This window comes from Amia ocellicauda, chromosome 9 (genome assembly GCF_036373705.1).
Source record: "Amia ocellicauda isolate fAmiCal2 chromosome 9, fAmiCal2.hap1, whole genome shotgun sequence".
Classification (NCBI taxonomy): Eukaryota; Metazoa; Chordata; class Actinopteri; order Amiiformes; family Amiidae; genus Amia; species Amia ocellicauda.
Genome location: NC_089858.1, coordinates 2,316,664 through 2,379,234, shown reverse-complemented (window position 1 = coordinate 2,379,234; position 62,571 = coordinate 2,316,664). Strand labels below are relative to the sequence as shown.

Sequence of the window (62,571 nt, the reverse complement as noted above, 5' to 3'; positions counted from 1 at the left end):
TAATAAAACATTCTCTGCCCATCTGTAGTGAACAGGACTCCTAACGGGGAATGTAACATGTACAGCAGATTAACTCAGTGATCAGGAATATCAGTCAGAAGAAATGTTTCTGTCCATGATGATCTGTACCTTTTCTTTGCGTAACCTGTTGTCCTTTTTGTAATGGAGATTCATTTTTAAAGATACAAACATTTTATGTACCGTAAATGTTGTAAAAGAAATGTATAATTATATACGAAATGTAATATATATATACATATATATAAACTAAAAGAAAATAAATAATTGGAAAAATTGATCCCTTGTCATACAGTGTACATCCGTTTCCGTTCCTTTAATTCATTTTTGTTTGATTTTCTCTTTACTTTTCCGACCTGCCTCTTTAGGATGATGCAATGTGCAATGTTCATATATAAAGCTGTGTAAGAACAAATTAGAGGGGCTGGTGATGACTATATTTGGATGAACAAATATCAATTCCAAAACAGGGACACAGTCTCTGAACTGAACCTCTCGACTGATAACTGTCGCCTTCAGTTTGCGATCCTGTTTGTCAAGGTCCTGCCCAATGAATCTGGCTTTTGATAAGATTAATATGAATTAATATTCCTATCAGTATCCAGACACCGCTGGGGTACATCTACTCCAGATACCTGCTGCTGCTCACAGACAGAGACCAGAGACCGTCTTCCTTCGGGTACCTGTAGGTACATCGTCTTATGTGGCCTGAGTTTGTTTGTGTGTGTTGGTGTACATATGTGACTCTCTCTGTTGGTGTACGTGTGTGTCTTTGTGTGTCTGTATTGGTGTACATACACCGATCAGCCATAACATTATGACCACCTGCCTAATATTGTGTAGGTCCCCCTTTTGCCGCCAAAACAGCCCTGACCCGTCGAGGCATTGACTCCACTAGACCTCTGAAGGTGTGCTGTGGTATCTGGCACCAAGACGTTAGCAGCAGATCCTTTAAGTCCTGTAAGTTGCGAGGTGGGGCCTCCATGGATCGGACTTGTTTGTCCAGCACATCCCACAGATGCTCGATTGGATTGAGATCTGGGGAATTTGGAGGCCAAGTCAACACCTTGAACTCGTGATTCATCAGACCAGGCCACCTTCTTCCATTGCTCCGTGGTCCAGTTCTGATGCTCACGTGCCCATTGTAGGCGCTTTCGGCAGTGGACGGGTCAGCATGGGCACCCTGACTGGTCTGCGGCTACGCAGCCCCATACGCAACAAACTGCGACGCACTGTGTGTTCTGACACCTTTCTATCAGAACCAGCATTCACTTTTTCAGCAATTTGAGCTACAGTAGCTCGTCTGTTGGATTGGACCACACGGGCCAGCCTTCGCTCCCCACGTGCATCAGTGAGCCTTGGCCACCCATGACCCTGTCGCCGGTTCACCGCTTTTCCTTCCTTGGACCACTTTTGATAGGTACTGACTACTGCAGACCAGGAACACCCCACAAGAGCTGCAGTTTTGGAGATGCTCTGACCCAGTCGTCTAGCCATCACAATTTGGCCCTTGTCAAAGTCGCTCAGATTCTTACGCTGCCCATTTTTCCTGCTTCTAACACATCAACTTTGAGGACAAAATGTTCACTTGCTGCCTAATATATCCCACCCACTGACAGGTGCCATGATAATGAGACTATCAGTGTTATTCACTTCACCTGTCAGTGGTCATAATGTTATGGCTGATCGGTGTATGTGTCTGTGTTGGTGTACATGTTTGTGTGTGTGTCCTCCTCTCTGCCCTCACAGCTCTGCTCAAGGATGGAGAGGAAGCGGAGGCTGAGAGCATCCGTGTCTCTATGGAAACGGGCTTCCTGCGCTGCTCTTGAGGGGGGGGGGCTGTACAGACCTCCCACACACGCCTCCCTGTGCTATTGAAGAGACCGCAGAAGCACCTGAATTCATTTGACACCTCCGGGGTGGTGGGGCTGATCTGAGGTGCAGTACCTTCTCCATTAACAAGACTGGAAAGGTGTCTTGTTTATTCCTGCTTGGGTTGACTTGAACACACCACGGACAGGAACTCAGGGGTTAATGTGTGTGAGGCTCCCTGGCACCGAAAGCAGGATATCTGGGGCAGTGAGACCCAGCAGGGACCAGGAGACGGTTTGGATCTCACAGGACCAGCGCAGAAGTGCAGAGAGGGAGAGGCATCACACTGTTCTTTCAAGATTCCCATTGCATTCTCTGCATTTCATTCGCAATTAACTACAAATCCTTAGAGGTTCAATAACAATACTACTAATAAAACAGTATTATTATGAGCTTGTATTACTCAAAAGATGACTCAGAGTTATGCCCTTAGATAAAATAAGAATAAAAGTGGGAAAGACATTTGAAATAATGTAATTGCTGTAAACCATCGTGCAGGACGCGATCTGGCGTCATATACGAATAAAACACATTAACAATGAACGTACCGCCCTCTAGCGGGAGAAGACGGTACTGCCTGACTGAGAGTAATAATTTCAATTATAATTACCAATAAACAGAAACCAATACATTTTCAATTTTTTATTTATAGTTTTTTGGTTAATTATGCAATTTAATTACCCGAAACAACAACCTGCATATCATTCAGCCCCGAAGAACCAGACATTGCTTCACAGAACAACTGTTCTGTTTGTTTTGGATCAGTGTTTTCCCAGTGACAAATGGTGACGCAGGGGTGACCTGAAAAAGTGGATTGGGGGGGCATTAATGTTTAGATTTACACTTTGAGAAATCCTTCAAAAGAACTGCCGCAGGTCGCATTGTTTCACAGCCAAGCGTTTTCGTGCCAAAACAATGGCAGGTCGCCCCAAGGCAAAAGGAATCTGCTAAAATAATGTAATAGCGATACATCATGTCCGTTGAGGCAACATCACAGCCGTGCCTCGGGAAACCATGAACCAGCAAGACAAGAAGAAAGCACAGAGAGATAATGACTCCGCAGACAACTGAGACTACAGTGATTCAATAATACAAATGGGGGATAAGTTAGAAAAATGTCAGTTTTGTGCGTCGGCTGTTTCTGCACGACTCCAGGCCACCCTCTCAGCTCTGCTTTACAGGAACAGGAACATTGCTCTTGGGGAGTAATTTAGTGAAGAAATTAGTATAATGAAAAGCGCATGAGGGCTTTAACACTCGGGAGAGTCATGGCACGCACACAACATGTGACCTGCTGGGAACAACACGGGACACAGGGCTGGGGAGGGGACAGTCATCTAGGGAAGCATGTCGGCCAATATCTGGTCTTCTTCCAGCGGACAAGAGTTCGTGCAGCTCAGGGATACAAGCAGCAGACAACACGCAGGACTGAGGCGCCTCTCACACAACGGGGCCCAGCGAGACAGTCTTCCCAGAGACGCAGAGCTGGGCACGATGTATGGACAGGAAGCTGCCCGTTCCCAAGCTGATTTCATTGCTTTTGTTTGGCTATCTGTAAAATGTCAGGAATAGCGACCTTCTGAGACTGAACAGACACCAAAGGCGTCAGTTGGAATCGCAGGCCCCGTCCACATTGCTCTGCAGTTGGAGTTGAACTCCAGCTTTTGGGAGATATTACTCGTACTCTGGGACTGTGGCCAAACACAATGGCAGAAGGTGAGAGGTTAAGAAAATGTAAAACAGGCAGAACAAATCCCTGTGATTCATAATTTAGCCTGACCCTGGAGTGAACGTGAAAACCGAAAGTCAGGATTTACGGCCACTGATGAAAGACAAAAACCAGCGCTACGGGTCACAGTCATTGTGTGCGTCATCTGTTTTTTGGTTTTCTTGTGGCATTTTGATGTATTTACTCTTATCAAACAGGGACACCTTCTTTATCAATCCCGTAATTCATGTTTATCAGGCCAAACTCTATCCTGACTTTGTAAAGCACTTCAAAATGCTTTTCCCCACAAAAAGACGCGAGATAATACAAAAGCCAGTCTCGGTCATGCGCTTCTTCATTTCCATGAGTCTGGAGTAGCTGTACTCTAAATAATAAATCCCGGTGCATCACTAGAGTAGGGCTTCTACACCCTGGCCCTGCGGACCTACTGTCCTTTTTAATATTATTTTAAACAACTGGGGAAATATAAAACGATATAATATACTTGAATTCTCAAAGCTAAAACATTGATGTTACACAAGTGTAAATTAAACTGTTCAAAAGGTAAAAACAAGGTGATTATGGGTTCAGTCAAGGTCTCAGGTCAGCCAGTGAGAGTTGGCAGAAACTAAAGCACCCTGGACAGCGCCCCCCCGGGGCCAAGAGCTGAAAATTGCCACACTTACAGGAACGAGAGTCACACACTGGGGGTCCTACACGTATGTGGTGTGAAAGACACACATGTGTGGGCACACACACTCACACCGACCTCAGAGAGTGATAAGGAAATATTTCCAAGGCTTGTGCTGAAAACCACCAGCTTTTTTTATTTATTTTATTTTATTTTATTAGATGGAAAAAAAAGACACTCCAGTGGAACATGTTCTGCCGAAACAGACGTCCACAACTGACCCTGGATTGTTTCCTGTTATTGAAACACAAAAGCACTTTCTGGCGGACTTTAATCAGCACCGGAAAACCTCTGTGTGCGTCTGTGCGGAGCGCCACCTTTTTAATGATCACTGGTGCAGCGCAGGGTCCCATCCTTATGTTAAAATGTGTATCCTGTGAGGCGGCCCTGTCTCTCCTGGACCAGCTGGCACGGTCTGGCACCGGCAGAGCAGCTGAGAGGCGGGGAGCAGACCGAGTGATGAAGCACCCTTGTGGGAAGGCTGGGACCGAAGGCAAAGACAGATTTATAGACACAACCTTGATCAGTTGCTAGCGAGATGCGTGTGTGTGAGATCAGTGGAAGCATCTGTCCAGCGCAATTAACAGCCACAGGAGCGGCTACTGTGACGCCTATTTCTCAGTGATCTCATCACTGTTATCCTCCGGGTCTCCACACAGTCGGGTCCTGGAGAGCCCCAGTCCAGTTTGCTCTAAAGACCAGCCTAAATCACCAGTTTCTCAAGACTAAGGCCTCGGTATTGATCAATCAAGTGGCTCATTTAGGCGGCTCTGGTCCTTGAAGGCTGAAGGGTAATTGGCTGTTTAAATAACTGAAGTTACCTGAACGCCTGTCCAACCGTTCAGAAGAAAAGGTGTGCAAGCCTTAAACCGCTCATTACTGGAAACGTACATGACTCAAACAACAGCTGACAAAGCAGTCTTAGCAAAGATAACGTCAAACAGCCAGTGGAAACGGACAGATTATCACAACCAATACATATTCAAATACACAGAATCGGTTTTAAACAGCAATGTTTATGGATGTTTGTACAAGAAAGATATCGCTGCTCTAGAGGCAGTTCAGAGGAGAGCAACCAGACTTATTCCAGGTCTGAAGGGAAAGTCCTACTGAGAGACTGAGGACCTGAACCTTTTCACCCTGGAACAGAGAAGACTACGTGGGGACTTGATCCAAGTCTTCAAAATCATGAAAGGCATCGACCACATCAAACCAGAGGAGCTTTTCCAGATCAGCAGGGACACACGCACCCGGGACACAAATGGAAATTGGGCTTCAAGGCATTCGAGACAGAAAACAGGAGACACTTCTTCACACAGAGAGGCGTCACAATCTGAACAAACTCCCCAGTGATGTGGCTGAAGAGACAATTTGGGAACATTCAAAAACAGACTGGATAGGATCCTTGATCACTTGGTCACTTGGTCACTAAATGGACACCAAACGAGCACGATGGGGCGAATGGACTCCTCTCGATTGGACACTTTCTTATGTTCTTATGTTCTTATGTTCTCTCAGTGACATCTCTGCCTTCCCTTTTGAAAATCAACTCCTAAAAATACAGTAAATGGAAAAGAATTAAATCTGCCCAGCAGCCGATTAAAACGGAGGAGGCAAATGCAAATCAATAAACGAGAGCTATTCTTGATGTTTTCCAAGCCCAGAGATAGTTTCCTTTGTCTGGAAGAAGATACATTTGAAAAGCAGTTATTTTAATTTGTGGGTGATTCAAATGAAAGTGACTATTATACATGCCTTTAAAAATATATATATATATATATAAATCCTTACTGGCTAAAAACATACGTGTTGAATCCTGTTCGTAGTGTTTGTTTTCAGACTCAGTACTGAATTATCACAACACGCCTCGGACAGACAGCATTAGGTCAATTCAGTAAAACTAAGGCTTTATCACTCACGATCACATCGCACTCTATTACTATCTGAACAAAAATAACGCTTTGAATCTCTAACGCCCCCTGGTCGCCGGCAGTGCCACTGCAGTGTGCATTAACCCTGTGTTGAATGAGCGCCTGTACCTACACGAGCCCTGCGCCGCGCCGGCGTGTGTTCAGCACCGCGGTGTTAATGAAGCTCCTGCGTTTTACGCGTCCTGCTCTCCAGGCTGCACGTCCGCGCCCCGCCGCCAGGTGGCGTCCAGTTACAAAGTGTCCATCAATCACAGTTTCCTGCGGAACACACGACTCAACAGCGCTGATTCCCATGAAATACTGAAATCATAGCATCAATGCTGTGACACATATATATTACAAAGATTATCTAATAATAATAATAATAATAATAATAATAATAATAATAATAATAATAATAATAATAATAATAATAATAATAATGAAAGGTAAATGGCAAGCAGTTCCATGTACTACATTTTGCTATTGAATTTAGGAATAGTTTGGTTAACCCTGCCTGTCATGCATAGTAATCACACAACAGCTCCTCTCGATGAGACTTTCCATCCAAAAGCGCTGCTGTCGATGGGATTAGTTTGAGCTGCTCTGTGGTAGATATTGTTTTGTTTTTTGGTAATGATTCAGCACTTCTTCCAGCATGTCTCCACAGCACACGATTTTGAAAGCTTAGTTTCAGTGGGTCTTCTTGCAAGACGCCATGCAACACGACGGGATGCTGCTGTTGAGTTTTCCTGGATGGATGAGGTTTTATGCATCGCAAAGGACACTGTTGTGACACAAAGACATTCACTTTCTATTTGATCTTTGAGTGTGTTTGACCTAGGAGAGAAGTTGTGTTGAAGCTGCCATGCTTTGTCTCACAATGACGCACATTTTCACTTTTGCAAACTGCACTGGTAGTGCATCACGCACGTCGGTTTCTGCTGGGAAAGGGGAAAGCATTTTGACTGATGTAATCCTTTTGAGAATAATGTGCCATTCCTTCCTCCACACATTTTGTCCTTGCCTGACTTACCATTGATTCCACGGCATGTTTTATGGGATTGGCTGGGAATTATATGTATTGATCAATTCCCTCATTGATAGCATGGTGTGCATATGGGCTGATTCTCCTGTTTGCAGTGCCCAACAATGTCACCCAATGGGGGACACTTTTACTTTTGCTTTATTGAAGGTTCCCTTTCTCACACACACCCTCAAAAAATATATGTAATTTTTTGGACATGCAGCTGCAGCTGTAGATCACGTGAAAGCATATGATATGATATACTTAGATTTTCAAAAAGCTTTTGATAAAGTTCCTCACCAAAGACTGATCCTCAAATTGGAAGCTGTAGGCATTCAGGGTAATGTAAATGGATGGATTATGAACTGGTTGATGTCTAGGAAACAGAGGGTGTTGATTAGAGGAGTCGCTTCTAACTGGAGTGAGGTTGTTAGTGGAGTTCCACAGGGATCAGTACTAGGGCCTGTGCTGTTCCTAATCTATATTAATGATCTGGACTCTGGGATAGTTAGCAAACTTGTCAAATTTGCAGATGATACTAAAATAGGTGGCTCAGCAGATACAATCTCGGCAGCACAGGCTATTCAAAGGGACTTAGATAATATTCAGTTGTGGGCCGACACATGATGAAATTCAATGTGGACAAGTGCAAGGTATTACATGCAGGTAACAAAATTGTCCACTATAATTACACTATGGGAGGAATAGAACTAGATGAAGTAACGCATGAGAAAGACCTAGGAGTCTATGTGGACTCCTCACTTTCTCCATCCAAACAATGTGGGGAAGCAATAAAAAAGGCAAACACAATGCTGGGGTATATTGTCAAAAGGCATCGACCACATCAAACCAGAGGAGCTTTTCCAGATCAGCAGGGACACACGCACCCGGGGACACAAATGGAAATTGGGCTTCAAGGCATTCAAGACAGAAAACAGGAGACACTTCTTCACACAGAGAGGCGTCACAATCTGAACAAACTCCCCAGCGATGTGGCTGAAGAGACAATTTGGGAACATTCAAAAACAGACTGGATAGGATCCTTGATCACTTAGTTATTAATGGACACCAAACGAGCACGATGGGGCGAATGGGCTCCTCTCGATTGGACACGTTCCTACATTCTTATGTTCTTAAGTAATTTAGCAAATTAATTTGAAATCAATATCAGCACTTTCTGACTTCCATTGAAGAGTATATACAGTTTTACCTCAAGGGGGCGTAGTTCTGTTAAAACTGATCTTGTATTCCTGGACACTTTTAAATATTGATAAGTACTATTTCAACAATGCAAATTAAAAGGCACTGGCAGTAATAAGGTTTATCAATGTAATAACAACACTGTCATCAAACACAACAATACTTGCAAACAACACCAATAATAAATATAACTGCAAGCAGCAATGTAGGCCAAGCATATGTGTTGGGATATGGCATATTTAACATACTTTAGTGTGAGTCCAGGCACAAAATGCAAGACTAAGAGATGTTCTCGTATCTTGTATATGTCAACACCTGCCTGTGTCTGAGTTCCTCTGATTAAATCCCCCTGCAGGAAATGGTCTACACACGCCGATGTTTAGGACTTATATTAACAAAATACTGAAATAATGAAATCTAATAGAATGCTTGCTAAAAAGAGAATAAGAAGAATCCTTCCATTATTTTTTATTGCATTTTCCATTACAGAGAGTCAATCAACTCCTTGAAATTACTTCAGTATCTGAATTTTAGCAAACTCAAACTGTGTGTAATATAGCCCAGGTATTTGCAAATCTTTCATGAGAGAAAAAAAATATTTTGTGACATGCCAGGGGGAGTTCTGTGAGGGAATGTGAATAAAAATCTGTTCATAAGTGTTATTGTGTATTGTGTTGTGTAATATTCTGGGGTTCATAACCTTTGTGGGCACCAATATGTGTGTCAATATCTGATGTAGCTCATGGCTGCTTGGGTGGGATAGCTTTGCTATGGGCTCAAATACAGGGTTCCCAGTTGTGTAGGGTTGATTGGCCAGGGAAGTCATTGTATGTGTTTGCAATGAGTTGCCTGATAAGAGGAACTACTACTATGTGTACTGTGATGAACTGCTGAAGGATTTCTGTGCTGTGTTCAATAAAGCGGGGCATTTGAGAACCGTAAAGATGGCTGCTTTTCTTTATTACCATGAGAACATGCAAACACTACATCGGTGTCTGCAGTGGGATGGTGGGACATGAAACAGCCAAGCAGTGAAAAGAAAGAGTGTGACCAGAGGTTAAGTACAGCAAGGTGTACAAAAAACAAACCGTCACAGGGTTTTTCTGCCTACTCCGAGTCCGTCTCAAGGATCGGAAGAGGGCTGGTGCGTGAAGCCCAGCGACAGCTCCTAATTCTGGAGAGAGTTCCCTGTAGGGACAGAATGTTAGCTGGGGGGCAGTGTGACCTGCCAGGGGGTGTTCTGTGAGGGAATCTGCATAATAATCTGTATATAAGTGTTATTGAGTTAGTTTGATACTGTTCTGGGGTTCAAAAGCTGTGTGGGCACCAAATATGTGCATGTCAATATAACTGAAGTTGCCCTGTCTGAAGTGTAGGCAGCGCTACCTGATGATACTCAGGGGTGCTCGGCGTGGCCCCAGAGGTGGGATGTGTAGCTCAGGGCTGCGATGGGGTTTATTCGCTGTGGAATTCACTGTGTGGGTTCGCTGTGAGGCGCCTGATAGTACGGCCTGCCATGTTTGCTGTGTGTAATGAGATTGACAGACTGACAAATCTTATTTCTCAGAATGTTTTCCAGAATGCGATGAAGCCATTGGGGTATTGGGGTCATTGTTATTGTTAGACGGGTGTTTTACATCAAAATATATAATTTTAAGTTGTAGACCACCCAAGTAGTACCCACCATTTCTTCAAACGTTTTAATCAATTTACTTAATATTATACAAATATTTATTAAGTTGGAAGTCAAATTATCAAATTTAGTTTTTCCCCTAACACAATAAATAAATAATACATCTATCCCGGCTCTTTAAATAATACAGGCTACTCTAGTTACATCTCCACATCACGCATTGCTTTTTCTAACACAAAATTAAGGACATTGCAATGGCTTTCCACATGAACAAATCAATGGAGCGCCATGCTGACCGATTACGCACAGTGTTTGCGCAACACAAACACTGTCGCTCTTGAAAAACGCGACTGATCACTGAAAGGTGTAATAATGAAATGTATCAATGCAAAAACGAAAGCCCTGCCGCAATCTGAGCCGAGCCCAGCTGTGGGGGTGTTGCCCGTGGGGCGCCGGGGGAGGGACACAAAGCGCCGCCGCTGGCAGGACAGTCAGACGCAGAGCTGCTCGCACTTCTGTGGCGGCCGTTTCGTGCGGATTTGGACACACTTCGGGGAAGTTCTTTTTAAGGCAGTAAGTTGTGCGCATTTCTGTTCCTACAGTTATCTTTTATGCTTTCGATTGTATTATCGTTACGAAATATGATTGTTTTTCATCGGAAAGTAAATCGTCTATCAGTTGTTGGTCTGGGTAGGTGTCCTGTGGCGGTATGGCTATAAACAGCTAGTTTACATTAGGGTGGTTTCATTGCGCAGGTGTTACTTGTTTAGTAGCAAATGGCTTTAATATCTTATGGGTAATTTTAGTATTATTATTATTAGGTATTAAAAATGAACAGAGGCATGAGTATATGATATATTTCTGTGTACATTTGTATTGGATCTAATTGGCATAATATTATTATTATTATTATTATTATTATTAGTAGTAGTAGTAGTAGTATGCATTATTGATAGGCTATTGTTGTTATTATTACTATTATTATTGTGATTATTATTATTATTAGTAGTAGTGTATTAATGTATCAGTGAGTTGTATTAGCCGATTAGTAATGTATAGCCGACTTTTAACTGAGATTAATCAGTTCACTTTATAGATGTAATTGACATTCATTTAAAATTGGATTTTGCATTCCGTGATTTTAAGTTGATGTTTCTACAAATATTATTTTCTTGTGGGAAGCTTGTTGCCTGGTATTTAAACAACTTATGAAATTATAATAATAAAACATGCCATGTGTTTACGTTAGTCAGTATAATAAGAATAGACTGAATAGTTAGCCCTTATCAGATCCTCTATTGTAATCTTATTTAAAGAAAACGACGCGGTCGCATTTCCTGGAGAAGTCGGCCAAAAGTCATTGACCATTGCGTTACCATGATGCAGCCAACTGAGCTGTTCGTACCAGCAGAGCTCTGCACTTTCTTATGAGTAATGTTGGAATGTGAATTTTCGAGTTTAGAGGCTATTTTCTCCTTTGTTTCTTATGCTGCAAGGTTCAATGTTATGCATTCATGTGTAATATCTTCTAGTAATAGTTTCTGGTTAATTATACTAATATTGAACATAGCATTGAAATGAGTCTTAATGAGTTCAGAGATTGTACAGCAAAAAGCACCGTTTAATGTAAATGGATCGAAATATAATTGAAGAACTCGCTGTATTTTCAATAATAACCGAGCCTTAAGGACCATGTTTTTGTTTTCATACCACAAAAAAGTGCCGGAGATGAAGGTACATTGCTTTTACACAGCATCTGCTCTTGTTATTAGTTGGATTTTTGTTTTCTTAATGGTCCAAATACTGTTAATCAAGTTGTCCTTTGTCTAGAGCACGACCAGTTTCCAGTTTCCAGTTTCCAACTTTGTATTAAGGAATTTGGTTATTTCCAGTATTTCCTCAAGAGAAAAGCCATTAAAAGATTCTACCAAGATGGCAGACTTATCCTAATAAGGACATTTCACAACAGCCAAAAGCGGGTTATCTTGATCCATCAAAATGCACTCTTATTGTTTTGAGGAATATGCCATCTGTACATCTGGAAACTATTCAAAGGTTGCATTTGTTGCAGTTCCACACAGCTATCATCATAAGCAACACAATGCAGTGTTCAGTAATTGTTTGTAAGGATTTACAGTTAAGCATAGCATTGAAGGTGGCTTTAAAGACACCTCAAACACAATCAACATTATATTAAAAAGGGGCAAAATAGATTGGTTGCAAAGCTTTATCTGTAAGCTCAGTCAGATTACTTAAACTCCTTTCAGGGAGTTGTATATCAAATGCATCATGTTTGAAGCTTCTGGGCCGTTTCAATGCATAAATCAGGCTTTAACAATATTTTCCATCTTATCCCTTTTGGCAATCATACTGATTGTATTTTATACTTTTTAAGAGCTAAATAATTGACCCATATGGTACAAATCAGGGCAGAGATAACTTTAACAGTGCTGACATACATACTGGCATTTTATTATCTCCAGCAAATTCACATAACATTGTACAAGATAACATTGTAAAAAATGACTACAGTGTGCTACCATTACACTTGAGTGCATCATACACTGTATACTAGGTAACATTTTGTTTATTCTTAATTCATAGTTATTTAAATAGTTTTCCTTTTGTTGCTGTGTGGGGTTTTAATAATTTAACACAACCTTGCTAGCATGCTTAGGGACACTGTGAGGGAAACTTCAGCTAACCTTTATTTGCAAACCACAAGTTCTCAATCTGCTTTTAGCAACTGGTATGGTTAGTACTGTAGTGACAAAAAAAAAATCTAAAAGAAGAACTAAGATTTTAGCTGTTAAATCGTTCCAAACAAGGTTTTATGAACTTCAGCTTGATTATGCTCACTTGTGAAACACAGAATTGAAAATTAAAAGCTGAAACAAACAAACCAAACTATCACAAATCTGCTGAAAAAAGGAAAATAAAATAGGTTAATTTTGTTTCACTCATTGCTTTAATTTTACTGATATCTTGTAGGGTCTTTGAGATATGCAAGACTAAGCCTACATACACAACAAGAGTAATTAATTCACATAACCACCTAAGTATACAGCTGATCTTCAAGAGCAGTGCTCTCTAACCTCCAGGCTTTTATCCTTGTCTAAAGTGAATACCCCAACAGTTTTAATACAAACAGTGTGTTAGTGAAGTTATTGAGAGATCAGCTGGACTGTAGACCTCTGTAGCTCTCCAGGGCCATTGAGGTTTTACTACTACTAGAAATGGGGCTTTTGGGTCTTCAGCATGTTTCTTAAAACTACTTGCCTCTACATCTTAGTCAGTTGTTGCATGTTGTCAGTATGCTGATGACCACGACATTGTATTCAATCTGTGGTCGAGAAAAAGGTGTTACAAGAAGACTGACACACTGGCAGCTAAATCACACAAAGATCAAGAATGAGATGATTGCTTAAGTGGGATCAGGAGGTGAGGGTGAGAGATGAATGTGATTGGTTAACTCATGTGTGTGAATGACAAAGGCGGCAAAACTCAATCCGTGGCTCCATCGAGGCATGAAGGTCACGAGAGTTTTGTTAAGAAAGGGACTGACCCCAAAGTGTATTCAGAGGGCCATCATGAGATGAAAAGAGAGCCCTAGTCATAAAGAGTCCCGTTCCTGGAAAGTCCCTGTCCTTCAGATTTAATTGGAGTCAACTATTTAGATGATACAAGTGCAGTGCTTTTTTTATGAAACTGTTAAGTGATCTTCAAAAGTATGCCCCCTCCCTCTCCATTTTGAGCATTACAATCTAGTAATCACCCCAGGGTTGGAATAAAGCCCTTGTCTTTCTCCTCCCCTCTTCTCCCCCAGCTATCTTAGAGACATCAAGGCTGGATTTGCGTGGCCACTCCTCTCCTACGGACCCGTTTAGAAACCCTCAGCAAAACTGCCACCAGACAGGGACCATTCGATTATTGCCTGAACTTCTGGACACCGGGTAGAGAGACTCCTGCTTCAACCCACAGACATGGAGAAAGCCATCCTGCTTGCTGTTCTCATCACAACTGTGCATCCAAGTAAGTTTACCATTCCTGGTCTTTTCCATTGGGCTCTTAGAGGGAGAAGAGGGCACAGAGCTCCAGTAAGTGTTTGGGTGTGTGTATTTCCAATAGGGGCTGCACTGTTACACGTTTTAGCTTAGCGGACTGTGTGTCCTTCAATATTTTACAGGTATCACATATTCATTGGATTCAGTCAACGAGAAGACAACCTTCAATTCTTTTCAATGACTAGACACGGAATCCAATCCAAATATAATCCAGCTAAAATCGATCATGGTTTTCTTGCACCTGCCTAAACCCGGAATGAAGTGCTGGGGTTTTAATTCGCTATTGGGGTGCGAGTTTAAACGCCAAAACGATTAAAACAAAAAGTATAAATTTTTGGTTCTCTTTAGCTCGTTACAGAAACATTGCCTTGCCTTGGAGCAGCAGGCTTTGAAAGATCATTTTAATCATGATGTTAAAAATAACCCAACATCAACAAATCAAAAAATACATTTTGTTGACGTGTTGTTGAGTTTGTAAGGCCATCAAAATGGTTTATTGTATTGTCTTTCATTTTAAACTGCTTTCATTTCTCTCAGCCTCTTGGCTCCATTTGTTAGAAGAGGGCTTTTCTCAGTCTTTTGCAACAGGATTTGATTCCGTTGTTGCTATTAGCAAATATCCACTCAGTTGTGGAGGACTTTGTAGGAATGAGCTTCTGCACCGGAGAGCTCTAGACACAAAGTCAGGTTAGTCAGGGACCGTCAGCTGTGCTTCCTGGCTCAGCCGAGACCACAAAGCAACTGTTGCCACCACCACCAAAACCACCACCTCCCCTCCAGAGCTGCAACCTACAGGCCAGAGGAAAACTACCAAAAGCGATTAGCCGAGACAGAGGGCGGGGGTGGGGGGGGTACAGAGACAGAACAACGAGGGGGCCCTGCATCGTCAGGAAACGGGACTGGACGGAGGCATTATGTAACTATCAGATAACAGGACCTGGCTTGTCGAGAGAGAGAGAGAGAGAGAGAGAGAGAGAGAGGGGGGGGGGGGGGAGGGAGGGGATGTCGGCTTCTTGGAAGGTTTGATGAAAAAAAATTAAATAAATTCTCTGCTAAATTTGACGTCCGGAGTCTAAATAAGCAGCTTCTACAACGCCAACCCCCCCGCGGTGCACCAGCAGTGGTTGTCCAGACTGGGTGGCAGGGAGACCTAATGACGCGACCTGTTGTCGCCCTCTGAGACCGATCTCTATCGCTGAGCTGCAATTAACAATCTGCTCTCTGGGCTGCGTTTTGTGTTTGTTTTGTTTTGTTTTCGCTATTATTACAGTTTTTGTGTGTTTTCTGTTGTTGTAATAGCCAGACTATGAGTTAATTTATCGTCAGGGGTCTCAAACTACAGTCCTCAAGGGCCAGAGGTTTTTCTTACCCAGTTAGGGTCCTAATGACTTGATTGGCCACATTATTTGCTTGATGGGAAATAAGATGTTTTATCTTGAATTTGCTTCTTTAAAAAAAGGTAAACCAGCGATGTAGAGTGCAGGTTATCCACTAAGTTCAATAATTTGATACGTTCATCTGAAGAGTTTGGTTAACCCGTTTTTTAACATTTTATTTTCTTTAAATAGTAAAACATGCCTTTTTTGAATCACCAATTTTGTTCTGTTGCTTTTTTACATTGTAAAGAATGGTGCCATAACTAAGATACATTCTCAGAAACTAACTTCAGTACTTTAGGACAGAAATGGGACTAAAGCTTCATATAAGAGACTTTACACTGGTGATGATTTGAATCTTTCTCCTGGGAAGCGTCTCGACACAGGGAAGTGGACGGGAGTTTTGCTTTTTCTCCCCCTACTTTTAAAAGCACATATCCCTGGATGCGAGCAATGACAGATTTGTGTCCATTGTTTGAAAACACATTAAAGTGTCTCCTTCATTGCGCCCGAGACACAAACTGAAGCGCCGCATCTGGTGAGTTATATCTTGCACGGTACAGGAATGGGTGCCTCGAGAGCACTGTTGCAGAATGGAAAACTGTCAGAGCGCAAACGTTTAGTCCTGTGTTGCCTTGGCCAGATTCCACGGTACAGTAACCCGGCAGACACGGGCTATTTGGCTCTTTGGCATGTTTGCCTCGATGGTGAAGCCTGCTTGACTTGAGCGCCCGCAGTGGCGTGAGCTCCCAACGCCTCATTAGCAGCAGGTCCGATAAACCCCTGTCGAATATTCCCAAATCACGCCGGAGCCCGCAGCGGCCGTCTGCTCCGATAAGGACAGGCATGTTCAGCCCCTTATCTCTGGAAGTGATCCTGAGTGCCGGGCCTTCAAAGGGCTGAACGACTCCAGGCCTCCAGAAGCGCGGTGGCTTTGGAAAACGAAAGCTCTGTGGTGTTTCTAGGGGGATACATCTGACTTGACACTAACTTGACAGGCAGCATTACATTGGCTTACCCACATTGGGTAGGATAAACTATAATCTTTGTTCTGTGTATCTGTAGTGTTACTAACAGCTTTTAGTTCAAATTTGTTTGAAGTAGGTTCAGCAGGCGAACGCAAACTGCAGATTCTTCATTTTTGATGAAGATGATGATGATAATAACCATAATATGTATATGAAGAAAAGTTTGCATCAGAGTCCCTTGCTGATCAAATGTTCAGCTTAGATCAGGGAGTTTGTGACCTGAATATTTCAGACTCTCGCACAGACTCTCCATCAGCCAAAAGATCGTGTCACTCGCTTTGCACGGCTGAAAATACATCACATTAATACAGATAGCTGCAGGCTTCCCTAAGTAACATTTTTCTTTTTGTTTGAAATCCCGATTTTAACTGGGGAAGAGGCGCCGCGGCTGGGTGACGGCGCAGGGGACACTCTCTCCCTCTGTGGAGCTCTGATAAGACCTTGTTTACCTTCCTGTCGATAGTCAGAAATCAGTCTGTGGCCGAGGAAACGGCCGGACAATAGGTGTGCAGCGCAGAGGCAGGCCAGGCCCCACCCTCGCACTCCCCAGTCCTGACCTTGGATGCAAAACAGTTTATTCAATCTCTCCGAGCGCGTCAGACTGACTTTTCGCAGCTTCACCCCTCGCTGTCTCTGTCTCCGTCTCCGTCTCGTATCAGAAGCTCCTGCTGCGATGGTCTGACACCGATCGGGACACAGAAGTCCACAGTGCATAGTTAACTTGCAGTGAATGTTTTTTGTAAAGACTGAAGATAACTAAGTTATTGTCCTGAATAGTGCCCCCCCCAGTCGAGACTGAAGATGTTTGTTGCTCAACAGCATGTTCTAACATAAGATCGGAGGAAAACTACAACAAGAGATGTACGCTCAGGAACAAAGAGGTCAATACGGTGCCATATAAAATAAGTAACATTTTAATTTTATTTTTAATGTGCAAACTATGTTATTCTTCCCTTGAAGTGACCAACAGCTGCTTCTTATAATTCAATACACAATATTGTATATTGTTATTTATTAACAGCTATGGGACCCTGAATTCTAAACCCAGCGAAAACAGACTTTTCTAACTACAAGTGGTTTAAGTTACATGGTTTCAAGTGTGGAAGTCCTTCATTTGATCAATTACTGTCCAACAGATTTATCTATCTTTGGTTGTGCTTTTGCCTGCAGAATTAGACTCTGGGGTCTTTTGATTATCTCAGAGGTCTTTGGTTGCAGGAGTGCCTCTGAAAAGGCAGTCAATAACAACAATTACCATTTCCAGGAAATGATTATCCGGGTATAGTTAATGCAGCCATTTTAACTTAGCTGTCGAGGGGATGTTTTATTTTAAATGAAGATTTGCTAAAAGACTGGTGTAGACAAAGACTCTGTATTGAGAATTTCCTTCCCACCCAGCAGTCGTAGCGCGTGTCAGAAATGATGAAGTCCTGATTCATATTGATGAGTGGAAATAAATTGTAAAACCTCACGACTAGATGCTTACCTTATTGGTTCAGTTTGGACACAATGGCTGAATCATGTTACCTTATTTATGCCTGTATTGGATTTACACGTCCTATAGTATTCTTAGTGATTAAAAACCCCTAACCATTGATACAGACTTTTTCCAATAAGAATACTTGAAACATATGCTAACAATATAGTTGTAGTCAAACATATTCTCCTTTAGAAAAGAGTGTAATTGTTTGCTTTAATTAATGAATATGACATGTTTCTCATGAAGCCCTACTTATGTGTCAAGGTGTCTTTTCAAAGATTGTTGAGCACTGATTTACCCCAGAGCAAAGTGTAACGGTTCCAGCTAACAGACCTGATTTAAGATGGGTAAAAAAAGCAGGACTGCTGCTGCACACGTAATTACACAGCAACACAGACACTTTCTCCAGAGTCAGTAGAAATTAGCTTCTGTAATTGTCTTGTTAACTCATATCAATGCACTTGGATTTCAAAAGAGAAATGGAGAAGGGCTATAACCTGATGTGGCCGTGTGTTTCAGGGGAGATCTGAACAGCGCCAGGGGTTTCAGTAACTAGACACGATTGCGTGTGTCATCACTTTAAGACTGCATTAGAAACATGAGCTGTGGTCGGTCTTTTCCAGATGTTTTTGCACACCTGTATCCAGTTAGGATAAACTTCGGCGAGCTGAGAAGCAGTTGAAACACTTTCCAGACACTGTAATATAGAGGGAATCAGTGGGAGAACAGTCACAGCAGTCCTGAGCCTCAATAACACCCTGTGAGATCGGGCTCTCGGGTCTTGAGTGAATTGATTGTGCTCGTGGTGCTGTGATTGTGTGAGATTGCTCCCGCCATCTTCTGTATGTCTGCGGGAATCATGCAGAACATATCTCTTCTGGCCCCCAGACCCATATCTGTGTGGAAAGCTCCTGTGTAAACAGAGCCGCTCTCATGGAAAAGAAAATTGAAGGGGAGCAGATAAAAATAGATAAAGGGAATCCTACAGCATTCACAGCTCATTTAACATGAAATCACTCAGCAGACTAGCCGGCATTTCCTAAAAGCCACCGTGCCGCCCAGCCGCTGACTTCATAATCGGCGCAAGGCAGCGGCCACATATTTCACTGTGTCACCGTGCCTTGCCACTCTCTCGCTCTCCATCGCTCTGAGATCAATGTACACATCGGTGTGAATGTGTTTTTATTGCCATATTCGCAATTCCTTGACGTAGACTATCAACTGACATTTCTATTTTTGCTTAAACATGCACTACGCTGCGCAATCTAGATTAATCCCAGCTGGCATGAGCCCAGTCCACCTGGACCATGTTTTTATACAGAGGCTGGACTTCTGTTTGCAATGCAATGGTCAACTGGGATTTATCCACATGATTCGTCCATCCCCTGAGTCGATAAATAATGGACTTGACACTAAAACTACAAATACAAGCTTTGGACAGTTGCTATAAGTGCAAATGTGTATGAATTTTTCATCACCAAGCAAACGACGAGGATCTTCTCTTTCCACGATGTGAGTATTGAACCCTGGCTGAACCTTTGACATGAGTTTGGCATGAGATCACAGACCCATCATTCAAGATTAAAACATGCTCTGGACCTGTCTGTCTGTAACTGTCTGTTATTTTCATCACCACCCTGTACTGGATCCTGGTCTTCTATGATGCTGTTTTCCCATGTTTAGCTGTATTTCTAAGGTAGAGAAGGCAGCAGTGCTGAGTGCAGGGAGGCTCCTATCAGGAACCTTTCACAAAGGATTCGGCCGTTGTGTCTTTTCATGTGCAATCTGGCTGAAGGACACAAAAACACAAACAGGTCCGGTTTTTGAAACAGCAGGTGAAGAGCATGTGTTTTTTTTTTGTTCCTGGAAGGCTTTAAGTGGCTGTTAATAAAAGAGCCAATAATAAACCACTCCTCACGTTTTTTTAATTCTCTTCTTTGTCGGGAGCCGAGATTTCCCGGGTCGGCGACGCGGCTTGTTTATGCGCCTCTTGTCACGCCAGGGCCTGCCAGAGTCGGCCGTCATCGGCATGCCGTCTAAACAGGGCATTTCCTGTTGCCCTTGGAGACAGGAAGTTGCAGCGGAGGCAGGGTAGCTGTCCTGGCAGACAGGCCCGTAGCGCAGGCCCCGCTCTCCCGAGCAGCACTGCGCCGGCGTTTCCCAGCTCGGCCTGTCACGCCGGGAGCGAGCTTCCTGAACCTCCGACTCCAAAATACATTCTAAAAAGCCCAAAGAAAAAAGAAATATAATAATATAATCATTCGGTCCTCTAATCTCTGCTCCTGCATATCAACATGAATGAGTGTTTACCTCATCACTCCAGCACTGTGCAGTTTCTTGTGTACTTTCCCAAAGTGAGAAAGACAAAGCCTTGAACAACAGGAAACAAGCATACAACAAGAAAAAAAAAAACAGTCTGATCTTAATGTTGTGCTGGACTCCCTGGTGAAATATATGACATTGACGTTAGTCCAGCGTTCAGCTTTCTGACTGAACTTGTTGACTGATGTGAAAGATATTTCTGTTCTGTGATTTAAGTATTAATAAAAACGCTTCTTCATCTGTTTTCATTTGAAAGACAATCAGATAATTGCATGTGGGTAGTCATAGTAATATGTTCAGGTCCGGGAAGCTTCTCAGTCATTCTAGCTTCCAGCTGGTTTTCATTCCCACCTTTAAAACTGGACACTATGTTGATCACACACAGGTGCTTTTTCTTCTTTTCACACTGTGTGAAACAGTTGAAAACCTGTATTGTGCGAGGGAACCCAGTCAGGCTCACACTTTGGATTAATATTTTTCACAAAGTTCGCCTGCAGCCCGAGCAGTATTTTTATTGTGGTTTTGATGGAGATGCTGTCAGATATCCCTGTTTCCCGTTTGTGGTCAGGCACTGATGCAAACAATGCTCGACCACCCAGCTTATCTGCCATGGCCGTATATTTCCATCGTATTGTGTTAACTCTTCATTGAGTGCCAATGAGCTGTATCTTAGAGGTACATGCAGGCGATTTCGAGGAATTCCACACCACTTTCGTCAGCAAAGTGACTTATTCTCCAACTGTAAAAAAAGCTGCAAGAAATAAAAATAATTTTGTTCAAAACTGACGACAGGCAGTACAACGTTGCTACTAGAAAAGGCTCAATTGTAATGTTTTGGAAGTTTGTCCTATTTACCAAAGATGTATCAGGGTCTTAACTTGTTTTGCCCTGTTTGTTAACGGATGTGTGAAGTTAAACACGAGGACAAGAAAACTCAGGGCTGAAGAGAGGTTGGGAAGCAGTTGTTCTTCATAGAGGCATTTGGAGAAAAAGACTATTGGGTAATCAGGAGTTATACAGCTTGTTCCCCTTCTTGAAAAGACAGCCGTCATCTGACTCAGTCATGCTTGATCTTCTGTTTGCATCAAATAGTAACAGAAAACTCCCAAGCGTGAATCAGAAAATAAATAAATCGCAACAATGGCATTCCCCTTCAGTGAAGAGATTCGTTTCAGGCCCTCTTCCCGACACATGAATGGATCGTAATCTCACGGAAGGAAACGCTGGAGCTTCATAGACAGTTCCTAAGCCTCGTTATGGTGATCAATCCAAAAATTCTTACATTATTTAAATAGACGTCATTCAGCACCATTGACAATCAGCCACTAGGACTGTTCACTGCATGGGCAGCTGAGCTTGGCCCGCTTTCCAAGGCCAGGCCGTTGAGTCATCGCAGGGTTTAATCGCACATCCAGTCGGGACGGCTTGGGCCTCGCCGATGCCTAAATGCCAGCGACGCCACCGGCGCAGATAACGTGGAGTCGGGCGCTCTATCTCCCGACACACTCGGGCAAGCGGGGAGGGAGCAGCTGAGCCCGGGACTCTGTAGGAAGTGACACCTGACCCTCATTTCCCGAGGAAAGACACTGTTTACTTCTCAGGGAATATTTATTGACCGCCAACAGGAAACTCCCCGAGGGCCCAGAGAGCGCTTTCGGCAGACTGCGGATCCGACCAGGGAGCGATTTAAAGATCTTGGCAGCCATCCGCAGAAAAAATTCGACCAATTCCCTGTGGCCTTTGACAATGGACTTAAACACCCAGCTGCCCCCCCGCTACCCCACACCTTCCCAACACACACACAAACGCTCGACAAACCCTCCCTGCCACTCACGCCTCCTGACAGGGAGAGACCAGAGGAAAATGGTCTGATGCACATATTGCGTTCATTTTAATGGCATTGTATTTACTATCACGCTTTGTGGATTGCTGCTTTTTGTGGATTGTGGTTGTAGTTGTGAGGGGTGGAGATCACCTGATCCATTTTTAACGGCTAAAAATCGATCAGGGTGCTAGATGATATTGTGAAACACTGCAGAGTAATTCCTTCACTCAAATCACTGCCACTGCCCCCCCACCAAAACTAAATGCATATCATAAAATTAAACTAACTAAATAAATAAAATGTAGTGTCGGTTGGGGAATTTGGTCATTTTCTGTTTTTGATCATTCTAACAAGTAAAATCGTAAAAAATAAAAAGGTAGTGTCCTTATAATTAAACAAATCTGGGCACTGAATGCAGTTCAGATGCTATATATGTATTCAAGAATAAGTATGGATGTATTCAATATGAAAATACTACAAGCAAAAATATCACAGACAGTGTAAGTTAAAGTAGATAATTTTTATGACTATTAATATATTCTAACAAAGCTGTTCTGAACAGAGTAAAAATACTATATATATCAATTCATTAGTATAGTCGAAATGTACTATTAGCATTAAAAATGCAACCTGACAATTTTAGCGATTAAATTTTGAGATTTCAAAAGCACTAGAAACAGAAGAATATCAGTGAAGTCGGGAGTGGGGGGGTGGCACCGTCTTTCGATACATAACCTCAGACAAAACAAACGTGTGCCATGACTTTGCAGAAACAGTCGAGTTACACAGCTTTATCTGCCAGCTAAAGGAAGCACGGGGTGTTTTATTTTAGCTTTTAGTGACTAAAATAACGAGGGACATTGTTTTTTTTATGAGCTCTTACCAATTTTATTTTTACCAAAACAATGCCCTAAAAATGATGTATTGTGCGCTCATGTAGAAACTCAACTGGATTCTTTGCCATTTTGTTTCCTCGCCTCACACCAACCAGGCGGACCCCCGAGAGGGAGGCGAGTCATTTGCATGTAATTTCAAGATGAAAAATTTTGCCAAACCTGCCAAACCAGACTTCGGTTTTGGAATGGATATCTCAAAATCCAGGGTCAGAAAAAATAAAAGGATGGCACAATTTCACACAACATTAAATGTTTAATGCTTTGGAAATATTACAGAATTATAAATGGTATCTGAAAGCAGAGGTTTATTCATTTTTTTTTCTTTCATATGCGAAATCTGGTATATATATATATGTATATATCTATCTCTCTGTATCTAGTCTCTCTCTCTCTCTCTATATATATATATATACGGTCGAGTACACAGAATATCGAGGAAACAAAATGGCAAAGAATCCAGTCATGCAAATGTCAAATATCTCTCTCTCTCTCTCTCTCTCTCTCTCTCTCTCTCTCTATATATATATATATATATATATATATATATATATATATATAGAGAGAGAGAGAGAGAGAGAGAGATATTTGACATTTGTTGGGGTAAAAAATACATGATAAATTAAAAACGTAAACAATCATGCACCCCATTTATAGTCACTGTTTAACGTGCCTCAGTTTGCTTCAATTGACCAAAAAGACTCCACTCTTTGAAGATAAGTCACAGATGAATCCTCTGTACAATGCCTGGAAGCTGTAACACATAAAATTAATATATTTAATTTAAGCATGTACAGCACCTCTCTGGGTGGAAAATGTAATCATTTTTATGCCACATGAAACAGTTTGCCAAATGGCTCCAGTTTATTCCAGATCTTGGATCCCACCTTGTAGCAGTGTGAACAGCATCCCATTGAAAGTGATGACAAAGTGAAATTGTAGGATGAGCCATGTTGCCACGTGGGTGTCGCTGGGTTCAGTAGACGAATGACTGAACACAGAATATCTTCTCACAGAAAGCACAAGGCTAACTGATAGCTATACAACACAAGCGCTGGTTGCCCTTACACAAGCGTCAACGTCCTTGCAAACTGCGTAGCCGGCTGACATAGCAAAACTAACCGTTCCCTTTCAAACGTCCACAGAAGCCCTGACCGCCTGCCAGCCTAAGGAACACAACTCTGACTCCTGGATCACCGTGATTGGAGAGGCGACGGGATGCTGGGGCAACTTTACTGATGCCAACGGCACGGAAGTTCACATCCTGACCCTGGAACTCAGTGAAAATGTGCCAATGGTAAGTGAATAAGCCACATCAATATGACTGGGTTATTGAGCAGGTTGTTATAATAAGCTGTTATATGTGTTGAAATAACGTATTCTTATGTAGCAGACGCCTTCATTCAAGGAGACACACAGTTTAAAACACAAAATGTTATACATTTACACACTGTTACACAAGGGTCACAACATCAGTATTAAAAGGCATGAGACGGAATGGCAATGGTCTACAGGCGAGATCTAAACGGATGGGTCTTCAGGAGGCAGGGCAGGGCGCTAAGACACTGTGTCGCTCATTCCTACATGGCTGGGCAAGACAGTAGAAGTGTTTTTCAGACTTCACGGGCGACAGGCTTCAGTCTCACAGTCGGGCTTTGGCCATTATAGAGCGGAGAGACCGATTGGTCAGACTACCGTAAATCCAACACACGCCAGCCATCAATTAGATCCCCCGTCCATAGGTGTGTTTCCACAGTACAGTGTGTAAATTAGCAGGACGAGAAAACATTTACACTCAGACAGACAGCGTACAAATTATACAATGATGCGTTTCCTGCAGAACAAGTCAAACGTCACATCGATGGAAACTGACTGACTAAAGTCTCCCAAGAGCTCCAAGAAAAACTATTTTGTTTATGCCGGAAGTGCCATTTTACTTATGTCATGATTGACTAGTCCCATGTAATATCGGGCATATGGTTCATGTTAGCGACTGACATTGAGGAGGGGGGGCACAATATGCGTACATATTTTGCAAAGATGATCAGAACGTCTGTGTTCCTTGTTAGTCATGTGGTATTCATTAAAATGCTTGAAATACTATCGTGTGTGTAACAAAAAAAACAACCTTAGAAAAAATGCTAGTTAGTTGAGAGGTCCATTACTTTCAATTCCTGAAAATTATTTAAAAAAAAACAACAACCACAGTACTGTCCCAGAAAATATATCACATTTGAATAGTATTTCACTTCCCTGTAGTTTTAGAATGTGTCCTTTAATGCAGCTAACTGGAAAGCTTGTTTTCTGTCCAGTTATAAATCAAGGCATGCGGTTTCTGTCGCACGCACGGGAGCTGAGAGAAAGCAGTACGTCGTCTTGAAGGAATTCCATTTCCTTGAAGATCGCTTTCTGGCGTATCCAGCCATTCCCTCACTCGTTGCTAAAATGAACACACATGCGATCACACGGATTCCCCTCTTCCAGGAAAGAAAGTACACTTGTGTCAAAACATTCAGGATTATACAGTTTAGCAGAAAGTGAAGTCATTCAGCAGACTAGTAAGAAAGTGAAAAGGAGAAAAGTATCATCCTTATGTGGCCTGGCTTGAAATCTTTTAGCCCTGTTTTCTAGATTAGAAAAATGGACATCCTACGCAGCCATGACTTATTGCCTCCCATTATTACTTTTTAAATGAAAAATAAATAAATAAACAGTGAAACGGGGGTCTCGCACGCACACTGTAATTGGGAAGATGAATGGCTTTATAGTTATGCTACGGACCACAACCAGGAGAGATGCCAAGTCTGCCTGGTCTAAAAATGAACAGAATACACCTTTGGGAGTTGCTCTTCTCGTGGATTGATTTGGTGTTTGTCCCCATTCTGGCAGGCTTTCATAGATTCTGATAAATTCATTAAAAAACGAAGCCTGTGGCGGAATCTGAACAGATTTCCTTCTTCCAAGCAGCGAGAAGGGAAGTGAGCAAAACTCCCTTTCAAGTACTAGGAAATTATCCTCCTACCCGACAAAGCCATTCAATTACATTTTAACCCATTGCTGTTTCTTTTTTATAAAATATTTCTAGGAATACCTCAGAGCTTTCTGCTAGGATTGGGGGCTTTGTTTGTAAGGATTTTATGTTTTGTTGTTAGTTTTTCCTCCCCAGAAAAGTTGTAGTTGAAGACGGCCAAGAAAAAAGCCTTCATGTCGTTTACTTTGACTTTGGGAGTGTTTACACATATTTTATTCTGTTGTACTAACCAGCCCCCCCAAAAAACTGTGCATCGGTTTGAAAATCAATCGGTGAAAAGTGAGGTCGAAATAGCGCCCTGAGATTCTGGCAGCTCCGCGAAATGTCATCCGTCTCCTGAAACCAGACTCGACTCTTTGACCGTCCTGTGTCCCTCCAGCTCCGACTGAAGAATGCTGTCTCAAAATGCACGCACTGCGTGGTCAGGGAGACAAATTATATCCGAACCACAGGCCAACACTCGCCCCTTCCCCAGACATGACCCGTGAAAATTGAACATTTCCCGCCGCGACCGAAGCGGTAAACAACAGTGCAGGAATGTGGATTCCAGGGGGCTGGAGTCGGTGGGGGGGCGGGGGTAGTAAGGGCTGTTAAAACCCACGCTGATGTCATCATCTGGCACCCGAGCCGGCTCCCTGGCAGGCATCCTAGACCCGGGGATGGAGCCGGGCTTGGGCTAGAGGGGAGGGGAAGAATTACGGGAAGCCAGTTTTGCATCAGCAAAGCCAGAAAAAAAAAAGAAAAAGGGACTTGAGAGAAGAGAGAAAAAAGAAAAAGAGTCAGTCAAAGGGAAAACAATTGTATCTTGAAAACACAGGAACGAAAATAGCAAGCTCGAGTGAGCATTGTTTAAATGAGGAGAGATGGGGGCGGCCGGGCTAGGACAGAGATGGGGGGAGCCTGGCGGGGGTGCGGAGTGGGGGGCTTGTTTTTGGTAAACAAAACTGTACGTTTGTAAAACATTTTTTATATAAAATAAAGCACCTGGCATGGAATGTTTTAGTGTAATAATTTTGATCAGGAGCGCTTTACTGAGGTACACCAAGAGTGGCAGGTGACTAACAAGCTCTTGCTGATCATTTACGGCATTGACACCACAACTCCAGCCACCGATGCCACGACGATTAGTCATTACACGGAGTGATTCAATCCGGTCAGCCACCCCCCGTCGTCTTCTTGGTGCCTCACAATCCTGCGGTTTTGATGCGCCCCACATACCTGACCTGTTAAGTGTTTTCAAGCCCCGAGAACATTTGAGGACAAAACAACAGTTGGTCATTTCTCTTCCACTTCCTCTGAATCAGTTGTCGAGGCCCCGATCTTCTGTCAGTTTCCTGTCTCGGAGACCTATTCAAAGAAAGTCTGCCTCCATTTGTTCTTGAGCACCACCAGACCTGGCAAAGCACCGCACACTTTGTTTTTTCTTTTTTTAAGCATCAAAGCATCATGCTTTCTTAACCCGACACAACAAAAACAAGCGCAGGCCCCAAAACCGTTTCTGACCGGCGGCCTTGACTTCTCATGTGGCCTGCGGGGTTAAATGGTTTTCCAAAAACAATGTTTGTGCAACTGAACACCACCGTCTTTCCAAGCGGAGCCAAAAACAGCAATGATGAGAGTTAGGTTTCTATTCAGCTGGAATAAGTGTTTTAAATGTGGAGAGTTAAGAATTAAGTTAAGAAAGAGTTAAGAAAGCAGTTGGCCTTTTTCTCTCTTACTTTCTTTGTGTGTGTGTGTTTGTGCATGTCCAATTTTATACACAAGGACTGTTAGCACCCTACAAAAATGCACTGATGCGGATATATCAAACTGGGAGATGGGGAGGGACTTTATAAAACTAGAAACAGTCCTTGACCATCTGTGGGTCTGCAGATTTCTCCTCTGTACGGTAAATGTGTAACAGCAATTCTAGCAAAAATCAAGGATAAGTTGTGCCATAAAGCTGATGCAGCAGAAACAGCCAAACCACAAACAATGGGAAAACAAAAGCTTTACGCACAAACAATCTGACTTCCTCAATCATTAATATATATTTGCCGTTCTAACAGGATTTTTCTCTATGTCACATGTCCTGCTATAATTATAATGAGCAAAGCAGTTTCACCCTTATACCCCGAAGATTTGATGTTGTTTTAACCCTGAAATGTTTGGATAGTTAAACGGGAGGAATCTAAAGTCCTGTCTTTCCTTAAGAGGGGAAAACAGAAGTCGAAACACTGTGATGTGATGCAAGTGCATAAATACACAATAAACATGGTATTCATTAAATCTGTGCCTCCCCATGAAAAAGAAAAACAAACCACAGATTTGGTCCCCCGAGAAGTACACGTATAACACTTAGACATGATGAGCTGGGATGGGGAAAAGTATCAAGCCAACATCCATAGACATCAGATAGAAAGTGAGAACAGACTAATGACCTGAATGAAGAATAGTCCTGTGCTGCTGCTGATACAGAGGCGACCTCCTTTTCCTTGAGTGCCCTCTGTTAGTACTTCATAAATGTCCCTAATGACCCGTTAATGGTAGTTTTATGTACAGGAGATAAGCAGGGATTCTGTCTGCCCATCCTGGAAGCCCGGCTCTTATGGCGCCGCTCTCGGACTCCTTCTGGTTTCAGCCGAAGTGCGTGCCCACGCTGACGTCTTCCCGTTACACAGATATGTGATATCAAGGAAGCGAGCCGGCGATATCTGAAGGAAGTCGGTTTCTGTTACTTTGACAGCCCTCTGCTGGCGTTTATCCCAGGAGAGCCCGTCGCCCCCAGTTTTACTTGGCTATCTGCACAGAACCGCTTTGCGCTGCAAAAAATAATCAGCTTTTCTTCACGGTTAAGCAAAGCAAAACCATTCTCCTTCCATCCCCCCCGAATCTCAGCCCCTCCGCAGGCATGTAAAAAGTTCTCCCAAGAACTTGTGGGAAAACAGACACAAACCGATTGAGCAACTTCGGGTTGTGACTGTTTCAGCAAAATTATTTTAACTCATAGCTGGCTGACAGAGAGGCAACTCTCACAGTAGTCTGAACTGTGCACGTGTTTCCAATTGAGACAGTATCAAATTTTACATCAAGAAAAACAAAAACAACACAGTTATAAACGTTTTCCCCATATGAGCCTGGCTGACAAATGTTAATGGACTGAAATGTGGTTAAGTGTACCCAGCTGTCTCTTTGCTGAATATTCCCGTCCTTCCCGTCAGTTCCACAGTTGAAACTGTTCTCTACAAATGCACATTCCTGGAAAACAATCAAAGACCACAAAGCAAAAACAAGCTTCAATCCTATTTGTTTGGTTTCGTCAAATGTGTTACCAATAAAAGCAGTAAGTTTACAAAATAGTTTCAACGTTTTACAGTTATATCATTCTAGTTTTTTTCTCCTATAACTAAATTTATGTAGCCCAGTACATTTATTTAAAGGGTATGAAAAACTACCCTACACACTTCAATAAAGCAGTCTTGGCACAATAAGTGTTGTACTACTATAACAATTTAGAGGGAAAACAAAACCTGCAGGGAAATCCATGTCACAGTCAATCATTATTTTGCACTGGAGCACAACAATACAAATAAATGAACCCCTCATGTTGATATTCAGATCGTCACGTGAGCTCTGGGTGGTGGGTGGAGACACACACACACACACACAGCAGTATGAATGTGACGGGCCTCTCGGGGTTTAGCGGAATTCCCTGCTGGCTTCCAGGGCAGGGCGACGCTAACAGTCTGGCGCCAAGAGCTGCTGCGGTCAGGAGGTGCTGTGCCTGTCGTAGCCGCCCCCAGAGGATGCCAGGACTGCGCCCTGCTGTGTGCCCATGACTGACGTTTCCTTAGAAAGCCCAGGTGACAGGCCAGTGGATGTATTGATTATAAAACACACACACATACAGAGACACTAAAAGGGGCAATGACTCAGAACCCCCTCCACAAAAAAACACAACACCACCAAGCCTTTCTGTAAAATACACCATATGAGTGGGTCAAGGTAACCAGCTGTCCTGGACCATGTGATGTCCTGAAAGACAATAGGGAATCCCCACTGGCCAGGAAAATAAAACGAAGCTAAACATAGCTGCTGAAAATCTGGTTTGCCTTGACCAAGTGAAGAACAGACACAAGCTGGTGGACTTTTTTTAAATGCTTTTCTTTCAGTTGTGTAGAGCTGACGATGACATGACCGTTGCCTCTCGGTGAGGGGGATGGGGGGGACAGGATAGATCAATGTAAACAACATCTTGTCTGGAAAGAATGGCACAGATATAGCACAGATCTGGGGACAAAGGGCTTCAGCAGAGGATATTACTTCAGTTTCTGGTTCTGCGATTTAATAGGTTGATGCCGCCAGACTGTAGTGAATTAAACAGTGAAACTCACTGACCAAAACAAACCCAAAGAAACAAATAAAAAAAACAGCACTGGAAATATATGTGTATTTCAGAGGTGTGACAGACTTACTTTAAGCTGAAAGGCCAATGCTTCTTTCCCTTCTTTACTAACAATGCCAAGGTAACAGAGAAATGAGGTATCTACTCCCAATAGGTAAGCATTTTGTTGTGATGTGTTGTGAGTTTCTGAGCCAAGAACAAAGTGTGCTGGAGGAATAAAAACATCACCAAAAGCATAGCGTCTTCTCCTTAGCTAGCAAACTGCATGGGCTTTATGTAGCCAGACGGGAAATATTTACATCATCTACAGCCAGCGATGCAAAGTCAGGAATGGAAGGGGAGTCAGGTTTGTGTGAGTGTGAGTGTGAGAGAGAGAGCGAATTTGACTCTGAAGGTCTTTCAGTTATTGCTGGTGGCTTATCTCCAGCTGACTCCTGGAGAGCAATGCTAATTAATTGACGTGTTTTCATGCCGTTGAAACAAACACACGCACGTGACTGAGTGGTTGTTGTTCTGGCTCCATCTAGTTCAGACAAGTGGGTGAGGCCCAAGGTGGTTTGGTTATCGGGCCCCCGAGCAGCTTGAGATTCAGAAACATGCTGGTCCTGGCGGCTGGACTTCAGGGCAGTGTGCTGTATATCCACGCCGACATTGCTCTCATGAACCCAGCGCTCTGATGGCTAAATGGAGGAGACACAGACGGATCTCACTGGCTCCCCGGCATCCGTTTGAGACTAATGCCGTGTCCTCCCGCTCACCCCATCAGGTCGCGTCCCACGACGAGCGTTATCAACCCAACCTCTTCTTTTTATCAAAACTTTTTTTCCTGTGGGTTTTCACACATTTGAATTGTTAGCCATCAGACTTCCTTTACTGCGCTAGACTGTGTGTCTGTTGCTGGAGTCGATTGTTTGAAGGAACTGCCTTAGAAAGACTGGTCACTGCAAAAAACAAAAAAAAACAAAAAAAAACAACAAGTAAACAAACACACAAACTATGTCTTTCTAGCCCAGAAGTATGAGCTTGTTGTGGAAGAGTTTTTATTTGGTTTACAGTTTTTTTAAATCACAATCAAAACAGAATTCCTGCCAAATAAACACATTTTTGCTTAGATTGTCTGACAGTTTGAGGAAACTCTGGTTTCTGTAAAGTCTTGGGAGTGTGCAGATGGCTTTGCAAAGTGTAGGATCATGGTGGCTTTTGCTTGTGTCACAGTACGGATACTTTGACTGAAGCTTAAAGAAACAATGAAGCACAGAAGTTAGAAGTCATATTGCCGCTTTTCCAAGAAAGCTAAAATATTACCACCATACAATAAGATCAGCTGACCACTGACAATACATCAATAAAACATTTTATCCGTGCAGCAGCAACAAGATGAAGAAGCCATGCGCTGGGTTTGACGGACACTGTCATTACATCAGTCCATACACTCTAACAAAATGCAAATACTACTGGCAGCGATTTTGCAGGAATAAAGTAAATCTGTGTGGCAGCGAGGCCTGGCTTTGCGTTGGTAACGTTGTGTTTGTAATGTTATAATTGAACTTCGTTTGCATTAGAAATGTCAGGAACACCAGTTTTCTGGGTGTATTATGACATGTTAATTCCCATTTAAATCATTCAAATTTAGCTATGGGTAATTCAGGATTCTCCCCAGCAATCCGTTCATTTGTATGTCAGTATGGTCAACTTCAAGACATTACAATCCTGCTGTTTGTGCCTTGATAGACTTCACATATGTCATGTTTCGTTCAAGCATTTCTATTCTGATTTTATTTTTCTCTTTTCAATTTTTTAGCTAGAAATTACCATGAACATTACAAGTCCCACAACTCTGATTCTGAACAGCAACATTAATGCTACTATACTGGTCACTGCAAATCCACTTCTAAAAGAGATTCATGTAAGTATATCTGAAATGTCTTATTCACTATTGTGTCAATCTCAGTGATTTCCCGAGGTTTCTCTGTTATATGAGAAATCAATTAAATGGTATCGGTGTGTAAAGGGTATGTGAAGAAAGTGGAGAACACCGAATTGATATTGTGTATCTGTATACATGCCGCTGTTCAAGGGTTGTCCCGAGGGTTGTGGATTTGTTTCCAGCTGAGAGCACAGTCAAACAGGTCATCGGTCAGCCGATCCTCACACACTCACACAGTGACCTTTTCAGTATTCAACACATAGACCAAGTTCACCCCCGCCACCCGCCCCCTCTGGCCTTGTAGACTCTTCCAGTAATACAGAGGATTGAACAGGCTCTCTCCCCCAGCTGGGCTCTGTTATTGCACACGGCACAGATTGGGAAAAAGCAGTTGTGTTCCTTCGACCGGCCCTGGGGGGTGGAGGAAGAATGTGCCCCAACGCCAGATGGACTTTCTCTGCCAGCTGTTTGGCAAAGTGTCAGTTACAAAGTCCTACCAGCTGCTGACCAGTTTGGAAACTAAATTAGCACTGTTTGTATATTCCAGGACTCCTCATGGACAACAGGATATTGTGTGTGTGTGTGTGTGTGTGTGTGTGTGTATATATTATAAATGTCAATGGTAAAGACTGGGTAATGACTCAAACAGGGAGGAAATTACAGGTGTGATTAAGGTACTAATTTTATTAGGATGGACATGAATGACACTTACAGTTTGTTTGCTTAAAATGCAAATGTAGAGCAGCGGTCATGCCGAAAGCAACGCTCACATCCCAAGCAATGAATGTGCTTTAAAGACATCAAACACAGCCTATCAAAAGCAGTGTGAGCTCTCTATCCCCATTCCCACTGTACTTACTGGAGAAAGCAGGGAAGTGTCCGATGTGAAAAACCCAACGTTCTCTCACTTGCACAAAAATGCAGACAGGTGGAGAATTTCCCTTCACACGTTCACAGCCAAACTGGCTTTTGCTTTAGGAGAGAAATGTAACACTATTCCTTCCTAATATTAACTAAATATTGATTTTATTACTTGAATGTAATCATGTGTGAAGATAAATCTGTAACTAATAAACAGTACTGTATGAGCCTTTATTTGAGCCACAGTATGAATATGAGTATTTCTTTATTTAGTGTAACACAACTCTGGAACTTGTCACACTTACATCGCATGGCTCTCTAGAGTGACTTCAGAATTAAATGGGTTTTCCTGTAGTACACAGTGAATCAGGTGGGCTTTCCATCGTTTTCATGAACAGTTACACATAATCGTTATTTGCGGGGGGATGTTATGACCTACTTTCAGGCGCAAGAGTCCCACTTGCTTATTAATTTCCGGAAATATTTCCGGTTGGTAATTGTAGCCGAGTAGTTAAGTTGTAGGAATTTATGGTTAAATCCTTCATTGCCCCTCCAGTCCTATGATGATCGATGATAAGAACCAAATGTGGTCTAACCTCTTTAAATGGGCAGCCCCCATCTCCTTCTCAATGTTCCCTGATTTGACTCCAGCTTCTCCAGGGTCTTTCAACATATATTATTAAAAACCACTTGAACTCCTGCTGTTAAAAAAATCTGTCTACTTATGGGATGTAAGCAAGAAATGGCGTCTCGGCAGGGAGGGGAGGCCGAGTAACAGTGATACAGACCAGATGTGTTTTGTTCCCCCGATTACAGTAGAAGGAAGTAGAAGGAAACGGGCATCTCCAAAAAAAACTGCGATCTGGATGGCGGTCAGTGTGAGGGAGGACAGCTGTGAATCTTGACAGGTTGTGCTACACAAAGCAAGACGTGTTGAAATGCACCGAGGTGCTATCTAGGGTTTGGAAGTCTTTCCTTGCCTTGACACTGTCAAAATGAAAGAGAACAGGATCCCCCCTTTCCTTGTTTTACAACTCTTTCCCCGTTTCAAACTCAATCAGATCAGATAGTGTAATGAAAAGTCGTATTTAAGTCTTTCCCATGCTTTTTCATTGGCTGCATCTCCTAAAACAAGCCCTATGGTTTGACTCCAGTGACAGATTAATTGAAAACAACACAAGGTCTTTATCATCTTTCATTATAAGACATTTTATTAAGGTAAATAATGGCAGTGTTAATGTTTTCCATAAAGACCCCTGACTAAACTAATGCCATATAATGTATTCAGTGGAATCTCAGGCCAACAAGGCATTTTGTAGAATGAACAACATCAACCACATATTTGAGATAAAATAGCTCTGACCAGCCTTGCCTTACTTCCAGCTTTGTGGTGTATTGTGCTGTAGGAGATACAGCCCAAGAGAGAAGACATTCTACAAAAGGCACGGCATCAGAGGATAAAGCAGCAGTGTCTCAGGCAGTGATCTTCCCCCTTTCAAACTCTAAAAGGCATTTCGGGACACAGTCAACTCTTTTAAGAGGGAAGACACTTTGGCGATGCGATTGACCCCTTTCAGTATCACGGCGCAATTGCTTTATAAACAAGGAAGCCTTCCAGAGACCATTTGACAGGGGCTTGGATATGTATGCATACATATTTTTCCCTGCGCTCCATTGATAGATGTCAGATGCTCGCTTTTTTTGAGGGAGTGCCTCTTACCACCGCAGCGTCTCACACCCCGTGTCTTTGCCAAGGGTCTCTGTTGGGGTTAATGATATTAGTAACCAGAGGAGGAGGGAATACAGAGCTGGTCCCACAAGGTCATTTAATCTCCGGACAATGGAGGAAGTCCAAAAAGAGCATGTCAAAGCTTGGCCATCCTTGGCCACTCCTTTTCTGATGCCTTCCTGGCACACGTCTGTCTCCTCTCATATTTTATCACCCTTTTAACCTCCCAAGACAAATGCCTTTCAACAGAGCCTGCCCCTCTCTCTCTCTCTCTCTTTCCATTGTAGGTTCGTTTTCTTGGACTATAACTTCCTTTTGTTCATCTTTCATTTAATCTTTCATAACCAATACCCCGCTAAAAAATAAAAGCGCCGTTCATCACCCAACTACAGTAGCTCTTCACAGGTCTTTTCTGACAGTAAAAGACACCGTTCTGTAACACTGTGTCACAGCTCCAAGACTTGGGAAGGATCTGTGGCAACAGGACAGAACCGACCACAGAATACATTGAATGGGTCCCTCATAAGTCAATGGTGTGAAGCCAAATGGCAAAAATAAGCATGATTTTATTTTTGCCTTCTCGTTCGCCTTTGATTTCCCGATCAAAGCCAGTGCTGTGTGGTTTCCTGTCATGTCTAGGCTTTCTTCATTGTTGTATTTTGGCCAGGACACTGGAGAAAAATCTTTTCAATTAAGTTGCTGGAAAACAATTATAGGAGAATTATACTGCTGCTGTAAGCTATTTCTCTGTTTTATATAAAAAAGACAAAGCAAAGACAAACCAGAGAAGTGAACACAGGGCCATCGCTGATCCAGCAGGATTGTTAAAGGGAGGAGCGGCAGTAAACAGAGGAAGCCAGTGAAAATTGGAAATGGAGCCCAAATAAATAATAATAATAAAATAAATAACAGGCCTATGAGAATAAAGTCTGGCCCACACAGAGATGCAATGCTTGGCACCTTCCATGCATGTTGACTAGCATTTGAAAAGTCCAAACTCAGAAATTGCTCCTGAAATTCACAGGATGGATCCTCTCCATTCTTGGTCATCAATCCTGCGGTTCAGGAAGACGTATCCTGGGATTGTCAGTGATAAAGGGATTGCACTGTTACATTCACTCCCCTCAAAACTTGGAGGGCTAAATAACTGGCAATTAACAGGTCACCAAGACTTAACAATGAATGTGTCGACCCAGTAACTGTTTTACTGTTCAAGTTTTTTTTAATATATACAGTATATCATCATTATCGCCATGCGCCCATATCGATCCCCTGCTGGATGAAAGCTCTCCAAGATCTTTCCTTTGCTTTGATCTACAGCTTCAGATTTTCATGTCACGGCTGCACAGTTTATATCATCTTCCCATATTCTATTTGCTCATCTTCGACGTCTTTTTTCATCTCTTGGGATCAGTTCGATAGCTTCCTTTGCCATCTTTGATCTGTTCTTCTTGCGGTATGTGCTGCCCAGTGCCTCTTTGAACAATTTCACTATTTCAATTATGTCCCTGGACCCATTAATGTATTTATCTTCTAATTATTCCAAGCACACACCCATCCATGCTACTTTGTGTCGTCCACAGGTTCTGTAACATCTTTGCGTTGTGACCAGGTTTCACAGCCACAAGTGAGCACTGGTCGTTTGCATGATCAAATACTTTTCTCTTCAGGCAAAGTGGGTAGACTTCCTTTCGACAGCGTGCCATTTCTTCCAAATGCACTCCGTCATGTTTCACTCTTCTTTTGATTTGGTGAGATCTCCATCTGCACTGACTGTCCAGGATACACATTACTTTTGATAGAATAGGCCTATACCCCCAATGATGTATATAGACAGACAGAGAGACCAAGTGAAAGTTGTGAACAAGATTATCCTGGTACCTTTGTAGAACCAAAAGCCTATTTCTAGATAAACAGTGCCCACAAAAGGACCTGGTACATTGCACTAAAGCTAGACCCTGCAGGCAGCTACACAGCAGGAGTACAGACTGACATGGTTGGTTTGGTTTGCAATGTCTCGGCAACCTCAAGGAGGACACAGCTTCCAAACCAGAGACTAGTATCGTTGTGTAACCCAGAAAGAAGCCCACCCAATATCAACTTCCTAGGAGTTTTATAGTCAGGGGGAGGAGGAAAAAGGCTCTTGTATGTGGAGCTCTCCAAGTCCTTTTCCTGACCAGGCTCAGGGCCTTGAAATAAAGGAAGTGCTACGCTTTAAGAGAAAAAAACTACTAGACTGCAGATCCCACTGACGCACAGAAGTAAAAAGGCCTCATTTCCTGTCCCCACGCAGGAAGCTCAGGAAAGACCTTGGCTCCAACAGGGTTGCACAGCGGGTTCTCGGACACTTTAGCATAATAAACATTCCTTTTCAAATGATTTTGGTCCAAGAATAAAGAGCGAAGGAGCCGTTACTCAGCCGGCCGCAAGGAGGGGGCTATCGGACACGTAGTCTGAGTAAGAGGGCTAAACAAGGATCTCTGCTGACTAACACACAGTCATTGATGGGCAACAACGTGGGCTCTGAGCAGCCCAGTATTAAAACTGAAAGTAACAGGGTCTGCTTTAACCCTAAACACAAGGATGCAAGATCTCTTCTTGTGATGGAGGTGTAGGCGGTGTGAATGTGAAATGAGCATCAGTTCACTGAATACCACAGTGCTGTTTAGTAAATGTGTAGTAATTCTGCAGGAGTTTAATGATTTTTTATCTTTTCTTTTTCTATTTTTAATTAGCATTCAGCAAAACTGATTGTTTATTTACAACCAGTAACAAAAAAGCAAGTGCAAGTCCCAGCCACAGACAATCTTTTAAACTGGGCCAAGCAGGAGTTTGGGGGAGTTACGTCTATGACAACAGTCTACGAGCCTGGCACAATCACATTTCATGGTGGCAAAGGTGAGTAGCCTACGGACATGTAGGCACAAACAAACTAGCCAGGAAGCGTGTCATTTTACACACACATTATATTTATATACTTGTATATATGTATACATACACATACATTTCTTTGTCATTTCCCAGCTCAGGGTGGCTCAACAGAATGTGTGCCGCACTCCAGTATATTCCCAGCGACCCCCGTCACATTCACCTCTAAATATCAGTCCTGCTCTGACCAGCCACCCTCTCCGACACAGTCAGAAGTGCACATCCTCAACATACTGGATACCAGTGTGAATCTGAGGTAAGTCCAACTCCTACTTATACTTTCACAACGTTCACTTCGCACATGTCAAAGACGTGTTTGTGTTGTTGTTTGAATTAGACTAGGGCTCTAAGCTGGCGTCCACAGCAAGTCCAAGGGGTATGTCCAGGGGGGTCTACGTCTTTTCATTACGCACTTTTCATCACCAGTGTTAGTTCATCACCAATTTGCATATTCATCAGTATTTTGCATATTCAGTTACAAACTACACGCATGCACCGTCTCTTTTGATTTAGAAACTAATATTCTTTAATGACCTACGATTCCAAAACAGACTTTTATCAAATCCTACAGTGATGGCAGTTGTAGTCTGTTTCTCAACTCTTTAATTTCTCCCACCCCTCAGTTCTAATATTTTTCAACACTTTAATTTCTCACCTTTTTATCGATTAATGCATCACGTCGGCTTGTTTACATGGTGTGTGTTCAAGTCGCATTTACATTTAAATGTAAATTTATATTTACAAATCTGAATATAGGTCATAACGAAGTATCATGCACCAAGTTTCAGATCTGTCCCATTAGCGGTTTGGAATAGGAGTTTGAATATTGTCTTATAATTGTCACTTAATCCAATATTGGCACCACACCATATGACGTATGACCTCCAAATTTCTTGTGGGACAACCTCCTATAGGTATCTACCAACACAACCATTTTGGTGAGTTTCTCTCATGACATTTTAATTTCATGGTCGTTTGAAATGTATGGACAAAAAATTATAAATTGATTTGGTCATAGCAGACATGTTGTTTAATGAATCAACTTGCTTTCAAAAAATCTGGTAGAGGACCAAGCCACGGTCATGTGTGCATTTTATTCATGCATACATATAATTTTATTAAACTCAAAATTTGAAATACATAGTTTACTGTTTACTTTATACAACGTGAAGCGCTTTGAAATGGCTCCGTCTGTCTATTACAGTTGCATACATCAGTGCAGAAAACATGCTTTTCAACAGCTCTGTTTGTGTTGCATTAGTAACCTGGCAGTGGTTAGAGGCTAGAGGCTCCTTCAGTCCTTTATAGATGCTGAATGGTAGTGCCAACAGCAGTCTAAATGCTAACAAGCCAGCCCTACACCTAATACCATAAATTGAATTAAAAAGAAAGTTATAAACTTGCTGAGCCGATCAGAGGACAGGCAGACGGGCTATATTACCTGCGATTCTTCAATTGTTTTCAAAATGTGTGCATATACATAAACAAGGAAAAAAAAACTAATAATAAAATGAATTTTGCAATGAACTGTGTAAACTGGTGTATAAAATCAGTATGCATATATCTTAGCAGACTTATACAATTATAACACATAAATAAACAGTTATTAACTGAAATAAGAACACGATTATAACTCTTTCACAATGACTAATGTTATTTCAAAGCCCAGATTGTCGGCTATATCCTACCGCATAAACTGCAGGTCTGGCAGTTGGAGGAGAAAGTATTTATAACTTATTAATTTTACAGCTGAAATGCCCTATATGTATTTAATTCAAATATGTATTGACATATACAAATTCACATATGCAGAGATATTTAGTTTAAATTGCAAAAACCACACAAAGAACAGCTATGGTGGTTCTAGTGTTAAACTGTTTTTATTGTTATTGTCTGCTCCTTTTATCTGACCTATTTATTCAATTGTATTCTATGTGAATAAACTGCTCTTTAAGGCATCTTTTTGAATTACATGTCAATATTCTTCCTTTGCACAAATTTATTTACTGAATTGAATAAGTTCTTTGAAAAACTGTCTGTATAAAAGTCTGTTTTGGAATTGTAGTACATTAAGGAATATTCGATCTAAATCAAAAGAGACAGACCGTTCGTAATTCGTAACTAAGTATGCAATTTGCTGATGAATATGCAAATTGGTGATGATCTAACGCTGCTGATGAAAAGTGCGTGATGAAAAGACAGGATCACATCCATGGGGTTCATGGAGGATCATAAAAACATGAAATATATGATTAAGGGTCACTGATAAACACCTGTACAGATGTATACTCACAAAGCCAGGTGTTCCCCAGGTTCCGATAACGGAGCTCGTATGGATGGATGCACAAAAGCTGATGTTTTTGACCTTTGCTACTGTTTCACAGGCGCATTTATCTGCACATCAGCTCCACCAAAGAAGTCAGTTTTATCCTGAGAAGCCCTGTCAGTGCAAGCTGGAATTTATATGGTGGAAGCAAGTTTGTGGTAAGGAATATCTCAGTTAAAATCAATTAGCTAATAATTGAATGATGCAAGAATTACACCCAGCCTACTTCACAGGAGTAGGCTCCAACAATCTGGCTCAGCAGTGTGTTTGAGACACGTAGCTTTCTGTGTGAACAACATTACTTTCCCCCCATATAAGTATTCAAATAACGCAAAATTGAGTTACCCTGTGTGAGGGCATTATCACACACTGCTTTATAGCTGAATGGTAAATTGAATAAAATGAGAAGATAAAACTCTAATAGAGACCCCATTACATTAGTAGCAGAAGATCTAGACAAATAATTTTCCTCATCTCTGTCACATGTATTGAATCTGACAAAAAACGTATTTTGACTTGGGGAGCAGGGTTGAAATTAATTTAATTTGTTTTGTTTTTTATATACTTTAGTCCAACACTGAAGTCTTCATTGAACAATTTAATTTTACTGCTCCATCAACTTTCAACCTCACAGATGACAACAGGGAACTTTGGGAATTTGCAAAGGACAAATTTTCAAGTGCATTCATCACCTCCTACAGTGAGATCTCAACTCATGGAAGAGTTTTGAGACTTTTCTTTAACAGGAAAGGTAATGGAAAGAAAAACAAAAAGGTTAAGATATTGAAAACATATTGACAGCTCTATATGCAATAACGGTATCGGCCTAGGCCGCATTAATGAGCTGAATCCAGGTTTCGAATCGGTTCATTCCTGTTCTGTTGGTATTATTTACATCTACAGTTCTGCTCATGCTGTAAAGCTTTCGGTCGATATGTTGATATATTGAAGCACAACACACTATGAATTTCATTACACAAATAAAATTAATAAAAAATAAATGTCGAGTAAAGAAAATCTGAGAATCAAATTGTGTATATATATATATATATATATATATATATATATATATCAACTTTACTTCCTTGTCTTTCCAGATGAAACATTGCCAACTCCAAGTAGCAGCATTGCCAGTTTACCTACTTTAACTACCAGCTCGGTTGAAAAGGGAGGCATTGGGATGCAGCTGTACCTCAACTCCGATTACACGGGTCCCATAGATGAGCAGACAAAGGTTAAGAGTGACCAGAAAATCTATGCAGAGGTAAGACTCTGCGAATATTGGCCAGAATCCACAGATCGCAGAGAAACTAAAGATGTTTTAAAAGTAGTTAAGACAAAACACATCAGAGAGCAGGGTCAACTGAGCACAATACCTGGTCGCCTTTATTTATTGCTAATTGAGGATACCTTGCCTAATTTCTTGGAATGTTTAATTGGCTGAATATTTAATTAGGATTAAGAACTGTGTGGTTCTTCATTTCATTGCAATTTGTGTCAGGAAATTTAATATTCTGTTATAGTGTACCTTGGCATTGAAAGAATTGGCCTTTATAGGTGTATGTAATTAATTCATTCCAGATCCTCAATTAAATCACAGAGATCTGACTTCTTTCCATTAAACAGATATATTCTGAACAGCAACCAGGTGCTACAGAGCAATGCTAGGAGGGCCACTGACCTGACACACAATTCAAGTGAAGAGAAGCACTGGGAGCAAATCCCACTCGTTGAGTTGAATGGAAAAATAGATCTATACATTTCTGCAGTTTGTATGTTAAAGGAAAAATAAGTGTTTAGAAAAAGACGTGCTTAAAAGTGCCCAGCCTCTTTCAACAGGGCCATTTAACACCAACCTCTCTCCTCGTCTCGTCTGGTTTCTTCTCCAGATTACAGTTAAGGTTCATGGGGAGATTCCTGCCATCTTAAAGGTTACCAGTTGTTCTGTTCGTGCGAAAGCCCCTTGCGATGTGGTCAGGAACCTGCCCTTCCACTCTGAGCACTGCTCCCCAATGGTGTGTCCGTACAAGAAGAGGATCAGCTTCTCCTTCCACAATGTCCAGGAGCTTCCTGCAGTCCAATGGGAGGTGGAGTGCTCATCAGAGCTGTGTTTCGAGGTTCGTTCTGATCGAAGCCTGGGATCTCATAGGAAAATCCATTTGAGCCTCACCAGAGTGTCTGGTTCACTGCCATTGTCCAACGAGACATTTTTAATTCTGTGTCCAGCTGAAAGTCAGAACAAGATGGCACAGCTCTAAAGCCCCACTCGTTTTTTCTTCTTCAGTTTTAAGCTTCATGCTTCTCTCAATAATCGTACATCAAAAAATATGGAAAACTACGTAAGCTTGTTTGTACTTGAGGAGAAAACTGGAAGTAGTTACGACAGTGAGATAGTAGTGACACAATGACACTCTGTATTTTTAGTCACCGTAACATCAGTCGCAGAGCAATCTCCTGATATTATGAAATTTGTCCCCTCATATATAACATCATAATTTGTAAGTTTTAGTCAGTCCAATCTTAATGTTGTACCCTTTTTAAACGTTTTCTTCTAGGGAAGGTGTGCAAAATTTCCACCAGCAAAGTCAAATCTGGAAGTCATCAAAACCTGTACCCCCTCCAGTAAGTAATATTTCTTGTCCTGAACTATTTAACTGCCTAGTGATCCTGTTTTCCTGAAAAACCCAGAATGCTGCCAAGTAAGGGATCAAAACTTCATTCACGCTACTTGTTCGCAACAATCGTGTAAACATACACGCACACAGAAAACAAGTCAACACTGAAAGCAGTTCCCGATTTTCCTGTTTTCCTGATGTCCCCCCTGAACGTTTCCTGTCTTTGAATGAAAGTAAAGAAAAGGAAAAAAGCAAAAACACACAGAGATACACAAGGAATCCAAAACAAAAATCGGGCGGCCGACAAAAATCGTCCGGCCTCCTGCTCAGCCGAGCCGCCGTCACGCCTACGCCGTGATGGAGGGTGGCCCTATTGCCATGGGGATGGGATTGTGAGGTCACGTAGGGAGAGGGGCGGGGGGGTGAGTGCGAAGGGCAAAACGACAAGGTGGGGACTGACCCTGAGGAAGGACTGCGCTCTGACCTCAAGGCTGCAATCAGGAATGATGAGCCTGTGGGGGATTTATTGTGTCCGAGTCCTGGAAAGCCGCCAGAGCAAACACAGACCTTGAGGCTATTGTCACTGCTTCACAAAGAGGGGAAGGTGTTGTTCTTCAAAGTAAAATTACTACCCCCCTTCAGACAAGCAGTCCAGCACCGCATTCCTGAGACTAATTAGACGCAAGCCATGTCAACGACTACTCTTCTGTCCTCCTCCTCTGGTTTACAAGGAGCTCAGGACTGGCAGTGTTTGGCTCCTCTTTTCTGTCTGTTCTTTCATGTGGCTTTACAGAATCTAAAGCACATGGTGCTCCTATCCTACGTCTCAATCCAGGGATGGGCATTTGCATTGTGTTGTGTGCATTTTCCACTGAGATGTGTGCGGCGCAAAGGTTTGATGAACTCCAGCGGGGTTGGAGGTGGTTTAGGAATGATAGCCAGGTTTGTCGTTTTTTTTTTTGTAGTTCCTGTTTTTGATCACATTAATGTTGTGTAGTTAGTGTAGAGAGGTGGGGAGCTGAGCGAGAAAAGGATTTCCCAGAGTGCAGATTAATGCCAGCCGTCCCGAAAAGCACTTCCTCCTCTTACCCGGCAGGCAACTCCATTCTGACCTCAGCGCTCCTCTGCCGCTCGGCTCGTGGGGTCTGCCAAGTTACACGGCCAGGTTTCGCCCGCGTGTGGGGATTTTTTTTTTAACGTTGCAAAGTTCATTTCCACGAGAGACTAAACATTAGGCCTGGGTTGTCCTTATGTAGGAAATAATCCACCCTCTGAATGGGACGGGGGACCAGCAGTCCTAGTACCCATGTGGAAAAACTTTATTATTTTTTATTCACTTTCTTTTTACTCTTTTATTGTGATGGTGTGTAATAATGATCCATCCGTTACAGTCATCATATAATCAAACAATTGATTTCCCATATATTTGACATTGTTTAAATACTTAAAGTGTTGTCGATTGTCCTACGGTCATCTCACAGCTTGTCACATTATATTTCTGACAGTGAATGGCTGAAGGAACACAGAGGTTGTACCAAAACTGAACATAACACTAATGACTTACCTGGGAGTTGACATTTACTTAACAAATGTCATTTCACAGACGCACAACATATTGACACCAGTCACAAACGTACGTTGTTAGCTGGGAACAGCATTGTCTGAGAGGTTGCATGTTCACCTTTCTGGATTAGTAACACTTGGGACAAGTTGATATGATATGTCTTACAAATCTTCCGCTTAATTTGACAATGAATAAATTAATAACAATAGCAGAGCATGGGTCCCTGACATGGTTCCAGTCTTAAAAGCTTTTACGTATATTTCTGTTTTTAATTTGAAATATTGCATATTTATCTTCACAACTCGATAAACGTCAGGTGGGGGAGGTTTTGTGTGACTGAAGAGTATGGTGTGTTGTTTGGACAGTGGTGGGGGGGTGTCTGTTGTTTTGCTTTCCAAGAGCTCAGGCACCCATCTGGTTTCCTTTCCGTTTGGCGCATTCCTCTCCGCCATCTCTCGGGGGCCTCGGCTGCAGGTTTTGGTGTCAGCCACTCTTTTCCTTCCCCCCTGACGCACCACAATACTTCCTCCCACCTGGATCGCTGCATCCTGCTTGTGTTTGCTCAACCGCAGTGAAAGCGCACAACAAAGACATTAACAATTTTGTGTTCTTCGTTTTGGAAAAACTGACTCCACAGGAATGCAGAAGAAAAAAAAAGGCAAACCTAAGCCCCAGGAGGCATCCTGCCCCTCACAGACAGGGAGAAGTCCGGACACGTGTGAGTCAGACGTGGCCACATACCACTGCGACCGAAAGCACTGAATGTCGGGCCCAATACAAATATCCGTTAGATTTCTTTGATTGTTGACTGTTGCTACTTTAAAAGCACATCAAAGCTATCCCTGAAAGACCAAAACATGTTATGCACACAAACATGTTGAACTCAGTGTGTTCAGTCTAAGAACCTTAATGTTAATCGAAAATGTCCAAAATGATGTACTATAGAAGATCTGATTTCTCTGAGCAAAGAGGATAGATTTATTTACCATTTAGGCTACATTTTGTGTACATGTGTTTGTTTCTACTAGCCTAATAACCCTTTAGCTCTGCATCTAACACTTGCATATCCTCCTTTTGTATAGAATATACGGGTAGACTTTTTGGAACTAATTTGCAGATTTGTTCAAAGGATGAGCAAACCTCTCAAAAATTGTGGTACTTGGTCCATGCAAACAAAAACATCTAAACTATTTAGACTCTCACTCTTGATAGCATTGAAAAGTATTTGATTTGATCAGTGCACCTCTCCGAACAATATAACCATTTTGAGAAACTCCCTGTCTTTGGGTAGCTGTATCTAAAAGCTGAAGTACAGTAAGATAATGAGCAGACGTGCTCAAAGACAAAGAAAACAACCCGTTTGTTGGAGAGGTGCGCTGGCACAGGATGCAGGAATCCTGCAGGTCAATGTGAAAGGTGTAAACATTTTAATGAGTGTTGACTTTGAGGAACAGCACAGGATGCCCCTTGCCTGAACACTGGTGATTAGCTTCCTTATGATGATCACGGGGGAGATCAGAGAGGTCCTGCGCCAGTTGCTCCTGTGTCCATCAAACAGGAATCGCAAAACGCAACTCGTCGGCATGTCGGTTGTGGAGGCTTCCAGTGCTTCTTTGCCCTCAGTTTTGCCTGCTCTCTCTGCCTATGCTTGCAGCTAATGGTGCCAAAAGCAACTTTAAATCATCATTTACAGACGGTTGGCCATGCAGGGGTTTTCTGCTGTGCTGTGCACTGCTTCCACTTTGGCAAGAGAAGCTCATTGTTGAGGGCGATCATTATTAACAAATGCCTTCTCATCTGACAAGCAGATGTTTTGGTATATTCGGTAATAGGGTTGTCACGATACTAGAATTGTGAACATCGATACGATACCAATTCGATACCACGCCAAAAAAAAATCTGCATACACAACATACACCGTCATTCCTTTCATAAAGATACACAATCTTCACTCCAGATCAAATGGGCCGGAGCAGTAAACACAAGTATCACAGTATTAAGATTTGTTTTTCAGAATTCAGTAACCATTCAAACAATAGAACGCAGGTAGCTAAGAGCATTTTCATGTTTTGCATTTTACTGCATTATTATTGCACAGATTTATAATATATTGAAAATGTGTTCCATATGGGAATTGAATGTCCTTTTATTTGATATACAGAACATGCATGTAACACACACCAGTCATTCTACAGACCAAAAAAGAATACAGTAAATAAATAACAGGAAAATGTCTCGTCCTGTGCTTGCTACACAGTCTTGAGCCATAGTTGATCCGTTCAGCAATTCTAATACTGGGTATAGTAAAGGTAACTCATTTATACTGTATAACTTATGTTTTAATAGATAAAGCCACGTCAGTTAAGAATCTTAAAGGCAGATAGCCAGTTCATAAAAAATGAAATCAAGCAGCATTACCCAGTCCTATATTATGAATATGCCTTTAGATATAGCTGAATCAATAATTTCTGTTTTGTAAATACAAGTGTTATTTTTAAATTGTTATTAATCAGTGAACACTAGAACTGCACAGCCGCATATTTTGGGTGGCTTTTGCAATACAAAAGTAAATATCTCTGCATATGTGAATTTCTCACACTTATCTGTTTTTATATGTTACTAAAAAATTGAATTAAATACCTATACGGCGTTTGCTGTAAACTCGTTGAATGTAATAAGTTAAAAAGACTTTCTTCAGCCGTCCAGTTTATGCTGTAGGTTTGAATTCAATAAAGCCGACAATCTGGGCTTTGTAATGAACTCAGTCATTGTGAAATAATTTGTTTCGTGTTGAGAGCTGAAACATTATTATCATTATTTATTTTAGCAGATGACAAAATATACACAATTGAAGAATCACAGGTGATCTAGCTCTCATTTCATCGACTCAGCAAGTTTCTAACTTTCCTGTGGATTTCACTCTTGATCTCGTTGCAAACCCAGGTCTCTGGATCAATGCCTTGATCAGTCACTGTCTGATCATGTGCTAATTATTTTGTATCGGGTGCAGGGCTGGCTGCTGGTAGCGTTTATTAGACTGCTGTTGGCACTAATTCAGTATCTACAGGACTGAAGATGCCCCTCACCCAGCGCTGCACACAGGCACACAGAATAAACACACTGCCCGGCTGCTAAATGTAACACAGACAGACCTGTCGCTGTTTCACATTGCTGAAATGCAGTCTGTGGTCAATGCACTGAAGTGTTGAAAAGCGCCTTCCTGAATAGCTGTATACAGACAGTCAAACCCATTTCAAAGCGCTTTCACATTGCATAAGATCTTATATTTTAATGTTATGCTATATTTATAACTGCTTGTTTATGTTTTTTAATTTAATGTTTGCAAGCATATGTGCATACCGATTTCTACACCAGGTTACAGTTTATTGTTTGTTCATGTTTATGTAGCCTATATGCGCTCATTTTGAAAAAATAAGAAAAATACTTACATTGTCAATGTAAATGCAATGTTGCTGCTGTGAAAATGTGTGATGTTCATATGTAAAAATATAAAGTTTAGTCCAACTGTATTTTTCATTTTCGTCACACAGCTGTTTTATAAAGGAGACACATTTTCAAATCTCGGCGGTTGTAATGTTAAGAGCTCACTGAATGTAATCAGTCCAATTAATACCAAATTGAACAAAAATACTACAGAAAAGTGGTGCAATGTCTCGGCGAATTATGATAATCCAGGCTTTCCTTTTGTTTGTCTACTGGAAATCTGTGAAATGACAGAGCTTTATAGCCGACATAAAGAGAATCACTCACGGCCAGGAACACAACAGTGATGCACGTTGGTTTATCCCACTTCCGGAACTGATGCTTTCAGAGCCTCGTTTTCTCTGGGACTGGGAATAAGGTCCATTGGTCACAACATCGGCTGACTCTTTGTTTCCACCTGAGATGTATACTTTATCAACTTTCGAGTCTCACATCAGAGCTGACCTTTGTTTCACTGCGTTTTGGCTAACATGTTTTTTGAACACTTCAGATCAGTTGATCCAATATGGATAGTGTGTGTATGTATCTAGTATCCTAGAAAGCAATAATATGAAAACACCCAAAGTCGTGCTGTTATCCAGTTCTTCCCATTTTGCCTCAAAAGGAGCACAGTATCCAAACTGGGGCCTGTGGACAGTCCTGACCGTCTTCATGTCTGTCTTTCAGAGCCGTGTTACGAGTTTGAGTTGCCGGCCGTCTTGGGAATAGCTTTCGGAGGATTCCTCATCGGGGTACTGCTCATCGGGGCGCTGTGGTACATCAAGGTTCGCACCGGTAAGGAGGCTGAAGGCCGGTTTCTGCAGCTCTTTTTGTACCACAGTCCAGTTTTGGTTTTGTGTGTCAAAGTTGCTTGGTATAAATGCTGTATGCTTATGGGTGTCCTTTCAAACCCCCTGCTTTAAATATTCTCAAAGCCATTTCACTTTGCAGGGCTTCACAACATCATGTGTAATTAAGAGGTTTCAAGATTAACTACAACAATGTTGTTCTACTTTTTCAGGCTATCCTGCTGGGCTGGACGTGGTCTCCAATAACAGCCACATTTCAGGTAAGTGAGTATTCATGCCATGGAGTTATAGAGTTGCCGACTCAATGTGAATGCACTCGATTATACAGTAGGACTAAATCACAGGTCTCCTTCTGTTTTGTTTTTCTCCTCAGGATTCCCCTGTCCTTTGCTGAAAAGGCAGCCAGTGTCCCCCAACCCTTCACCGTCCGAAAACAGCAGTGCCAACCCCAGCATCGGCAGCACCCAGAGCACGCCAACCAGTAGCATGGCTTAGATTCAGCCATGGCCCAGGCGTCCATCAGCACAAGATGATGTTTTTTATATTTATATAGGGCACTTTTTTTGAGGTGACAGTGCCTTTGTAAAGAGCTTCACAGTCCACCACTCTCTTACTGGGAGTCCAAAGGGAGGACAGGCTAATCCAGCCTGACCATTCACTACCCAGCATCCGCACTCCTCTCTGGTGAAGCCAAAGACATAACTCAATGGAGACTCACAGGAAAAACAAAGCATATCCCTCAAGCACTAACAGGAAATTCATTGCATTCTTTCAATAAACCACGTCGCACCGACAGCAGCACCATAATAATCCCGAAAAGACAAAAGATGTACTTTTTTTTAACATTATTAGGGACTTTTGTTTGCATCGTTGGCCACAACAACAGAACTTCGGAAATGTTAGCGCCAGCTTTTCAAAGCTGCCTAGCAACGGACAGGAAGTCAAACTTGGCTGACCGTTTTTACCGACAAAGAACCTTTTTTTATTATTAATATTGAAAAAGAGGGTGGCTGGTAGCTAATCTTAGAGTAACTCAAAATAAAAATGTTTAAAATTAAATCCCCAATAAATTGATTTACGTCGGGAAATGAAAGCATCTTCAGTGTTGACCTGCCAAATTATTTTTAGAAAACCTCTACCTCTTTACTTGTGCAGTTACCTGATTGTGAAGTTTATGCTTGGCTTTGACAGCAAATCAAGGTCTGAATTCAGGTCTTTTTGGGGTTGAATCGTCTTTTATGGTTCAGACCTGGACACACACAAACCAGTGCCTTGGTCAGAGTATTGGTGTCCTCTCTGAGAAAACAATGTCAGTTCTTGCTGGGGACCGACAGAGAACACAGCCCTCTTCCAGTTCAGTCTGAACTATCAGCAAAAAACTAGTCAATCAACTTGGTACCTAAGCGACGTATTAAGGTTTTATGTCTAGTTGTCTTTTTAACAGATTGTAAATAACCATTACATGGACATTTGAGATTGAAAGAAACTGTTATAAGACCCTGATTCACCCCAAGCCAAAAATAACTGACCAGTATTTAGTCCGAATTCCCACAAAGTGTCCCCCGCACAATATTATGACTCTTTTCTAAAACAGCTCAGATGAACACCCAAATTCCTGCTGTAATATTACTAGGTTTCTAGCACAGTAATACTCAGTAGTTGAAATTGAGTGTAGTACAGAGCACTACTGTAGGTAGTTCAAAACCTTTAGCAGGAATATCATACAGATGTTGTTATTCCAACTCTTTCCCCCGATTTAGAATTTGTGTTGCATTTACATTGTTCTAAAATACAATAACAGTTACTGACCAAGTATCAAATCCTCAAAAGGGGTATTTAGTAAGCATCCTGTGTATATTTTTTACAAGTTTAGCCTAATTGTTTCCTTTTATGTCAGACAATTAATGTGTGCTGGGGGACGTCTAGGAAAAAGGACTCCTCGAAATCCAAAGACCTAGGTTTTGATAGGTAACCAAATTAGTTTTTGATACTCATATCATATGATACTCTGCATAGCATAAAAGATGCCCCTTATTTTATTTTATCCCCCCCACAACCCCTCCAAATATCAGCCAAGTACTGTATATACAGAGTAAAAATGACCTACATATTTGGTCACCTAAACAAAAATGTAGCTACTTTTATATTTTATGTGAAAGCTTTCCTATTGTCTATACTTTGTTTTGGGTGATTTGAAGGAATGTGTGAGTATTTGAGTGCGTGTGTGTGTGTGTGCGTGTGCGTGCGTGTGCGTGTGTTTGTGTATTGGTATGTGTGCACAGTGGTGGTAGACCGGAGAATGAAAAAGAAATGAATAATCAAGCCACTTGAGTTTGTGCAATACTTTTAAAACATACTCTTATAAGTGAGTAACAGAATGTCTGAAGAGCTTATGTAGAAAGGGAACGCTATCCCCCCTCTGTTTTTCCTTCTTGCAGTGTCTTACTGTGACTGTGATTTGGCCGCACAAACATACTTCAAATTGGCGAACGCTGGGATTCCCAGCACGTGCTAATGTGAACGTTCAGTCTGTGGGAAAACGAATGCACACGATCAGGCCGCTGCTATGAAGGAGTGCAGTTGCTTTAATCGTGACATTTCTCACGCACTACAGATGAATAGGAATCAGCAGACAGACGCAGGGTGTTTGGAGCCTCTTCTCACGAGGTGAATGTAGAAGATCCTTAACCGTTTCATAGTCTGTTTACTTGCCTCTGCCACCAAAATCAAAAAGGCTGCCTGTAATGTATTGGCAGCAGTTGAGTACCTTAACCAATCAAATCCACGATTCACGCACACATTAAAATCCTGGTTAGCGGTATCCAGACTCATACATTTTTATAAATTATGTAAGGGGCAATAAACTGTGGATCAAATTAGGGGTACATCTGGGCTACGGTTCGAACGGGTGGAAAAGGGGATGCAAAAGTTTTGTTACACAACACAGTTGAAAAAACACAGATGGAAAAAACCAAACCGCAGAATCAGAGATTTTCTAATCTGGACCGTATGCTTTGGACAGGCACCGTCTGTCCTCTCGGGAGAGATACAGTACCGCATAATCAATGATTCAGTTAAATTAAATGCACGTTTCCTTTTTTCTCACAGAAATGCAGTATCTCAGTGGGGAAATGGTCAAGGAACACAAGCAGGCTAGACAGGCCCTCAGCTTGATTGCTCAGACTGGTCCAAAGTTATCAACCCATGTCTCGTGTGATAGGGAGGTCTTCCAAAACGTGTGCCAATTAGTTACGAAAACGAATTCAAAGTATCACTTTATTTATATATATATATATATATATATATATATATATATATATATATTGCAATAATAATAATACAATGTATTGGGTCATGCATAGCAAAATACAGTTGTGAGTGTTCACTGGAGAAAGCTTTTAACCTTTCATTGATCAAGGGCTAGTAATGTTTTAAGCTCCAGGGTCCAGTGGAATGATGCTGCTGCTTCTACCAGAATACAGTCTCGGTGTCCATTAACACTATATGTATAGCAAAGGCTGTTTTTTCTCTCTTTCAATGGGGCATTATACCAAGGGGTATAAAACATCCAAACATCTTTAACTGGCTGCCTGTTTTATTTCCCAGCTGCTCCCCCGCTGTCTGATGTTTAAAAACCTTGCCACTGCAAAACCGCTAATTAGCGCTCACTCCTGGGCAACACAAACATGGCATTTGCTAAACTTTGGAGGTTTACAAACTCGGTTGTGAAAACACAGAGGGGCAGACAAATAACTCAGACAGGGAAGACAGCGCTGGGAACTCTCTCCCCGAAAGAAAATCGGTCTGTCCCGCTTTCTCGCTTCAAGCTGTACAAGAGATCACACTTCAGCTCTGATCTGAGCACTACAGGGACCTCCCACGTACTGCCTTTATGTTTTAGTTGCTCCCTGATCCTATTCATATTACACTTACTTTTATTTTGTATTTCTAATTTATTTATTGGCCAAGCACCAGCACACACAATCAATACCCATAATCTGAAGTGGTTATACTTTGTATATATATAGCACCCCGCAGAACCTTGTTAAACACACACATATTGAGAGGCGCAGTTCTCTGAAGTTATTTTTGTGTTTATCAATTAGGAAAATACAGTAATGTCCCAATCACATGGTCTGGACTAGCCGTATATATTTATCAATACTATGAATTGATTACCCTACTGTATCCATTAAAAACCAAATGGTTTACTCCCAGAGTCTAGCACATCTTATTATGAAAGACACTTCTGGAGTTGTGTAACTGTAACCTGTATTGTCTTCAACATGTGTGTTCTTTGTAAAGCCTGTAAATTATAAGTTGACCAAATTTAAATTTAGCAAATATTGTTAATCTGTTTTTGTTTAAAGTATATGTATGTTGTATATTAACTGTCTGAAATAAAAAGGAACTTAGTATAACTCATAAAAGACTTCTTATCTTACTATTGGGGAATGCTTTTTCATGGTCTGGCACAGAAGGAAATGCAATGCATGCTGCACACTGTAAACTTCACACACACAATCCTCACAAAACGAATTGAGAATTGTTTGCATAAATATATATAATTATTTAAAAAAATAAACAGTACTATACTATAAAGGATCATACTCATTATTTGTTTCCTTGCATAACTGAGTAGTAAAAGGTTGAACTCATTCTGCGTCAGGAGGTGCTTTGCCCTTATCGTTCTTCAGATCTGCTCTCTGAGAGCCACCGCATTTCAGTTAGAGGTTTTGCGCCTGAGCTCTTCCTTCTCTATACCCAGCTAAATATTCACTCCGCTGAACCGATTTAATCCCTTTCTGAGGCCCATATATGTCGGAAACGTGCCTCTTGAAGACAGGGGTTTGACAACACTGTCCCAAAGGGTGCCTTCAAAAACAATGCACATGAATAACGAAGGATGCACAGGGATCACAGTCATTAATTGAACGAAATAAAACCAATTATCTGAAGAACTGAAATAGCAGGTGTAACAGTATACAGTTCCTGAAAACCTGCTGTTTGCTCGTCTATCTCCTGTTACTTGAATACATGCTTCCCTCTACTGGCAAGAAACATCAATTACAGGACTGTAAACTGGAAGAGCTGAGAAACAGCTCAACACAGAAACTACCAATGAGACACAAGATGATGATGATGATGATTAAAATTCAGATCATGGAGTCAATCAATCTCTCCTGCTGTTCTAACCATTCAAACTTCATTTACACCAAAACAGAGCGGAGCCGATTGATCAGACACGGTCACATGGGGAGAATGTGGAAAGCGATACATTTCCTCTCTGCATAATGAAACTTCTGCATAGTTACCGCAATTGCATTTCATGTTTCTGAAGAACAAGAGGAATTAATTTGTCCTGACATTTGAACACCAGTTACTCTGCACTGCATCAATACTAAACTCCCAGAAAAACAGACCCAAAGTCAATCAATACAGGAGTAAACTCATAAAAAGCAAAACTTCTATATTCTGGTAGTTTAATACAAGTGAGAATGTTTTATATCACTCCCAAATCATACAATTATAAGGATCATATATTGTTTATATCAATGAATCAGGTGTTTCCTTAAACTCTGCAGAAAACTCTTCAATCTTGCAGAACCAGTGGTCTCTTAATTACAGAAGTGAATGGCTTGATTAATAGCCAATAAAAAAGGCAAACAGGATGTTAGGGTATATTGTCAAAAGTGTAGAATTGAGAACAAGGGCAGTGATGTTCAGACTGTACAATGCACTAGTTAGAGCTCATCTGGATACTGTGGACAGTTCTGGGCTCCACACTTCAAGAAAGATATCGCTGCTCTAGAGGCAGTTCAGAGGAGAGCAACCAGACTTATTCCAGGTCTGAAGGGACTGTCCTACTGAGAGACTGAGGACCTGAACCTTTTCACCCTGGAACAGAGGAGACTACGTGGGGACTTGATCCAAGTCTTCAAAATCATGAAAGGCATCGACCACATCAAACCAGAGGAGCTTTTCCAGATCAGCAGGGACACACGCACCCGGGGACACAAATGGAAATTGGGCTTCAAGGCATTCAAGACAGAAAACAGGAGACACTTCTTCACACAGAGAGTTGTCACAATCTGAACAAACTCCCCAGCGATGTGGCTGAAGAGACAATTTGGGAACATTCAAAAACAGACTGGATAGGATCCCTGATCACTTAGTTATTAATGGACACCAAACGAGCACGATGGGGCGAATGGCCTCCTCTCGATTGGACACTCTTATGTTCTTAATGTGTGTCCAGTCTTCAGAAACTGAATAAGTGACTAAAGAAAAACTGCACCTTGTAGGAACAGCTAACAATTATGAATTTAATTAAAGTTTCAATCAAGCATAAGACCACGCATGTGTGAGAACCAGTAATAGGAAATCACGCCCGGGTCCGTGATTGGTTAATGCACAGTGTACAGCTTTGTCTGGTCTGGTGCTCCATCGTGTGGTCACATGCAGATACCACACTGAGGAACAGGACTGGTCGCCCCTGCCACCAGGGTGGCCAAAACAACAGTATCATATTTCTGTTTCAGCTTTTACAATTGTGTTTTGTATCAGTTCCAGCTGTGGTATTTATGATTGTTTTATGATATTATCAACCAACGACACCTTCCTCAGTTGCCCTCGGATTGATTCTATTGATTATTCTTCAGTTAAAAAAAAAAAGAAAACCTGTATAAAACTACAGACAGAAAAGGTAAATGCTTTTCTATTTGGTATTTCAGTAGGCTTTACAACCAAAACTAAAAAGCCCTACAATTGTCTTGCTCTCAGTATACTCCTTAGTCAGGGTATCACAGCTCTGCTTCGATGAACTCTCGGTTGCTTGGAAATGTGTACATGTGCCGAGAGAGATGTTATCGAGCTGTCGTGTAGCGCTTTCAATAGCCACACGTTTATTGGCTCCGATTACAAGCCCATGTGAGTAATTTGCAAGGCCACTAAACTGATTTATTACATGCACATCCTTTCCAATGACACAGCTGGGCTCAGAACATGAAGGAAACTCTGTGCAGCCACTCAAGTATCATGAACACAAAAGCTCTCTGGTACATTTGTTAAACAGTTAGCAGGGATAGATCTCAACTTTTTTTCTCCACTAGCCAGCAGGACTAGTGGCTCTCAAGCCAATTCAGATCCAGTCATTATTTTAAATTATTGTCAGAAAAAGAAAATTGTTGAAAATATTGACAAAATTGTGTTATTTAAAACTAACTTTGTTTCCCCAAAAGGAATAAAACATGATTGTAAATATGTACAGTGAGGGAAAAAAGTATTTGATCCCCTGCTGATTTTCTACGTTTGCCCACTGACAAAGAAATGATCAGTCTATAATTTTAATGGTAGGTGTATTTTAACTGTGAGAGACAGAATAACAACAAAAAAATCCAGAAAAACGCATTTCAAAAAAGTTATAAATTGATTTGCACGTTAATGAGGGAAATAAGTATTTGACCCCTTCGACTTAGTACTTGGTGGCAAAACCCTTGTCGGCAATCACAGAGGTCAGACGTTTCTTGTAGTTGGCAACCAGGTTTGCACACATCTCAGGAGGGATTTTGTCCCACTCCTCTTTGCAGATCCTCTCCCAGTCATTAAGGTTTCCAGGCTGACGTTTGGCAACTCGAACCTTCAGCTCCCTCCACAGATTTTCTATGGGATTAAGGTCTGGAGACTGGCTAGGCCACTCCAGGACCTTAATGTGCTTCTTCTCGAGCCACTCCTTTGTTGCCTTGGCTGTGTGTTTTGGGTCATTGTCATGCTGGAATACCCATCCACGACCCATTTTCAATGCCCTGGCTGAGGGAAGGTGGTTCTCTCCCAAGATTTGACGGTACATGGTCCCGTCCATCGTCCCTTTGATGCGGTGCAGTTGTCCTGTCCCCTTAGCAGAAAAACACCCCCAAAGCATAATGTTTCCACCTCCATGTTTGACGGTGGGAATGGTGTTCTTGGGGTCATTCCTCCTCCTCCAAACACGGCGAGTTGAGTTGATGCCAAAGAGCTCGATTTTGGTCTCATCTGACCACAACACTTTCATCCAGTTCTCCTCTGAATCATTCAGATGTTCATTGGCAAACTTCAGACGGGCCTGTACATGTGCTTTCTTGAGCAGGGGGACCTTGCAGGCGCTGCAGGATTTCAGTCCTTCACGGTGTAGTGTGTTACCAATTGTTTTCTTGGTGACTATGGCCCCAGCTGATCATTAACAAGATCCTCCTGTGTAGTTCTGGGCTGATTCCTCACCATTCTCAAGATCATTGAAACTCCACGAGGTGAGATCTTGCATGGAGCCCCAGACCGAGGGAGACTGACAGTTATTTTGTGTTTCTTCCATTTGTGAATAATCACACCAACTGTTGTCACCTTCTCACCAAGCTCCTTGGCGATGGTCTTGTAGCCCATTCCAGCCTTGTGTAGGTCTACAATCTTGTCCCTGACATCCTTGGACAGCTCATTGGTCTTGGCCATGGTGGAGAGTTTGGAATCTGATTGATTGATTGCTTCTGTGGACAGGTGTCTTTTATACAGGTAACGAGCTGAGATTATGAGTGTATGCAACTGTGTTTAAGGATTCATACACAAGGTTTCTGTTTCTTGGCTTTGTTTTAGGATGATACTCAGTTTAATGGTCTGGATCACATGGTGCCGCAGTGAGCAGCTTGGGGTAGAGGACCGAGGACGAACTCAGTGAGGTTTTATGGCAGAAATCTCAGAAAAATCCATAGATTTCAATCATAACAGCTCTAAAACATAAGATAATACGCACTCGCCACACAGACTAGTTCTAAATAATCTGCACTAGCCATTGGCTAGCGTTAAGATGGAGCCCCGGTTAGACACTCACTACAGCATTTATCAGAAAAGTGGGTTTCAATGAAGAAGAGGAATCACACAATTTAACTCCATCATCGATTCAGTTGCGTTACAAAAAAAATAATTTACTTCTGAAGGGTGGATGTTTATGTATCAATTATCTAGCAACGAATCTTTCCTGGCTGCCCCTGGCTTTGCATTCTGCTGGGTATCTAGTAAAACAAAATATTGCATTCAGAGCCAGGAATGTGATGTCAACATACACAGTAGTAACAGGATCTCTTTTCCAACACTGTGCCTGGGACGGGTCTCCATGTTAGCAATGGGATAGTGCTGCCTGGGAAGAGTTTCACGGATTGCAACCACAGTTATTTCTTACAATAATCCAATAATCCAAGTATCATTTTACAGAGGGGACAGCGACCGTAATTTAACATGTTCAAATATATTGACAACCCAAATTATTATGTTTATAGCACTAAACAATGAGCAGTTTGGAAGTGTTCAGGATGTGATGGTTTACACAGAGAGTTGTAGGTGCCTGGAACAAAATACCCCACTATGCCTCAGACAGACTTCTGATCCCAAAATAGAAAATTAGTTGGAATAAGGAGTCAATAATGGTAAGTTTGAAAACAACAACAGCAATAATAATAATAAGTATAATAATAATCTGATTTCATAGATGTACTCAAGGGATCATGCAGATACTTTGTCGCAGAAAATATTTTTCTCGAGCAGCTCTGAGCAGATGTTTAGACTGGAAACTGTGGAGAATCTCAGTATGGTTTTTACCACACGCCTGAAATCTGTTGGAGAACTACAGTGAATCACCAGTAGGCTACAGAGAACAATTTAAAAGCTCCATCTGCAGTCAGGTTGGGCAAATCATACTGTAATATTTCAAATAAAATACACACAATTAGATGCTAGGATAAAAGAACAAAAAAAAAAACAGAAAAACATGTAGCCTAACTCAACTAGTTCACGGAAACTTCAGTTATATAAAACTGAACAGTATCTCCTAGCAATAATGAAATTGCTCTAACATCGACACACATACAAACAAACACAAAACAACAACTACCTACGCTTACATTTCTTAAATTTGAGCTGTAGGGAGTTGTATAACTGCTTTCACTACATGAAAGTGTATCTCCTTAACGTCAGCTCAGGAAAACCCTGATTCATAGATACAGAATGAGATTATGGTTTCCTCCTCCACCTGCCAATCACCCAAGCTCCCCCCCACCACACACACACACACACACACACACACACACACACACACACAAACACACACACAACTCTGTCTCTGTCCCATTCCCTCGGCACAAAATATTAACCGGCCGAGTCCTGGAAGTCCAACAGTTGGGTTGGTTGTGTGAAAACCTGTAATAACTGATGACAACAGCTCTGTATCTGAGCCATAAACCCGTAATGCTCCTCATTATAGCCGGGGTGATTTATAATCCCGCATGAAACTCCGCCACTAAAGGCTGGTAAAGATTGTCAGGCAGTGAGAAAGTCACCTTCATGGCCCCAGTCTGTCCAAAACACGGGCCATCAATTCATCACAAACCACGAGAAGCGTAATCACCGTTAGCCCGCCGCAGCACATAACGGGGAGGTTAGTTCCCCCTTCATTTCTGCAATATACTCATAACATAAAGGTGTAAAGAATGTATTTATAAAGCTGTCAACTCAAGGTCTAAAGCATAAAAAAGGACACAGTATATAAAGGCTGCTCGGGAAACTGTGGAGGTCCCTGCCGCATCCACTCCTGAACAATGTCCCGGCTTAACAAAATGACCCTGGATCAGTTTAAATTGACTCTCCTTCTGCTCAGGGACACATAATTGACATTTAAATCTTGTCAACTACATTGGATTTTAAATGGGCCTGTATCTGGGTCTTCATATATGGAAATGAGGTCAAAGAAAAAGAGATGGAGAGAGATAAACACATATACAACGCATCCCCTTAGCCAAAGTGGATTTAAGGTTGAAGCAAATAAATGAGAGAAATTCAGGGACTTTTCTTACAAATATGTTGAAAGAATGTTTTTCTTATGGTTTTTGTTTTGGCTGCTTATTTCTGAACGCTTTCGTAGCTGTGGATGTGTCTGCTCATCAGAAACAGGGCGTTTTAAGCAGGAAACGGTGTCTGATGTAGCAATGACGCAATGTAAGCAGGAACTGACAGGGGAATAGAGGCCCCAGGTGTGGGGTGTATTGAGCACCGGGAGTGGACAGGGAATTATAGCCAAAAATAAAGGTAAAAAGGGGAATCCATGAAGAGTCATACAAAAAAGGCAGGCAAGGGGTCGATTGATCAGCAAACCAAGTAAGTTTAGAGGAAATCCAAAGTCTTAAACGAAGGGAAGGATGGGCCGGGAACACAAGGGAATCAAAAAATAAATAAATATAAAAATAAATACATAAAAAACTAGAAAAGGCTCACAATTAGGGCTGGGCAATATGACGATATATATCGTGTGACGATATAAAAACGTCTATCATTTCATTTATTTCGTTGTCGCAGAGCCCACTCTTTACGGCAATATTTGGAGGACAGTTTGCGTTCTCCCCGGTTCTTCCACACGTGCATCGGAAACACAGACAGACATGGAGGAGAGTGAACTGACACACAATAACCAACACAACCAAGAGATACTTTAATGCGCAAGCGCACACGTTGCACCCCGCTCTCGTCACCGGGGTAAACTCGAGCTGCAAGCACCCCCCACCCCCGCTAATTTAGATGGATATAATTTGTATCAAATTAAAGAATAATAAAGTTTGTTTGCATTTTAATAAATGCACCTGGCTTGTATTACACACACACCTCCTTAACACGTACGAGTTTTTATTTCAACCAGCACTGTTTTCAGCTGCCTGACGAGGACGCTGTATCGCTGCTGCTCTTTTTTATGTTCATACAGATATTTAAACATGTTAAGTTTGCTGAAAATAAAAGCAGCTGAAAGTGAGAGGACGTTTCTTTTATGGCTGAGTATATACACTCACCTAAAGGATTATTAGGAACACCATACTAATACTGTGTTTGACCCCCTTTCGCCTTCAGAACTGCCTTAATTCTACGTGGCATTGATTCAACAAGGTGCTGAAAGCATTCTTTAGAAATGTTGGCCCATATTGATAGGATAGCATCTTGCAGTTGATGGAGATTTGTGGGATGCACATCCAGGGCACGAAGCTCCCGTTCCACCACATCCCAAAGATGCTCTATTGGGTTGAGATCTGGTGACTGTGGGGGCCAGTTTAGTACAGTGAACTCATTGTCATGTTCAAGAAACCAATTTGAAATGATTTGACCTTTGTGACATGGTGCATTATCCTGCTGGAAGTAGCCATCAGAGGATGGGTACATGGTGGTCATAAAGGGATGGACATGGTCAGAAACAATGCTCAGGTAGGCCGTGGCATTTAAACGATGCCCAATTGGCACTAAGGGGCCTAAAGTGTGCCAAGAAAACATCCCCCACACCATTACACCACCACCACCAGCCTGCACAGTGGTAACAAGGCATGATGGATCCATGTTCTCATTCTGTTTACGCCAAATTCTGACTCTACCATCTGAATGTCTCAACAGAAATCGAGACTCATCAGACCAGGCAACATTTTTCCAGTCTTCAACTGTCCAATTTTGGTGAGCTTGTGAAAATTGTAGCCTCTTTTTCCTATTTGTAGTGGAGATGAGTGGTACCCGGTGGGGTCTTCTGCTGTTGTAGCCCATCCGCCTCAAGGTTGTACGTGTTGTGGCTTCACAAATGCTTTGCTGCATACCTCGGTTGTAACGAGTGCTTATTTCAGTCAAAGTTGCTCTTCTATCAGCTTGAATCAGTCGGCCCATTCTCCTCTGACCTCTAGCATCAACAAGGCATTTTCGCCCACAGGACTGCCGCATACTGGATGTTTTTCCCTTTTCACACCATTCTTTGTAAACCCTAGAAATGGTTGTGCGTGAAAATCCCAGTAACTGAGCAGATTGTGAAATACTCAGACCGGCCCGTCTGGCACCAACAACCATGCCACGCTCAAAATTGCTTAAATCACCTTTCTTTCCCATTCAGACTTTCAGTTTGGAGTTCAGGAGATTGTCTTGACCAGGACCACACCCCTAAATGCATTGAAGCAACTGCCATGTGATTGGTTGGTTAGATAATTGCATTAATGAGAAATTGAACAGGTGTTCCTAATAATCCTTTAGGTGAGTGTACATGCTGTGGTTTAGGTGGAGATGTTCACAAAGTATTCATGTCACACATTTGAATAGCCTGCACTTTTTTTGTTTGTTTGGTGTTTCGTGACAGTCTGAAATTGATTGTAGTTTAGACATCCGTATAATTTACAGTACTAATATTTATTTATTGTTAACAGTCACTTTAAAACAATAACAAATACACATTTTGGTCAATTATGAGTTATATTAGTTGCACTGCTGTAAACAAATCAAAATTTTAAAAATATATGTATTAATTAGATATGGTACAGTCATGTGACAGAAACACTGACAACAGCGTCACATAGGATGATACTGCACTCAATTATTTATTTTATTTGCATGCACTGTATGAAGTATGAAGACAATATGCCAATGTCTGTATCACTGGAAGAATTGAAACTATGATTGTACTGTCACTGTATATGAATATCTAAGAAATGTATTTGTGTGTATATTACTAATTCCTATAACACGGTTTCTGTCTAGTCACCAACGCTCGAGTTTCAGATTAGGAGGTGGGGACACATCTTCTGATTCGAATATATCCAGGATTAGTCCATATACACCCTCAGTAATTCACATTAAACATCTATTTCTCTTTTGGGGATTACTGGAAAGTGTCCAGATATTTGTTTCTCTAGCAGAGATTGTCTCCTAATGATCTCACCTTCAGGACCACCTGGAGGTTGTGATGAAGGAGTCTCAGTGGGAAGTTGTGCATTCATTATGGCAACCCTTGGGAAATCACAGAGACCCTTGTATGTTTGTAATAGTTGTTGCTAAACAGTTC

General features: G+C 41.8%; 1 protein-coding gene across 1 annotated transcript; it reads left to right on the top strand.

Annotated features, from left to right (window-relative positions):
- Positions 1-10,509: 10,509 nt before the first annotated feature.
- On the top strand, positions 10,510-53,134 carry eng (endoglin). Its single transcript, XM_066712615.1, has 14 exons — positions 10,510-10,632; positions 13,886-14,091; positions 24,193-24,344; positions 32,264-32,368; positions 37,715-37,877; positions 38,004-38,163; positions 40,292-40,391; positions 40,804-40,984; positions 41,331-41,497; positions 42,123-42,350; positions 42,789-42,855; positions 48,583-48,690; positions 48,917-48,964; positions 49,078-53,134. The coding sequence occupies exons 2-14, from the start codon at positions 14,043-14,045 to the stop codon at positions 49,197-49,199; spliced, it is 1,650 nt and encodes a 549-aa protein (XP_066568712.1). The 5' UTR covers positions 10,510-10,632; positions 13,886-14,042; the 3' UTR covers positions 49,200-53,134.
- The last annotated feature ends 9,437 nt before the right edge of the window (positions 53,135-62,571 follow it).

Bases quoted from the DNA above. Each gene is read 5' to 3' on its own strand.
- eng (XM_066712615.1), top strand. From the start codon at position 14,043: ATGGAGAAAGCCATCCTGCTTGCTGTTCTCATCACAACTGTGCATCCA. The intron at 32,369-37,714 runs GTAAGTATATCT...ATTTTTAATTAG, and splicing joins CACTTCTAAAAGAGATTCAT to CATTCAGCAAAACTGATTGT. The intron at 38,164-40,291 runs GTAAGTCCAACT...ACTGTTTCACAG, and splicing joins GATACCAGTGTGAATCTGAG to GCGCATTTATCTGCACATCA.